Genomic DNA, 66,981 nt, shown 5'->3' on the forward strand with positions numbered 1-66,981 from the left:
CTATAGAAGTATTATTAGCCTGTTCAGCAGCTACAAATTGCACACCATGAAGTCCTTTGGCCAACCTAGTGGAATTGCTCACTGGTTGGCTCTGTCTTTTACCTCCTCCACCCTTGTGTCAGTGTCCAGCTCTTCCTTTTCCTTCTGGAGCTCAGCTATTTGCATCCAATTGTCTTCTCAGGTTTGTTTCCTCTTGGGACAATCCTTTGACATGTGGCCCTTCTGGCCACAGTTGAAGCATTTTCCCTCTTTCTTGAGCCAGTCAATGTGCATCAGCTTCCCTGTCCCAGTGTAAGTAGTTCCTGTGCCTGTCTTCTGGGTTGAGTATGATGGGCCAGCTATTGAGGTCTCTAATTTGGTGGTGTTGGGCATGTTGATGCTTTTGCCAGAAGTTGATGATGGGCTCAGCTTTCAGTAGTCTTGCAAAGTTGTTTGTTCCACCTTCTGCTGTTGTTGCTTGTTATACATCTTGATGATCTGTTCCTTCCAGCTGTCATATCCCCTTGGAATCAACTGTTTGATCCTGAGGGCTGTGATCATCATGATGTAAGAGGATGGAGTACCTCTCTTGAGGGCCTTGACCATTCTTCTGTCATCTGCCATATTATCTCATATGCCAGCAAGCTTGGTGAGACATTCTAGCTCATCAAAATAGTCCATTGCCATCTTGTCTCCTATCTTCCACTTCTTGATCTTTTGCTTGTGTACTTCTTGTATGGTCAGATCAATGAACTTATTGTGGAGCATTTATTTGAACACTAGCCATGAGGGGTATTGGTAATGTCCCCTCATGGTGAATCAGAAGTTAGGAGAGATTAGAATCCACCAGGTCTTCACCTTGTCCTCAAGGTATGAGGTGGCAAAGACCACTCAGTTCATGTCTGTTCTGAGGTAACTAATATATACCTCAAAATATTGCTTGCAGTCAACCAGGAATTGGTCGATATTGTCAGATGCCCCTTTGAAGGGATGCAGCTTCCTGAGTAGGTCTGACTTGCACTGCAACACCACAGTATTCTCTGATAGGGGATCCATCAGGTTGGGCCATTCTTTGAAGGGCAGGCATTGCCAGTTAGTCAGCAGCCCAGGGAGTGAATGGAGAGACTGGTTGTCTGCCACAGTACTTCTTCTGGGTGCTTCCTCCTTCTGTACAATCACTCTATCTTGTATGGTAAATCTCAGTCAGACCACTTCTGGGTTATCCTGAATTGGTTCTTTTCCTTTTCCACTCCTGGTAGCCTCATCTGCAGGAGATTGAGTGGCTAGAAGTCAGCTGCTGGCTTCTGTCCACAGATTGTAGTAGCCAACAGGCTGCATGTTGGGCCAGATTCAGGATTGAGATAACTGGGTTGCCAACATTCATACTAAGGGGGTGGAATATGAATATGTGCTCTGGATTGATGGTGCCATGTATTCAGCTCATCTTGAGGTGATCAGTGGTGATCAGAGTATTGGTCAGACTTTAGATGGAGACTGGTAGGCTAGCAGTTGGCTGAGTTGATCTTCTGGATGGTTCCTGTTGTAGACCTTGGCTGCATAGTCAGTGGTGGCATATCTAAGTATCTCCTGTCTTTCTGTAGGTTCAGCAATATATAATTTGCCTAGGGATGATGACAACCAGTCATTATTGCACTATAGAAACATTATCTCCTCCTGATATAGTCTTGCAAACTCTCCCTCCCTTGCTCTGCATATTTTCTCTTCTAACACTTCATTGTCAGTGTCTTCTGGATAAAAATACATGATATCCTCTTTCCCACAGAATAGTCTGCTACTTTCACTGTCCTTGTCATCCTTGACCAGCAGCTCCTCATCCTCTCTGCCCTTAACAGGGAAGGTGGCAGGCAGGTCAAAGATATTCTCCTTGACCTCAGGTAGTTGGATTGTCACTGTCATTATGCTGCTCTGGCTGGGTACTTGGTCCAATGGTGAGGCTCAAAGGGACTGGGATGATCATAATAGTGTAGTCTGTAATGGGGCAGCTTCTGATTTTGGGGTCATACCAGTTCCTGCCAGCTGCTTGTGCACTCTCCACTCTTTTGCTATAAAGGCAGAAGTTGCTATAGAATTGTTCATCAAGGAATTGTCAAGCAACTCTGCTTCTGAGGAAACCTCTGAGGGTGCAAGCAGAGACATGAGCATTGACAGGTACTTGAAGCTCATAGTGTCTGAGGATGGACTCATTGTCCTTGAAGGCAGAATCAGTGCTGGGGGTGTATTGGAGAGGGGGATAGTCAAGGGTGTCAGGGCTGGCAGGATGGAAGTTGGCCTGCCCTGGAGGCAGAATCCCATTGTCTCTTTCTGCTCTTGCTTTATCAGCAGTAAGGATCTCATAGAGTCCACCTGTCCATGGGTTATTTTCATTATTGGTGTTAGACTCCTGGAATACAGGAGTAGAGAGTAAGAGCTCCAAACAGAGCCTGTACCAGCCAGGGAAGCTGCTTCCAAAGTGAGCTGCCTCTGCTTCTTGTTGCTGCTGTCAGTGCTGCCAATCATACTTGGTGGCTTCTGCCTCATGCTGTCTTTCTGCTTGGATATGGTCAGTGAGATCAGAGAGGTGGGAGGATCTGACTTGCTGCTCCTCTTGTAATACTGCTGCATTGTAATCAAATGGGACATTGAGGTCCCAGTGAGAGAAGTACTGACAAATGATTTTATTACATGCTTCTCTTCCTCATTGCTTGTTGTCTGCCTGCTGGGAGGAGCTCCTCCCCATCCCCATGCTGGTTCTGAGAGGGCAGAGAGACAAGATGGGGCTTGGAGCTGCTGAGACATAGAAAGGTGAGGGGTCTGGGGAGTGATGCTAAGATCCTGGAGCCACCCTAATGGCATCAAGGGAATTCCAAGCATGGTCTCCAATTCCATGAGTCCTCAGGGTGGTGGAATGATCAGAGGATGGAGACTGGTCAAAGAAATCTGAGGGGAGATTCTTGTCCTTGTGATTTGAGACAGAGAGTGAGACTCATAGGTTTTGGAATCCTGTGAGGTGATCATTTCAGTTTCTGCTGCTAGTGTGAAATCAAGGGGAGTAAGTGGGTCTTTCTTCTTGAACATCCTCTTGATGCAAGCTGCTAGGCCCAGCCTCAGGTAGGGGGCTTGTCATAGGCTGGTGGGATGTTCATTGGGATTCAGGGATGTCATAGAGAGGTAAATCAGGGGTTACATTGCATAAGATGTGGCAGATATTCTGGAATTCTTGATAGTGTCTAATAGCCCAGACAGTAACTGATTGGCATCTCCAGCACAGCTGGATGATCACCAATAAGACTAAGAGTGTTCTGATGATAGAAGTGAGGAGTTTGAAGAACTCATGGTCAAAGTTAGAGTCTGATGCATTGATGTTGATAGAGGGCATTTGATTTCCTTTACACTGATTATGCATAAGGAAAGGGAAGAAGCAGCTTTGAGCTAATTGTTAGACTCAAGTTGCATATGACTATATACATGTGATAAACTGATGCCACTTTGCACTTAAAGTGAGAATGTCAGAGTCCACTGATGTGAATATTGATCAGAGTGCTTCAAGGCCTTATGATTGGCTCAAGAGTGGAATAGTGTGAAGATAAACTTTAGCTTGAAGCTGGGGATTACCAGCAAGAGTGAGCCTTCTCATATACTACAGGTTGTGTCTGCTATAAATACTACTACTTATTATGTTCTTGTATGCTATTGTGCTTATTGTCCTTGAGTGTTATAATGTCCTTCAATAGTGTTATCATGTATTGTCAGAAAATCATGTTGTGTTGAAAGACAATGACTGACTGGACTTGTTGTGATTATCAAGCCAGTCTCATGGTCTCAAGCACCTGTGTTAAGCGCCCTGACTAAGCATGAATAGGGGTCAATCCATAAAGAAAAGAAGAAAAATAGTAAAAATCATAACAATTCTATTTCTCTGTTCAACATCCAGTTATTCAGATACCTTTCTTTGGATCTCAGTTCTCTGTTCTAAAGCATGTCCCATCAGTACATCAATGGGTGTGCATTCTTGATCAATATGATCAGAATTGTCAATCATATTTCAATCATATTCTTTTTATTTTTAGCATATCTTGTTGTAATGATATTAGTATGTTTAAGGCTAAGCACTGGAACCTCACATGCAGTCTAAACCCCCTGATATTAGTCTATCACTAGGCCATGCACTTTGCTCATTATTACTTCAGTTTAGCATCATAATAGTGATGTTTCTTTGTGCTCTAGTCCTATTATCTGTTACATGCATAGTAGACTGATAGATAGTCCATATAGTCTCAAATTTCGCAAATTTACATGCCTGAATGAGGAGAGGGTGTGTTATATCCCCCTCACTCATATCTGGACCTTCCATGGTATCTTCAGTAGGTATCCATGTCTGTATCTTAATATTATAGTGCTAATTCACTGTGTTCTGTCAATGACACAACCTATCAACAACAGGACATTCTCTGATCCACACAGGACTGTATCCTGAGCTTTCTCAACACTGTGACATCAAACTAAGTTGCCCACATGCATACTCACTTGCTTGCTGCTTCCAGATGGTGTGCTAGCCTGATTTGGGCATGTACAGGTCATATTTATATAAAAATTCTCATATCTGATGACTTATCAGGCATGGGTGCTGATCTCACACTATTTCTTGCTTTCTTTCCTCCCAATTCACTCTCCCAACATCTCCCATGCTGTTTCTCTAGCTTCTCTTGCTATGACAACTTTTGTGCCTTTACTCACTATCCCTATGGACACTCTTGTGGCCAATCTCATTGGTGCCCATGCCTTCATAACCACATACTTTGATTCTTCTGTAGCACATATTATAGGACCCCAGGACCTCATTGTTGCTGTTAACCAGACCAGCTCCTACTTGGTACATGCTTATTTTCTGCTTGTTAGCTTACTATTTGTGTATGCTTTGTGTCTGTAGGCAGCTTATGATGCCAGTCTCACACATTTCAACCTGCATGACTCCCACTATGAAGTGTCCTTTTGTCTGGAGCTTGCCAAGCTCATTCAATGTATCCCTACCCATCTCTAATGCAAGGAGTGGAAAACCTGGGTGGTTGCAGAGGTGGAGCATAAAGATTTCTTGGTATGCTTCCTTATTCCTCAGCCTGATTCTCTTGCTTATATTTCCATTCTGCTAGTGGGATTATGATACTTCCTTTCTTCTGCCTGGGGAGCTGAATTGTAAAAATGAGAATCCATCCTCCATTCTCCACTGGCTCCTGCTCCCTTCACATGCTATTTCTGCCCCCACTGCTCTGGTTGTCATTGGCTCTACTGCCTTAGTCTCCAAGGCTATGGAACTAGAGGCTAGTTCATCTAGGTGAGTTCTGATCCTTGTTTCTCTTCTGTGTCTCTGTTAGCTCATACTATTGCTCTACTTCTAGAGTCTCTCTAGCCAACACCTATCAGGATCTCCAGGTTTCAAGAGAATCTAGTAAGTTGTGCTCATTGTGCTCTATCTCTCTTCTTCTTGCTGTAGCTCATTTTCTTTTTCAGGTTTCACCTCTGTTGCTAAAAATACCATCTCTATGGTTCTTTCAGCCATTGTTTCTGACTTAATAGGTTATCCTTTTCATATCTGACTTTTCATCTTCTCATTGTCTTCACATTTGCAGAGCCACAGTGGCTCACAAACATCAGTAGGAGACAGAGATCTGGTTCCTGTAAGTCAATCTTTCTTATTCCTCTTTGCCTGTGCTCATTCTCTTTCCTCTTCTCCTAGACTGTATCTGATCCCACCTCTAAGAGGGCTAAGCTTATCCTGTATGTTGTTTATCTCTCCTTCAGCTGTATTCTGCTCATTTTCTATTTTATTTAGTGCAGCTAGCTCATCTTAGTTCCACATGCAGCCTTCAGTACCTCATACTCCACTTTCTCAGACCACCTTCCAGTGGAAGCCAATTCCTAGCTCTCTTGAATTTCCTGTCTCATGTGGTGCATTCTTCTGCTCTTTCTCTATGGTTCTTCTCATTCTCTGGCTGATATTGTCTTCCAGCTCCATCTATTGATCATGATACCATTACTCCTTCTGCAAGGGAGAGTGATAGGCCTGCTGGCTCTTCTCCATACTCATTGGTACCTCTGATCCTGTGAGTGAGAGGCCTGAGGGTGCTTCTATGGAGACTGTTCCTTCAGCTCTAGGCAGTCAGTTATCTCCTTCTTCTCATGTGTATCATCTTCTGACTGATGAGCCCCTTCCTAGTATCATTTATCTTGCCTTTCCAGCACCTCCCAAACCTGCTTCTCCTCCTCTTACATGTGTGTCTTCTTTCTGGTGCAAAGAGATGACAGTTCCAGTGGCCTCTGGGAAGCCTCCTTGCCCTCAGCACATGCAGAAGTCTACTCCTGTGGTTTCTAAGCCTCCTGCCAATATGACTGTAAGGGCAGCTGTTGACCACACCATTTATACATGCACCTTTCACCCAGACATTGATCTCCAATTTGACAAACCTCCTTTCCATCAGGCCTTAGAATCTATGAAGCTTTCTATGCTTTCTGTCACTCCTGAGTCTTTGACTAAGTGAGTCCTTTCTCTCTGTTTTTCATCCATATTCTGATTGTATTTTATTCACAGACCATCTGCATGATTGCACAGTGGCCAAAAATATGTTTACCATTGCCATTCTGATAAAGATTCTTATTTCATTTATCCTCCTCTGGTATGTTTGTCTTTTCTGTTTCTTATTCTCATTCTTATTTTCTTGCTCATTAGCTTTTCTGGCCATGCTTTAACTGCACTTTGGCTGGTTTCCCTGAGGAATGCATTTTTGAGAGTGGAGTTGGTGAGGAGATCTATACATGCTGTAGGTCCACTTATCATGGCCACTGCTCTGCATGCTGGAATGCCAATCAGCTCTATCATGCTGCTACCTTATTGAATCCTCTCACTCTCAGTGATGATGATGGTATACCTATTCAGATCTCTGTTTATTTTTGCTCTACCCAATTATCTTGCTCTTAGCTATTCATTGTGGCATTGATTGTATCAAGCATATCCAGGTCAAGAGCAAGCTGCTCACAGAGTCCTTTCAGTTCTTGTATGAGGACCAGCAGTAGATTGTGGGTGAGCTTACTGATGGTCTTGATGCTATTGCTTCTCATGAGCATGGTACTGAGATCATCAAAGCTTATATGCCAGTCTCTGATCTCCTCAAATCTTTCTTGGTACATTCTAGTTCTAAGGATATGTCTATTGATGGGAATGCTGTGGTGTTTAGTTCTGACACTGAGTAAAGGCCAGTATCTTTCTTAACACTTCTTGTATGCTTATATTTCTCTCTGTTTCCTTTTCTCATGCAGTGTTTTCTTGTAGATACTCTTCTTTATTTATAGCAGCACTCAGGGTCTTGAGATGCAGCCAGTAGTAGTGCTCTGTTCATAGCTTATTGTCATATTGTGCACTCTTTTCTTGTGAGCCTATAGAGCTCTAGTATACTAATATACCTCTCTTCTTGTTGTGTTCTTTTTGATTTCAGCTGAGACTAAGTTTCACATTTCAACTCAATCCATGTGACCCTGGAGGGCCCTGATTGTCATGTTAGACTTGTGCCTGAGTCTCATACACTAGTATTCTTTATTCATTATTTCTTCTTTTCTGTCATTTCATAAGCTGTTCAATTTCTCTCTTCTGACCTGTTCTTCTTATTTCCTTGGAGAAAGTTTGGTATCATTGTGTATTGACTTCTCTTTAACTGTCTGAACCTGTCACTGCTATTAATAATTTGATTTTCTGTTATTATTCTGTTATTTCTTTTTTATTTCTTCTGTTTCTATGCCTAGCAGAGATTGTGTAATCACAAAATTTACTGTATCTTTGTGGTCAAGATAGTTGTGGTGATACCTCAGGTATACCACTATATCCTTCACACTAAGAGCATCTAACTGTTCTCAGTTCTAAATCAAATCAAAATTCACTTATTTTATAAGGCAGAATCACCTTTCTAAGTTTCATACATGTCAACTGTTAGTTCTCTGACTTTGACACCCTTAATTTCTGTTCTTTTTCACAAAATCTCTTTCTCTGTTATTATTTGCCTAATCAAATATTATTATCATGCAGGTATAAAGGTTGAGAGTTTTCTGCATTGTTTTGACTCAACCCACCACCTCTCAACTTGTCTTCATTGTTATTTGTCCATTTCTTCTCAGCTCTCTGTCAAAATGATCCCTACTTTCATTGTTGTGAAGACAGTCATCATGTTCCTCTGCAAGGATCCCACTACTACTGCAAATGATCATTTTGATCAACTCTAGGAGTATATCATGTGTTTGTGCATTATTCCCCACTGTTTTACTGACTTCCCATATGATAGTCCCATCTCAAGCATTATAAATGTGAGCTCACCAAGAATAAGAACCTCAAGGAGTTGGTTTTTCATACTCACACTGCCATTGAAAAGGAATTTCATACCAATGCCTCCAAGCAGCCTATCCATAAGGTGCTCAAGACCATCATTGGATGGGTTCAAAGTGAGTGAGGTCAGATTGCAGATGGAGGGGCAGATGCTCCTTCTATTCCAACTGGCCCTCATTGTGACTCTAAGTCAGTCTGCAATCCTTTTCTCTGTTTAATAGTTCCTCTGACTGATTTTATCCTACTAGGCCAGAGTCATTGCATGCAATAAGGGCAAAGGCTGTGCTATTTATCATTCTTATGCAACTATTGATGCCAAGTCTGATGAAGATGAAGATGATCCAGACAAAGTAGAAGTCTCTTCTGATTCTGATACTGAGTCTATTAAAGTATGCCTAGTCTTCATGATCTCTGCTTGACTATCTGACCTCCAATCTCCTCAAGATGATCATTGATGAGAAGGCTTTCAGAGCTGGAAGATCTCTGAAGTTTTCCAATGCTAGATCTAGCAATGTGGTTACTGAGGACAAGCATAAGAAACTGTATAAGGTCAGAGCCTTTGCACATTATTGATGTCCCCCTCACTAAGAGATTGTAATTCTAAGAGGAGCCATCTTCCTATGTGCATTGTGATGCCAATAGTCATTCTTTTGCTGTTTACTCTAATAAGGGTCAGATATGTTGTCTTCTTTTCTTGCCTGTCACTTGTGTTTCTAACCAGTGAAGTGGCTCAGGCAACTTCTGAAAGGTTTATCAGCAAAGATGGTGCTCATGCTTGCAAGTATGCTAAACCATTGTTTCCACTTTCATCAGCCCAGAAGTATTTTCATCATGGTTCTTGTGGGGTTGGAGAGTAGCACTCTGCCTCAGCTATGGGACTTGTTAGTGTCTGTATGTATCTCTTTTTCCTTGGTCACTATATCATTTCTTAGTTGCACTCTTCATGTTCTCAGTTGCTGATGAAGAGAGAGCTGCTCCTAGTGTTGATGCTTTGCATGAGAGTTATAAAGAATCAACTATAGCTTGTTTTGTGGTAGAGAGATCTGAGCATCTGGCCAAGCTCAAGAGTGTCCTCATGGGTGATGTCCTTATGCTCCAGCACACTCTATATGCTGCTGAGAAACAACACATGTTTCTCCTTGATGAACTTGAGTGCATCCAATCTACCCTTCATCTCTTAGTTCCAGTGCCATCAGACTCTGGAGATCCCACTCCTGTGGAGACTGAAGCTCCTCCTGCTCCTTTTACTTCATCTAATGTCAAGCCTTCATCTGCCTAATCTCAGGCCAGTGGTACTTGACATCTATAGTATTCATCCATCATCTGATCATCTCTTATCAGTTTATCATGATCTCTTATTCTCCTTTTCTTTCTCTGACTCCAAGGCAGAGCTCTTGCTATCTATTTGCGAGTTCACTCTTCTGTTCTTTGAAGATTTGAGTTTGCAGGTTGCCCATGGCTTTAGATATATGTACCTGTAGACTATGTCTTTGAATCTTCTTACATCACAAGTACAGTAGCTAGTGCTGAACATTCTGTCATTACTTAGCAATTATATGCCCATGGAAGGCATTTCTGCATTGCATTCTAATCCTCATCTAAGTTAACTGCATCCAAAATCTTTGGATTAGGTGATTCTTTAAACTCTTCTGTAAAATTTGACAGTCATCTCTCTTTAGGTTCTGGTGCCTCTAATATCTTTCATAATTTCTTTAAATGTTCATGCAGCTAGTGCATGACCTTGTCATCAATTTATATTGAATTGCACATGAGGTATATGATCACATAGAATGCCATAATCTTTGAACCAATTAATGTGCCATCTAGCTCTGCTAGAATGTAGTTTCCTGTGCTTGAATAGTTCAGTACCACTAAGGGACCTAAGTATCTCTGTTTCATCTTTGTATTTAGTGCACTCTGAATCTGTGTATGGCACATTAAAACTAAGTCCCCTTATTTGAAGTTATTGGACTTGATTTTATTCACATGCATTGTCACATATTTCAATGTATCCTGTTTCTTTTTCTCATCCATATTATTGTGCATCTCTGCTATCTTATCTGCATGTTTCTCTAGTGCTATTGCACACAACTCATGGAGCTCCCAATCCTCTAGAATTCTCCCTGGATACTCAACTAACTATGTTGCTTCTAGTACATCAAGTGGTAATATTGGATGCATGCCAGTAACTGCAAAGAAGGGAGAGCATCCCATCCATTTTATTACAGTGATTCTGTCAGCCCACATCAGTAGCATGAAGTAATAATGCTACTTTTTCTCATTTCCTCCACATGCTTTAAATAAGCTCTGTTGCACATTCCAGTGTAGTCATTCTATCCTTCCATTGGCCTGAGAGTTGTATGGAGATATCCTTATCCCCTTTATACTATATTTCTATTCCAAATAAGCTATTATAGCTTTAAATAGCTTACTATTATCTGTTATTATTAAGAAAATACAGCCCCATCAGCATATGATATCTTCAAATAACCATTCTGTGATTACTTGTGCAGTTTCACTTGCTAAAGTTTATCCCTCCATCCAGCTAGTTAGCACACAACACCCATGCACAATATACTTCTGATACTTTGATGCCTCTGGCATGTGCATTGTGTCTGCATGTAATATCTGGAAGATTGATGGTGTAAAGGTCACCATTGGAGAGGTCTTGATAATGGTCTTCTGATGCTTCTAGCACATGTTGCAAGTGCTAACAAACCATGAGATATCACACTCCATCTCTGGCCACCAAAATCTCTCTTTAATCATCATTTTCATCACATATATCCTTTGGTGTCCAAGTTGATCATGCACAGCTTTCATTATATACATTCTCTTCTCTGAGTAGATAACCAGCTTGTATTCAGACTCTATATCTCATCTATATAGCTTCTCTTTATCCACCATAAAGTTCTTTGCATATCTTATGAAGTTCCAGTATTGATTATTCTTAAATCCAGGTATTCATATGGTAGGTTCTCATGCCACTCAATTACCTGTGGTGTTATGATTTTTCCTTTTTTTTTCTTAATTAACTCCTATTCTTGCTTAGTCAGAGCACTTAGCACCAGCACTTAGGACTATAGGCATGCTTAGTCACTATAATAGAAGAGTCAGCCATTGTCCTCCAACAGCAATGAGTCTCTTAACAATGAATAATACTCTTTTGTAGGTAGTTGCAATGCTGAAGGACAATAAGCACTATCACTTAGAAATGCACAACTAGTAGATATATATTTAATGCACTGATAAGCAGTATATAAGTAGCATAGCTCTTGCTGTATATTCTCAGCTTCAAGCTAAAGTTTATCTTCACCATTCTACTTTGAGCTGATTAGCATTGGCCTTGAGACACAACACCACACAAGCACTTATAGTGAACTTAGGCATGACTGTACAAACTCAATACAGTATCTGTTTATTATATGTTTAAGTCACATGTCACATAGGCTTAACATGTAGTAATTGCTTCTCTAGCATCTTCACATACCCACTCCTTCATAATTTATCATAACTTGCTATGTCACTATAATCTGCAGCATCAGAGAGCAGTAGTCCCACATTATACAGTACTGCACACATTTCACTGCACTTTAAGACTTCCTGTATTAACTTGTCTTCAAGAAAGTCATGTACTACTCTGGCAATGGTTACAAAGCTATGCCAGATGTTAATTCTTTCTTTAAATTCTGAAATATCTGCTATCTTATCTTCAGTCTCATTGATGAATTTCCATAGTTCCTCATCTGGTGGACTATATTCATCTTCTGGGTTTGAGTACTCCTCATCCCCTGGCTGGAAACTGCACCTAGATAATCCATCTGGTGCATGTATCTCACCTGGAATATGTACCAATATGAAGTGAAACATCAGAATAAATTCTATCCATCTGTTTATTGCAGCATTAGGAATCTCATCAGAGTTTTCAAGCATCTCTGTGATGTATTTTGCATTTATTTCTACCACCAATTTTCTCACTCCAAAGAGCCAATGTTGACAATCATCCAGGACTCTGAATAGTCCATAGAGCTCTCATTTTGGCTGTGAAAAGTATGCTTCTTGCTCATTTAAAACAATAGAGCCAAAGCACACATATCTCCTTCACTTTGGGTTATCTGGATCTACTTGACAGATATGAAATCCAGCTGCATGGTATGATATGTCTATCCCCAATATCACATCTGTCTTCAATTCATAATCAATTGGCATTAAAGATGGCCTAGAGCATAATAAATCCTTTAATATCTGCATAGATTCTCTCTGCTCTTCTCCAAATTTGAATGGTACTTTTAAGCATGTTAACTTTGTTAAGGCATCTGCTTTCTTGGCATAATCTTTAGTAAACATCCTGTATATGCTCATTGTTCTCAGAAAGGAGCACACATCTCTCAAGTCTTCACATGGTTCTCATCACATTATTACTCCTACTCTGTCTGTTTCAGATTTTCTGCCTTCATAGATGCAGTAGTATCTCACAACCATGATTTCTGACATGCAAAGGACAGCTTTATGACCAGAGAATGTTTTCTCAGCATATTTCATACCCTGTACAATATGGTTCATGTTCTGAAAGTGCTCCCATACAAATCTGTGAATCTCTCAGTTTTCCTTAATGGTTTCATATCCTCCACCCTTTATTTCATAGCATGTTTTCAGTAATCATACTGGAACATCATCTACATAAGGTATAGTGATGTGTGGTACTTTATCTTTCAAAATATATGTCACATCATCATGAAATATTGGTCTAGAGTTTGTCCATCCTATGGGCTATATCACAAGTCTTAGCATGTCAAATGGTGTTTGGAATGTGGTAAGATCTCTAGATCTCTTATCTAAGATTATCTAATCATATTCTACATAGAGATCCAATATGCCTCTACAGAAACATTCTGCAAAGTGCTCTGCTAGCTCATCTGTCACTGGAGGCACTCCTGAGTGCTTGATAGTGACTGCAGTCAAGAGCTCCAGGATATGGACTAGCCTCAGACTCTTTCCATCTTTCTTAACCACATAAAACCAACATGAGTGATAAAGAGGTCTTATATGCACACAAGGTGAAAACAGATACAGCAAAGTGCTATCCACTGATCACACTCACACCAACACATATACAATACTCTTAGTTTGTGGGGAGATTATAATGCAATAAAGGTAGTAACAGCAAATATAATTGTCTTCTCCAATGAATCCACTGTATGCAAATAGCAATAATGCATGTACAACAGTTCTAGGTCTCTCTAAGTCTCAAAGCTTTTCATTTTATGAAAACAAGAGATGGAAATGAATGTTGCCAGGTCTTGAGGCAAAGATACTGTAGCTCAATACAATACATCAAAACAATCCCACAACTCTCACAAAGGTTCCAAGCATAGCTCAGATCAAATCAAAATCTCTAACACACACAATACATGACCCAAAGCTTAGCACTCTAAGCAGAAACCAATCACAAATGTGTCCACAAATGCCAAAAAGCTTAGATCTCTGTACACAAGTTTCCAAACCAATTGTAGACCCACAGAATTCAAACCTATGCAATCTAGAGACACAAAACACAATAAAACACTATCCAACAGACTTAAAGGGTTTGAACCTCTGCCATCTGTAGTGCTGCATATCACAAATACCTCAAAAACTCAAGATAGTGTCTTTCAGACACTGCTCTCTTATTCTCAGGCTAGAGCACAATCCAAAACCCCTTATTCAATTGAACTAGAGTCCTGCATAAGCTTTGATGCCTCACACAGTTCTTAGATCTCCCTTAATAATATCAATAAGAAGTCTATTCTCTTGCCTGAAGTTACAAACACAAAACCAGAGCTAGAGTACAAGGCTTTCTGTGCCCAATACACTGCAACTGTGAGAGGGTCAGAAACTTGTATTCTACTCATACAATGTGGCATTTAAATACTCTACTGTGGTACTTACTAATACAACTCTACTATAGTATCTTCAATGTGTAGGACTCTGTTCTGGATTCTGCAGATATTATTTACATGCATATTGCAGTTGACATGCTTATTCTGATCTGAGTTGGGACTGTTTCTGCTGTTTCCTCATGATCTGACATTGACTAGCTGGTCTAGCCAGGTCTGCTCACTTTTTTATTTCTCTGGTGAAGCATTCTGACACTGGAGAACTGTTCCAGGCCCCCAGGATTATCTCTCATGTCTGAAGTCAGTCACAATGACTATGTTCTCTTTTCCAGTGTCCAGACATTCTATCTGACTCACAATATGCACCATTTCTGGTCTAGTGTGCATCAATTAATCCACCCAATGGGTATGTATCATACCTCAGTATAATACAGAGTCTCTCACAGTGTTAGGTGTGCAAAGACACCATAATTATGTGCACAAGTCTCTGAGCATTATGCATGCTATTCACTCTTTGATAGTATTTATCTATTTATTACTTTGTTGTCATCATTCTATTTCTCTGTTCAACACCCAGTTGTTTAGATATCTTTCTTTGGGTCTCAGTTCTCTGTTCTAAGGCATGTTCCATCAGTACATCAATGGATGTGCACCCTTGATCAATGTGATAAGAATTGCCAATCATATTTCAATCATATTCTTTTTATTTTTAGCATGTTTTCTTGTAATGGTATTGGCACATTTAGGGCCAAGTGCTGGGACCTCATGCACAGTCTAACCTCTCTGGTATTAGTCTATCACTAGGCCATGTACTCTGCTCATTGTTACTTCAGTTCAGCATCATAATAGCTATGTTTCTTTGTGCTCTAGACCTGTTTTCAGTTACATGCTTAGTGGACTGGAATATAGTCCATGTATTCTCAATTTTCATAATTTTACATGCCTGAACATAGAGAGGGCATGTCACTGGGCACTATGAGATTTTGACTGTATGCATAGGATTGGTGCCAAGAAATTGGCATATGTATCAGTGGAACAGTATTGAGAATGCTTGTTCAGTTTTGAGTAAAGAGTCAAATATAGCATTGATGGCTGATGAGTTGTCTGCAAAGAAGTGTATGTGTTTTACTTCTCTATCTTTCTTTGCATAGTTCATCATTCTTGTTGCTCCAATAGTGAGGACAGCCATTTCTCTATTATAGACTTCAGCTTTTCTACTCAGGCTCATACTAAGCCTGAATGCTTGTGTCCCATCTCTGAGTCCTACTATGCTTGCCTCTACTTGCCTCTGTTCCTCTACATCCTGCTGTGAGCTATCTGTGTATATTAGTAGGTGGTTCTGGGTTTGTATCTTTTTGATGTCTCTTTTGTGTTGGCATGCTCCCTCATCTTTTGACAGACCATCCATTCTGTTTATGCTCAGTCTTTCTCTATAGTCATGTTTGGTGCATCTCTATGGAGCTGCTAGCTCTGAGAATGGGTGCAGATATTTGTTGTTTGGGTCTATTTTTATCATCAGTTGCTGAAGCTGTGTTGTTTTCTTAAGCTCTTTGATCACTCTAGATTTTCAACATGAGAGGAGGAGTGGAGAGCATGAAGGGTCTCTGCCTATCCTCCATCTGTTGTCAAGATGCTGTATGATGCCACTCTTGATCATTGATTGTCAGAGCCTGCAAGAGGAACCTCAACCAATGATGCTTATTGGCTATACTCTCTTCAGAGGATGTCCTCTCCTTCAGTGCAAACATACATAGTACCAATTTCTGTATGGTCTGCAGGAAGTGGAACTTCCTGCCAATCTGAGATGCAGGTCTCTTCAATCTGGCAGAGAAGATGGATTGCAAATCTGGATGTTTTACACTCATATCTACTGATTGTTGTGTAATGGTAGTGAAGAGGTTTTGCATGTGCTGACATGCCCTCTCTATGTTCAGGCATGTAAAATTATGAAAATTGAGAATACATGGACTATATTCCAGTCCACTAAGCATGTAACTGAAAACAGGTCTAGAGCACAAAGAAACATAGCTATTATGATGCTGAACTGAAGTAACAATGAGCAGAGTACATGGCCTAGTGATAGACTAATACCAGAGAGGTTAGACTGTGCATGAGGTCCCAGCACTTGGCCCTAAATGTGCCAATACCATTACAAGAAAACATGCTAAAAATAAAAAGAATATGATTGAAATATGATTGGCAATTCTTATCACATTGATCAAGGGTGCACATCCATTGATGTACTGATGGAACATGCCTTAGAACAGAGAACTGAGACCCAAAGAAAGATATCTAAACAACTGGGTGTTGAACAGAGAAATAGAATGATGACAACAAAGTAATAAATAGATAAATACTATCAAAGAGTGAATAGCATGCATAATGCTCAGAGACTTGTGCACATAATTATGGTGTCTTTGCACACCTAACACTGTGAGAGACTCTGTATTATACTGAGGTATGATACATACCCATTGGGTGGATTAATTGATGCACACTAGACCAGAAATGGTGCATATTGTGAGTCAGATAGAATGTCTGGACACTGGAAAAGAGAACATAGTCATTGTGACTGACTTCAGACATGAGAGATAATCCTGGGGGCCTGGAACAGTTCTCCAGTGTCAGAATGCTTCACCAGAGAAATAAAAAAGTGAGCAGACCTGGCTAGACCAGCTAGTCAATGTCAGATCATGAGGAAACAGCAGAAACAGTCCCAACTCAGATCAGAATAAGCATGTCAACTGCAATATGCATGTAAATAATATCTGCAGAATCCAGAACAGAGTCCTACACATTGAAGATACTATAGTAGAGTTGTATTAGTAAGTACCACAGTAGAGTATTTAAATGCCACATTGTATGAGTAGAATACAAGTTTCTGACCCTCTCACAGTTGCAGTGTATTGGGCACAGAAAGCCTTGTACTCTAGCTCTGGTTTTGTGTTTGTAACTTCAGGCAAGAGAATAGACTTCTTATTGATATTATTAAGGGAGATCTAAGAACTGTGTGAGGCATCAAAGCTTATGCAGGACTCTAGTTCAATTGAATAAGGGGTTTTGGATTGTGCTCTAGCCTGAGAATAAGAGAGCAGTGTCTGAAAGACACTATCTTGAGTTTTTGAGGTATTTGTGATATGCAGCACTACAGATGGCAGAGGTTCAAACCCTTTAAGTCTGTTGGATAGTGTTTTATTGTGTTTTGTGTCTCTAGATTGCATAGGTTTGAATTCTGTGGGTCTACAATTGGTTTGGAAACTTGTGTACAGAGATCTAAGCTTTTTGGCATTTGTGGACACATTTGTGATTGGTTTCTGCTTAGAGTGCTAAGCTTTGGGTCATGTATTGTGTGTGTTAGAGATTTTGATTTGATCTGAGCTATGCTTGGAACCTTTGTGAGAGTTGTGGGATTGTTTTGATGTATTGTATTGAGCTACAGTATCTTTGCCTCAAGACCTGGCAACATTCATTTCCATCTCTTGTTTTCATAAAATGAAAAGCTTTGAGACTTAGAGAGACCTAGAACTGTTGTACATGCATTATTGCTATTTGCATACAGTGGATTCATTGGAGAAGACAATTATATTTGCTGTTACTACCTTTATTGCATTATAATCTCCCCACAAACTAAGAGTATTGTATATGTGTTGGTGTGAGTGTGATCAGTGGATAGCACTTTGCTGTATCTGTTTTCACCTTGTGTGCATATAAGACCTCTTCATCACTCATGTTGGTTTTATGTAACTGTATTTGTACCCACAAAGAGGAATAGAATAACTGTACCTTCAGTATTTAGATGTGTCATACAAATTGTGATATTTACTTGCTCTAAACTCATAGTAACTGGATCATTGCATCTATTGTTCATGTTCTCTTGACCAGTGGTACTCATAATGATGATTTCAGCCCCATTAACAGAGAGCTTATAAAAAGGCAGAAAAATTTCTGAGAAGAAAATATGATTTTTAAAAGCTGTGTGATGTAGATATTATGAGTATATCAGTATGTGATGGTGAACTCTCTTGAGGTTGTAGTTTTTATCTGACATTGTTTTCTTTGTCTAAAATTCTGAGTGGACACCTTTAGTAGGTTCATCAGGTTAGAAATGCCTCTGACAGTCAGATATTCATCCAGAGCTTTGGGTGATATACACTTTGAGAAGGGTTCAAAAGTGATATCACCTAGAACCCATTAGACATGAAATAAAAGTGAGTTACTCTTCTATTCATGTCCTTCAATGCCTTCAACAAATTCTTCAGCATCACCAGAACAACTAAAATCATATAGTTTAGGCCTTTTGCAATTTAGAAAAAGTACTTCATTGCTTTCAATATAAGGTCTTAGTAAATTAACATGGAAGTGGGAATGAATATGATGTTTGACAAGCTCTTCTGACAAGTCTAACTCATATGTCAATGATTTATGATCAGTGTTGAGTACAGCATAAGGTCTAACATATTTCAATATGAGTTTAGTTGCTCTTGCTTTTGGTAGATTTAAATTTTTAGTCAATAGATATACCTTCAAACCTTGTTTAATATTCAGTTCAGAGGTACAATGTTTATTAGCTTCATGTGTTTGGAAAACTCAGGAGGCAATTAGAGTATCATGAGCATCATAAAGGTTCTGCATAGCTTGAATGGCAAAAGCACAAATTCCTCATACTGAACCTCTCTCATCATTAAAGATATATATTCTCCAATGAGTTCAAAAGATGCAAATCCAGTAGATACATTCATGCTTGAATTAATGGCAAATTCAGTAATAGGTACCTTAATCAACTAATCTTGTTAATCAGGACAAATTATGGTTCTGAAAATTTGGCCAATAAAGTGGTTAGCTCACTCTGTAGCTCCATCAGTCTGTGGATGGAATGAGATAAACATCAGGAGCTTACTACTAAGCAATCTTCATAATTCCTTTCATCAAACTGAGGTGAACTTTGGATCTCTGTCTGAGACAATGGATTCTAGAAGACTATGTAGTCTTATGATCTCACAGAAATATATCACAGATAAATTTGTGGTGGTATTAGATGTATGAACTGGAATTAAATGAACTTGAGAGGTCAACTGGCAGATAATGACCCAGAGGTAATTATAACCTTTAACTTCAGAAAATGGTTCAATAAAATCCATACTAATAGATTGCCATAGATGTGTGGGTATAGGCATTGAATGAAACTTCCCAGCAGGAGCCTTATAGTTTCCCTTGGATTTGTTGCAAGTCTCACATGTATGACAGAAGAAATCACACATGCCATAAAGCTTTGGCCACCAATACCAATGATGGATGTACTCAGCAGTGTGTTGCAGACCAAAGTGTCCTACCACTTCATGAGCTTGTTCAATAATGCTTCCTCAAAGTGAATGCATGCCCTTACATGATTTAGGGATGAAAAATAACCTATCATGAGGTTTGTATGAAATTTCTGACTAAATTAAGCCTTTTTCAATGAAAAAGCAAGGATGATCATTGGAAGCTTTGAGCACCTTTGAAAATATGGGATCTGAGGAATATAAAGACAATACATCAGATATGAATGTAGGGTCCATATCCATAACAGTCTGTAAGTTTTTCTCATTGTCTCTAGAGTCAAAGACAGTAGGATTGTTATTAGATGATTGAATGGGTTCAGGTTTATTGTGTTCCCCAGCATTCTTCATTTCTTCAGCTTCAAGATCTTGAGTTTCATGCTTTCCTGTGAAGCATTTAAACTCTTGATGTGGTTTTATCACATGAAATTGGACAACCATTTTCTTGGCCTCTTTCTTACATCCTAGAGGTAGGTCTTCACCAATTTTGTCAATGCAGATATTGGCATTAACAAACTTAGCCAATTGGTCATGATAGGGCATCTGCAACCTTATTGGTTACACCCTTCACATATGTGATATCAAAGTCAAAGCATGAGAGATATTCTATCCACTGCATTTGAGAGTTTGATAGCTGATGTTGAGTTTGAAGAATTCAAGGGCCTTATAGTTAGTCACAACATAAATATGACAGCTAATGAGATTCTCCTCAACTTAAGAATGGCTTCAAGCATGGCTAGAGTTTCAGTTTCAAAAACACAGTAATTATGCTGGCTGTCTGTGAACTTCTTTGATATGAACCCAGCTAGACAGCAGGTTTGTCAGGTAGATCCTTGACCATATATTGCACCCATGCCAGATATAGAGGCATCACAGATAACTTATATATGCTCCTTAACAGAAGGGCTAATAGAGCAGAGGATTGGTATCTTGCAGCACAAATCCTTGATTGATTAGAAGCAGACAGAATAGAGTGGGCACCAGTAGAAAGGCCATCCATGTTTTGTCATTTCAGATAGAGGAGCAGTATATGCAGTCACATCTGATAGAAAGTGAATGAGATAATTCACTAGTCCAAGGAATTTCTCAGTATCATTGTAGTTCTGAGGCTGTCTCCAGTTTCAGATGCAGTCAAGCTTATCAGAATCAGCATAGAGACCCTTATCATCAACAAGATGATGAAGGCAGTTCATTTTATCAGTGTAAAGTTGAACCTTTTCTGCCTTCATAAATAGCTGGTTTTCATAAAGTTTACCAAATACAAGTGCTAAGTGTTTTTCATCTTCTTGAATGCTGTCACTATAAATGAACAAGTCATCAAGATATACATGCATGAAGACACCAATATAATCATGAAAGATTGATGTTATGAGTCTTTAAAATGTGAAAAAAGCATTACAATCTTCTTGCTGCATTATATTACTCTTGAAAGTTCTAAAAATGGTGGCAAATGCTGTTTTTCATACATCAGATGATACAATATGAACTTGCTCATATGCATTAGAAAGATCAATCTTTGGTTATAACTTAGCTTGAGCAATGTCAAGGAGAATGGTATCTTGATCTGGAAAGGGGGTAACATTCCTCTGAGTGTTCTTATTATGTTTCTAACAGTCAATGGTGGTCCAAATATCTGATCCATCCTTTTTCAGGATGCATAACATTGGAGCTGCTTGAGTAGAGACACAAGTTTCCACCAGTGAGTTCTCTTATATTGAGCAATTTCTCAGCTAGTTTACTCTTCATAGAGTCAGGGCAATGAGGCAAGTAATAATTATACTTGGCTTTATCATTAATCAATAGTATTTCATGATTAACAGCTCAGAGTGGTGGCAATTCCTCAGGAATACCACCATGATATCATGGCATGATCCTACCTATTGAGCATGAAGTCAAGAAATATCAGCAAGAGGAAAGCTGGATAAAGGCTCACTTCAGCTAGAGAAGACTATCACCAACTTTAATGCTGAACAAAGATGTAATGAGTAGGTTCTTCACATTCTCTCCAACATTGCACTGATATTTATCAGCTCTGATTTTGTTTTAAAGACAATAATAGAGACAATTATCAACACACTCTCAGAGACAGCTATTCACAAATTTTTATATCTCACTAGAGCCTCTGCCATCATTGTTTATCTAGGATTATTTGAACAGTGCAAGTTCTCAAAGATCTTTCATCATGATTGTAAAAGTGCAGTGCAATGGTGCTAATGATGGTGCAGATGAACCTCCTTCATCCATGCTAGAACAAGAAGTGCTGTTTCTCAAGGAACACTTATCAAAAACTGGTGAGGGTTACTGTGAATGGTCTTTTTGTTAGAGCTGAGCTATAAATAGTGGAAATACATTTCTTCTGAATATGCAGGCCATATACACAGTGGAAAATAATCCTCAATTTGTCTCTCATAACTGTTACAATTTTCATACTTATCTTATCTTATCAAGTGCCTATCTAATCACAGGTGCATACTCATTATCTATCTGGCTGGACTGATAACTACATTTATATTGAACAATCTGCACCATTGTACTGTGACTTGTGATAGATGCCTTGCTGATGAATGCCTTGATGATGCACATACTTCATTGTTTCATGCACCTGTAACACACTCTTTAGTTCCACCCCACAGACAGCTACAATGGGACAGACTATATTTATCACAGACCAAAATGTATATAGGCAGCATAACTCTTGCTATAGTAGACTCAGCTTCAAGCTAAAGTTTATTCTACACTATCCAATCTCAAGCCTACTTGTAACAGCTTTGAACCTCACAATGAGTAGAACAACAGAAGTGGACTCCAGTGTGACTGTATGAACACAATACAACACTGGTTTATCATAAGTTCAACTCATATTATGCCTGGATCTAACAATAATGAGTTTGAGGATTTCAGTTCTCCATATATCATCACAATGAGATAGTATCTCTGGGTCTTATCCTTTTGTGAAATGAATGGCATGAATTTAGGGAGACTGAGACTTGTAAAGAAGAAAAAGCTCTGCATGTCAAGACAAAAGTTATTCAGAACTATCACATTTACATTTCAAGAAATGAAATACCACTCTGCCTTGAAATATTATGGAGGAAATTCAAAGATATATGCTTATAAATTGATTCACTGGCCATGATGCAAATCAAACATCTCTCATCCAGAGGAAAAGCATCTGACTATCCACCACTTACAAGGTGGAATATATGAGACTACAATTTCCATCCTGAAAGGCTATAGAAGTTCCTCTTTAGAGAGATACAAACAGAAACATTCACTGCTGGTCTACAATTTTAAATGACTGTAGCAGTGAATTGCAGATAAACAGCTGGAAGGATGTGCAAACAATTGCTGAAAAGATGAAACAAGAGGAGCAAACTTGATTCCTGATTTCCAATGGTGAGAGCAGAGCATTTCAGGGAGATGACTACTATGAGAAAATCAATATTGACAACTAAAGTAAGATTTATTTTTGAGATAAGGCTCCATAGAATGAACTAGGAATATATTAAGAAGAGCATGACCAAGTACACTGTGTCAGAGACAAATTTCCAGCCATGGATCTGATAGCAAAGAATTCTTCATTCACAAGAAAGAAACTATGCTCAGAGCTCAGTACATCTAACAACCAGAGCAGTAGTTGAGCTGAAGGTGTACCCATTCTCCAGAATTTTCACTGATGGAAAAGGTATGAGAATCGCAACTGCAACATTTGGTGCTTGAATGCTGGGAGCATTGGCACGGACCGGTTCCTCCGAGATCATGTGAAGTAGTACCGCAGATTTCCGCGTGTCTGTAAGCTAGACCCCCGACTATCACGGACCTAGCGATACGGTTCCAATGCCTTCCGACGAAAGTCAGATCCTAGTGCGTAATGAGCCTATCATACAAACTTGGTCTGTGACTCACAAACTCCCCTTCCCCATTATCCATGTCTACCCAATGTCCAAGTCCATTGCACGGTGTACTTACTTCGCTATTCCTTCCTCACCATCGTCCCTCTGCCTCCTGTACCATTACGACACAGAAAAGCTTGGCAAGGAGTATCAAATAATGGAATAAGATAAGTGCTCAGTAAGTAATATTGATCTTCTAATGCGCAACTGCTTTGATTTCTGTAAGTACCGGTACGAATGCCGCATCTAGCTATATTACCCAAACAGATCTACTATCAGATCGGAACAGCAACCCCAATCTATCGTCGTTTACGGCAATGTTCTGCATACAACTCAGCTTTCGTGAATGTTTTCTGATACAGTATCTATTTATCAGACCCGTGCCTAATCTTAGGAATAAACAGTGTGAGGCAAGGCAGAAGCCGATCAGGGCGTATACTAGCCCCAGAATCCCTTCTTTCTATCCTTCCTGATTGGAAGTGTAAATGTATACTGAGCCCTCTAGACAACGGATTGTTCTAACCGAACATTTATATATAGTGTGCTGACACCACAGATGCATATCTGTTATCTATTCTTGCACCCCCAATGACCTATCATTTCCACACTTGCCGCAGCATGGCTCGAAGCTTTCTTCCATCAAATAAACGGCTAGTCATCACTCAATAATCAATCATGCGACCGGCCTTCTCACGACAACGGAATATCTGGAATAGCTGATTATCCTAAATATTAGCAGATAGCAAGGCTCCCTACTGCAGTAAATGCGACTCATCCATTGTCTCCTCCTTTCACTTGACTGATATTCTTTCCATGAGTGGGTACGAAATGTTCTGCGTTTGTTCTTTAACTGTACTCATAGCTCGTAGCAAACTGGTGAGACCCCCTTAGTCGCAACCATCGTGCGGCACCGGGTACATCACTGACGCCAAACTCTATCTCGTTTTATTGTGTAGCGTGTGTATCCGCGCCAATGAACACGCGCAAACCGGTCCGTCTCCGATATTAACAGCTACAATATTTAATCACAGTACTTCATCCATTTGCTGCCATTACAATGTCAAAATTCGAGGTATATGCGTACGAATTCCTCCCAGACCCCCCTCTAGGTGCGAAGTCCACTGCTCTCAAGCTGAATTTCTGCTCATAGTACACACTAGACAGTAATGGCGTTAACCGTGTCATCTTCCAATGCACGTACAACCACCCGTACCCGATGCCGGACTTGTCGAGGTATGCAGAGGAGCGCCTGGAGAACTACCAAACCATGTCATCATCCGGGGGGCAGAGCTATCTTGTCTGTTTCTCTGCAAAGGCAAAAACAAACGGCCGGCTGCTTAACCGCATGACGGACTTTTACCACAAGTGGTACCATCCTGAAGATGTTTCGAGTCAATGGTATGGGACGGTGGTCGTGTTTAAAATTATAGTTGGATGGCGAGGTAGAATGTCATACGGGCACGTAGACGAGAGAGATTTCGAGAGAATCCGAAGCATAATTTAAATGCATAATTTTTCACCTTTGCGGCTTGGATTTTTCCCGTGAGAAGCAGAAACGATTGACAACAGTGTGAATCCAAGTGGATTTTTGGGAGAAAACAAGTCCGTAGTATATCAATGATGTCTGACCATTCATCCCTGGATACGTACTCAGGGCTATTCACTTTAAGGACTCGCCGGTTTCTCACCAGAATATTGGTGCTCGGATATCAAAGCATGTGTAAGATCGTCATTAAATACAATGTCTATGGAAACAGCGTTATGGGCGGCCGCGAGATACCCGAAGAGTGATCTTCGATTGATGATCAGCGATAATTTGCTGAGCGCCCGGGGCAGGAACCCAAAAAGGCGTTCATTCAGAGCTTTCCATCACTAAACCATCGAACTTCAACTTTTGGATCATTCCAAATATTTCTTGTTTCTTGGTGGTATAAGTGCTCACCTCCAAGATGTTGCAGTAACATGAGAAATGCCAAGCATAAAGTCCAAGCGAGACGCGACAGGTTCGATACGAAAATCCTGTCTATGATACAGCATTTGGTAAACAGACAAGGACGCAAAGTCGTTTCCAGTTTGGGCTATTAGCTTGTAGAACCATATCGCCTATGGATAAAGGAGAAGGGAGAACTCTATGATGCTCATCGTCATCAAGTGCATGTTGGCTATCAATACTATATACTCTCATGCAAATTGAAATAAATACTTTCGTCAAAGGCCAACAAAACGAGCACCCTCAGGATCCTTCCGGAGACCGAATGTTTAGCATATGGGCTAAGCTTTTCTGGGATCACCGTTTCACCTGCTACCCATGGAAAGAATAACCTGCAATCAGCAGCATAATATTCCTCGTCGTGGAGACATTCATATGCTATAATAAGTCTCGGTAATCCGTAGGGCAGCCTCACAGACTTCGCGTGATACATGAAGGCTGTTGGAACGAACACTGCGGGAGCAGGTGTGGATGATGGTCTCTTCGCCGTTGAGGACCCTTGCTCTGGAAAGATAGGATATGACGAGCTCGGAGCTTGTCGACAATATCAGGTTAGTCCTTCATATAACCCTCGAGCTCGTCTCATTACTTCCGTCACTGCTTGCATGGAAGGGCATAGTCCGTAGGAGATCCTGAGGCACCGGCACGTTGCCTCCAATGAGGATGTGAGATACGATGGAAGAGATGATCCTGGTTCGGGGTTATGTATAAAATTATGCAAAGATGGGGCCAATCCACGTACCTCGTGATGCACCACCGTGACGCTCTCTATTGTGTCCACTAGTTTCTCCAGTGTCAAGTAATGGGACGGTAAAGTAATGGGCAAGATGGGGCTCTTGCGCGATTCCTGGTCTTGGTCAGGCTTGTGAATTTGATTGAAAGTTCCTTCCGATATCAGCTGCCCAGGGATCATGTTGGAGAGCTTGTGATCTAGCACGGCACCTAGACCTCTGGAAAATCGTGTTCTTCTATTTGCAGACAGGGCGTTTTCGCACATACAACAAAAAAAACGGTTGTTGTAGGCAGTTTCACATGTAAGGAATGGTAGCGCTAGAGTCTGGTCCTAGTCAATCCGGACGAACAAGGACGGAGAATTTTAAAGTCCTTGAGACTTGGGAATTTATGCAAGTATATGAGTCTGGTAAGAGATAGGCTGAAAAATAGAGTGTCGCAGATGAAGAGCATTCTCTGGCGTTTCCCTCCGCGGCTGTACATTAACAAAGAGCAGTAAAACAATCACTTATAGTAACAATGTCCAGGATAGCCCTGAGACTGACGAGAATAAATCGTTTTTGGCGGACGACATGGGATTGAGGTCATTCGGTATGATTTTCATCCTGCCCGTGTAACCCTCTGGTAGTTCATTAATGGTCTTCACCGCATTTCCCAGATCTCTTGAAGCTAAAATTGATCTTAGACAGTGCATAAAAAATCATCCACTCGGTACGTACCTATGAATGCCATCAACAAATATCAGTTCCACATGTCTTCCACACCTTCTTTATGCTTTACATTGACGATATTGATCACCAAGGCGTTACGACATCTAAAAATCCTGTTTCTCTCCCAGCAGGCCTCACTATGGATGAAGAACGACATGTACTTCATATACTCATCAAAATATTTCAGCAATTATTGGTCTGCTTTCTAAAATCAGTCCATGGGAATGATGTCCATGAAAACTGCATAGCCCATGGTAACTGTCCAATAAATTCAGGAGTTCAACCACGCTGATTATATTTAGAATTGTGTAACATATTTCCAGTATTCAGAAGATGTACCGTGGTAACTCCAGAGATTCATGGCAGTCCAGTTTGCAGACTTTGCAAATACTGCCCATGGATAGCATACTGAGCATCCCCTGTTCCAGTAGAGTCCTAGTCTCCGGTACTACCTGAGCCTGATCCAAACATCTTCGATGAGTCAGTGATTACAGCTGAGAGCCACTCCCTCTCTGCACTAGCGGCAAAGGAAAACAATCATTACGGTTGTGGTATCAACATATAACGCTAGTTTTCTTAAATCCAATGATTCAATCATCATCGGGTCCTATATACGTCTGCCGGTCATATTCATGATCATGGATACCTAAGCAAATATCAAGGCCATCGTCTCTCAAACGCGCCAGAAACTCTACACCATCCTCATCTTGAAAGGGCAAATAAAAGCCGCATCTAGAAATTACGTGAAGACTTTCAAGCCTTTGCATGCCAGCGCGAACTTCACATCGCAGGAAATCATGTCCACAAAGTCGTTAGTGTCAAGAAAAGGGACCGAAGTAAGGTTAACTTCCTCCATGTCCAACTCAAGCTTCTTCAAACACGGAAGAATGGCATAACTGTCCCCATCTCCAACACGCATAATCTCCGACATTTCGACGAAAAGACTGTGAACGATGAATTGCGGCCTGAGGGGTGTGAACAGATGGTTCCATTCAAAGCCGAGCGTGATGAGTTGGGGTGTTAGCTTGAGTATGAGGAGCAAATGGTCATCCATCTGAACATCAACGAAACGGAGCTCTGTCAGGGATCATTCATAGCGAACGATGAGTGAATGAAGGTGGGAGAACACATCGAGAAAGCACTCGATTAGCGTTGAATCCACGGGACCGTCATTATCACAACCAGACGTCACAGTCATCCATTTCAGACGGGGTAAAATGACGCCGTTCCCAGAGACGCTGAGAGCTTCTGAAGTGATGCATTTTGGACAAAATAAGAAGGCAGATCAGAGGATTGAGGGATAAGGCTATGATGATGATATGAAAAGGAGAAAAGACGAGGAGCTGATGTGACGATATCCAGATATTTTGGTCTGGTGTTATAATCTATGAGCCTCCTCGCATCTAAGAATGAGATGAATTCTCCCCAGGGAATGAGACGTCTGCTTCCATGTGCATGCCTATCAAATAGAATATTTGCAGCTCGCATCAACAGCACCAGGATTAGTATTCCCTCCGCATGTCAAGGATACCTCTTCAATTCTGTCGAGCCTGCCACGAACAATGGAGAGACGAGACAGAAGCGATGGAGGCATGATCAGTTCTATGCATCCCCAGCGCTTCGAATGGGTCACCAAAAGATAAAAGCACTGGTTCATCACTTCATCTTCGACCAGCTGCTCTGCGGATCATTCCCCCTCCATCTCGTCAGAGTCCTCATGCCTGCAGAAAAAATCAAGGTTATGCTCCTGACTATACTCAAGGGCCCATTCAAGAAGAGCGACCATGTTCTTATTGAGGACCGCGACACTCGATTCATCGTCCTATCCAACAGCTTTACGTGGCACATTGACCTCCACCGTCGACCAGATCTCAAGAAAGAGAGACCCAACCACACCTCTCCACGAGCTGCACACTTGGGCGAGATACCATGGTCCTTCCGCGATACTCAACACATTGAATCCAAAGACGCAGTCGGGTCCCATGGATCTGGGCTCCGTACTTTCTTCTGCTGTCCAGCAGAAAATCTCAACAAGGATTTCGTTGGGTAGCGACAGATAGGGGATAATGCTGTCCGAAAATCGTGCCTCATTGTTTTGAGTCGAAACATCCGCGTCTCAAGAGCCGTAGCTGCACTCCGCAGTAGACTGATCTCTCTCTGGATTTCGGAGATGGGCGCATCAAGGCTCTCAATTGATGCCTCCAACTGAACAGCTTGGAAGGCTCTTGGTACGGTGTTGGTGTGTATGAGTATCGTAAGATCGGAAGAATGACCAGACGTCCAATCGTATTTGGATAGCAGGTCATCAAGGAACGGGTGGACACCGACTTTGTTTTTGATAGCATCATAACTTTACTGCAAAGTGGTTAGTTGACGTGCAGGTCATGATATAAGCGAGATCTTACGCGGGGGCAATCGACGGTCTTTACCAGAGCAGCTCTACGAGGAACATGGAATGTTGTTAGTCGAAAGGAATGACGGAAGCCGGAAGGCCCAGAGCCGTACCGAAATAGGATTCAGGCCCGTTCATACCTTGGCGCTGAACCGAAAAAGTTCAAATTTTGGAGGATTGGTTTATTGCTTTGGATTTTTTTATCATAAAATTTCTAAATACTATAAAACTTGTATGATTATTATCTGGTAGTAAGAATGGAACACCATTATTATCCCTAAACTGTAACACCGGTACACAGATCCTCGTATGCAACCAAACAGCTTTTCGCTTTGTAAACCCCATTTAATCACTCTCAAAACCACTGGTATAATCTTCCATGACCAAATTTTGCTCCTCCTGATCATCAAAGTCCAAATGAATATGAAGGACCTCATACTCCAAGTCGTCCAACACATCACCACTACCATTATGTAAGAAAGGCACATACCATGACCTCCCTGCAACCTTGACTTCGAGAATTTCAAACAGAGATTCATGACGAAGCATTCGACGTGCGGTAACCATGTCCAAAAAGTCCTGGTTGAGGAAATTGACGGGCAAATCATCCACTTGATGCATAATAATAGCTAGTTCCTTTAGTGAAGGAACCAGGGTGTAATGGACATTGTCTCCTATAAGTCGGGTTTCCGTCATTTGATGAAAAAGACGGCTCATAGTGGCGACACTGGATTCGTCAGTCCACACATGATATTCGATGGTAAGTGACAGGAGTTGGGGAGATAGCTGAAGGATAGAAAGGAAGTGGTCATCCATCGTGACGTCGACGAGATGAAGTGTTGTCAAAGAACACCGAGAGCGAAGAATCAGAACTTGAAGCCCAGTCAGTGCATCTGCAGGACATACAATCGCATCGGCATGTACGACCTTAGTCATTTTGCAGCCCGATGTGAGCGTCACGCTCGTCAAACCCGGCAAGTCGAGACTAGAGAGGAATCCTCCCAGCGACGCTGAAAGCGTTCGAAGGGATACGTTTCTGACGATAGGGAATTGCAAACCAGCAGATTGAGGGATGACTGTGTGGTGATGATAAGAGAACAAGAGAATGTTGGGAGCTGATGCGATGATATCCAGATATTCAGGCGTTCCCTGAGACCTTGAAAGTGGTCTTGCATCCAAAAACGAGACTAGGTTCGCACGAGGAAACGGGATAATGGCTTCCGGGTGCATACCTGTCAAATGGAGGGTTTTCAGCTTGGGTGCGATTTCGAACGCGTCGATATCCCTGTCCAGCCGGTCATTGGCATAGCAAGTATACGTCCTGAAGCTTGTTGATTCTCCCATGGATATCGGAGATAGGAGGAAGCAGAAACGCGGGTATGATCAGCTCAACTGATCCCCGGCGCATCGAGTGGGCCAACAAAAGAAAGAAACACCGACTCATGACTTCTGCTTCTTCAGATCGCACCTCGTCCTCAGGTCCATTCGAAATCACGCCATATACAGAATACCTGAAGGAAGAGTCAAGACGATATCCACGGCCTCGCTCGAGCGCGCGTTCGAGCAGAGCTACCATATCCTTTTTGAAGACAAGGAGGAGAGGGAAGTCGTCGTCCTGAGGAACGGTTATTGTCAATGACGACCATAGTTCGGGACAGAGGTTCTCGATGGCTTTTCTCCAGGCGCTGAAGACCTGACCGAGATACCACGGCCCCTCTTCAATCCTGCAAATATCGATCCCAGAGACGTAATATGGCCCTTTTGACCTGGAATTACTACGAGGCTTTCGAGTCCAGCACAGGATCTCCGCAAGTATCTCTGCGGGCAAATGACGGAGTGGAGACGAGACTGATTTGTAGTCGCGTCTAATTGCCGTGAGACGTGACACACGCGATTCCAAGGATGCAACTGCGTTACGGAGCAGGTCGATCTCGGCCTGAATTTCACTGATGGGAGTGTCTAGGATTTTGATTGAGGCCTCCAACTGGCCAGCTTGGAACTTTGTGGGCACCGCGTTGCTGCCCCAAAGTGTGCTGAACTCGGGCGAATGATTAGAGGTCGATATCCAGTGGTATCCCGCCAGGAGACCGTCTAGAAGAGCGCGGGTGGATTGTATAGTGGATAGTATATTTTCTACGTAAGATATTATGGATACTATGATTGCAGAGCGGTCAGGGGCAGGGGGGCTGCGGGAGGATGGCTGAAGACCTACAGCGTGAGCTTTAGCGGTGAGGTAGGGAAGCAGACGTTGTCCACCTGCTGATAAGGAGAGGCGTAGGGCCAAATGAAGAACAATGCCGAGATTGGACAATGGGATGATGGTTAAAACATCCCGTATGTTTGGTCGTAAGCAAATGATTCCGGTGACTGATACGTAGATTGCAGGGTCCGCTGAAGGGTAGGTGAAATGAATAGGTGACCGGCCGCACGGCTCAATATAAAGCCTTCCTTTCTGATTTCATCAAGGCAACTAATGACTTTACTTTGTACTCCAGGTTAGCATAGAGCTCTGGACATAAATGGACCATGACACGGCGCCCGGGTATACCATGGAATCCACAAATTTGGCAAAGAAAGGTTCTGCAATCTGACGAAACCAGTATTTTTTTTCCTTGCGTACTGAAAGGATACTACGAAAATTTGAGTGAGTCTTCTAGGAGGGCATCCAAAAAAACATGTACCAGTGCAGGAGTTGATACACCCATAACATTCCAGACGTGTCTTCACCGTCGGTCCGGCCCACCTCATGGCCTTATCCGCTCCTAAGTCCTTCGCCAAACGCTTGCTATACCACTGTTCCGTGAGATGGGGAGAATAAGATGCTTCTCAATAAACATATCGGCGCGACTGTCATTTTTATGCATCGAATTGGTCCCGTAACCAAGTCTTGCATTGAAAATCTAGCATTTCAGTAAGATGTGAATAAGATAAATAAATACTCACAGAATAGTTTGCCTTCTCTCGTTATGAGAGCGATCGCAGAGGGCACGAGAGAAGAATGGATCGACGAATTTTGATGGTGGTGGCTTCGGTTAGGATAACGATAATTTACGGTGATTTAACTCGGGCCGTTCTTCCGGCTAGCGCTTGTTTAGCGTCATATCAGTTATTAATTATTTACATGTGCCTCTTTCTCAGACCGATGAGCAGCTACATCCTACATTAACGTATCAGAGAGGGTGTTCGCAGTTTTATTAGGGTTCAGAAAAAGCCTTTAAACACTAAACTTGATTCCCAGTCCCGAAACGTTGTCAATTTTCCCTAAAAGGTCGACTTTGTTTCCGATCCAGGCCTGAACCGACTACGTACCCCTGGCACGGAACGGCCCGATACCCCCTTCGCGGAATATGTACCAGAAGTTGAAAGACGAATTCATGCCCAAAAATTTGGAAGAGCCGCGGCTCTTTGTGAACAAGGCGCAAAACCTAAGTAAGATGGCGGCGAGTCCTGGTGGCTCGTGATAACCCTAACCCAAGCGCTGACTAACCCGGTGCGTCCCTTGATTATGTTTTCCTAACACCACCACCACGATGAGATTGACAGACACCATTCTGCTGTTCACAAGGAAGAGCCATTCCCTTATTGACGGTAGTTTGCACGTAAAATGAATAGTATCATACAAGGATTAGGATCTCTTCCGTCTCGGCAATATTGGTACCGTGCTCATACAGGATTTTCTTTCGGAAAACATTTTCATTCCTATCCTTATCTGCAGCTTCAAAAATAAAGGCTAGGAGATTCCGCAACGGAAGGACTTCTCACAACCAAATAAGGTGAAAACGGACGTCTGATTCCTGACCTTCGAACGAGTTCAAGAAAATATATCCAATCCAACTCCTGTACTGTCATAGCTTGATTCTATAGATCTGGCGTTGCTGTACATCGGTTAAGGCGATATACACTGTCTGAAGGTGCGTTCATTGACCGTCTATTGCTCTACTTGGGTTGAATCTCTATCAGCCCCGTCGTTCGATTCTCGTTCAACGTTGCGCTCCTTAGTTGCTCCTTCTTATCCAGCAGTATGCCTTTGGTTCGGTTTGTATGTCTACATTCTTAGCCTTGTTTCATCAATAACCGCTTGACTGTCGTCTCTAAGTCATAGGATACGTCCAAAACAAGAAACAAATACATCCCTGCTGAATGGATCCCTATTTTCTTGGAGCTTGGGATGATACGACAAATGGTGGCAAAGAACAAGGCGTGACAAACCACCGTCTCTAGATTCTAAGAACTGTGTTTTTTGGTGCGTGATGTATTTAGCTACGTTTTCACTTGCCATTAATACCGAACTCTTTGTAGACGGTAGATGGGTCCATACGCATTCGATAAAATCACACTGTTCCGGATATCAAGCCTGTAAGTTCACTCTTCTTGGTATCTAATCTCTGAATGTCGGTCCAGACAGTGAAAGTGCGAACCTAAAGAGGAGGTCGCAATTCTCAATCTGAGTGAGGGATCTTGCAAGTGCTGTGAGCTCCCTGCAGCGGTGCTCATCTAGCGAAGCTCTTGAATCACGGACGCTTCAAACAGCTCGCAGAGTGTCCGTACAATTTCCCCGCGTATGAAGGTATGCAATCTTTTCTCACTTTTATTGCCGCCTAATATGCACTCGCAGGGTCTCCACGTTGTCTCAGGGGATGTTGAGGCAGTGTTTCCGAATTGCTATCTCATTCTTCAAGCATTCAATGCGTTCGACTTTCAATACAACTATCAGTCCTTGTCTTTCGAACAGGACGGTAACCAGGACCTTCTGCTCATGTTGCTGATCTCTCTGGAAACAGCTCGCACTGTTTTCGGTTCCCCATTACACATGTACTGATAATTACGGTTTCGGACCGAATTGGCCCTGAACTGACTCAAAGCGGAGAACAAAGGAAGACGCTTTTTAACCGTTTCTTTTTAGCATGTCATTGTTTCTTATCCACCACCCATCTCATCGTTCAAATGCCCCCAAAATCAACTCAAGCCCTTTCCCGTCCTGCTGGCCCTGCGATTCTCGGTTTGCGTGGAGGAGCGCGTCGCGGTGCACCCCGCCTGCAAGTCATCCCAGCTTTGAATAGTGGCGACCATATTACGACGGTTGGCGTCAAGCGATCGGCGTTCGGTGCCACTGGTAGATTGGTCAAAATTAAGATCAATGCCTTCCCTACTACGGTGCCCGAATGCACCATTTACCAGTACGACGGTGAGTTTCGCATTCTTGATTGTTCCACTTATGCTGATCTCTCGGGATAGTCGGTATGTTGATTTTTTTCTTTTATCCTTCACAATCGTGTTGTAATCTCACATCTCTAGTCGTCTCATCGGACAAGATGGTGACTCTTCCAGCTCGATTTAACATGGAGCTATTCAAGCTGCTTCAGACGGAGATCGCGCCTGAGGTCTTCAACCCTCGCGCCGTTTACGATGGACGCAAGATTGCATTCACGGTCAAGAGACTCGACGTTGACGAGAAAGGTTCGGTCGAGGTATGTCGTCCATTCCTGGTGTACGTGATCAGTGGCTCAGGCAATTGTTACAGTTCAAGATTCCATACGGAAACAAACCGTCGGGCCCAAATTCAACTCCACCACGCGTCTTCAAGATAAAGCTTACGGAGGCTTCAGTCGTCAACCCACAGTACGTCGATTCGTATTTATGTTTTCCTCTGTCTGAATTGACTTGATGTACAGGGTTCTAAAACGGTTTATCGAGGGTAATCAGTCACTCGAGAACAGTGTCTTGACGGCGATCACGGTGTGTCTCCAATCACCTTTGCGCTCTCAAAGGCTCAACATCCTCCTTTGACATAGGCTCTGAACGTCGTTGTACGCATGGAACCTTCCCTCAACCACCCCTTTAACATCCGCTCCTTCTTCACTGACTCTGAGATTTCAAATGTCGGACTCGGCGTCCAGCTCTGGCGGGGATACTTCCAGTCCGTGCGACCCACCATCGGATCGATGTTCATCAACATCGATATTTCCACGGGGGCGATGTACATGCCTGGGACACTAACTGATGTTCTTTTGCAGATGCTTGGAAGGAAGAACACAGCCTTGAACCCGAGGACGTTCATCCCTGGTCCGGGGCTTACCGCTAGTGATATCCGCAAACTGAGTAGACAGATTAGCGGCGTGCGTGTTACGGTAAGGTTCCCTGGGCGGTCGGATCTCGAAAGGGTCGTGAGGAAGCTATCGTTGGAGGGAGCTCGTGCCATGTGGTTCACGTCCCCCCAGAATGGACTGACGAACGTCGTGGACCATCTCCAGCGGATGTATAATGTGCGCTTACAGTACCCCGACTTCATTTGTGCGGAGGTGAGGACCGAGTGATGTTTCATGTCAATTGAGGTATTTATCTATGGATAGATCGGGAATGGTGCTTTCATACCTATCGAGCTCTGCTATATCAAGCCTGGCCAGATCATGCGGAAGCAAATTTCGGGAGAGGTCATCGCGAAAGTTCGAGACTTCTCGACGATGAAGCCGAATGACCGACTGAGGAGTATCACGCAGGGACTTGATGCATGTTTCTATTTTCATTTGAGTGTACCGTCCGGCTGACAGCCTTCACTCATGATAGGTACTGGCGTATGGTCGCTCGGAGTACGTGCAGCATTTTGGCATGACCGTAACCTCTCGCGAACCTCTCGAGGTTAACGCGCGAATCTTGGTCCCGCCTGTCCTGGAGTATGGTAAGAACAGTCGACAAAAGACAATTGTATGTTTGTTATCCATTTGGATCGTATACTGGCGTTTCTGATCGCTTTTGGTTTACAGACACCTAAGGATGGGAAATGGAACATGTACATTTCGTCTTTCCCCTTCTCCATTATATCCTTCTAAATGTTTACGCCTACAGGACGGACAAACACCTCTTCGAGCCGAAACGTGTCACGAAGTGGGTGCTGATCATATTCGAGTTAAAGAAGCACTTTGACCCGGTGACATGTTCAAAAATGACTAAAGCATTTATCGATGCGTGTAAGAAAGTCGGTGCGTATGTCTTAATTTTCGTAAAAATCATCGTCTTATGCCATGGCCATTCTTAGGTATCCAGATTGACGACCCAGCCCAAACGACGTGGTTCAATGGCCAAGGTACGGTCGAACAAGGCCTCGTTGATGCTGCCCGAATGAAGCCAACTCTCATCGTTGCCGTCTTGCCGACGAATGCTAATGATATCTACAACAAGATAAAACAGTATGTTTTTTTTTGTTTCCCTTCGATCACGGCGACTTACTCGTATGCGTACTCAGTTTCGGTGATTGTGTTGTAAGCATCTTTCAGCATCCTGCTTTTTGTCCCTCGCTCAGGGTGTACTTAGGCTGGTATCCCGACGCAATGCATGATTGGACACAAGTGCTCGTATGCCAAACCGCAATACTTTGCGAATGTGTGCTTGAAGTAAGGCACGAATCGACTATTTGCGACCTTGGACTCATCGTTTTCTGCACTAGGCTGAATGTCAAGCTTGGAGGAATCAATCTTATTCCGTCGTCAGAGTCTGTGACTGCCCTGACGGACTCACGGTACCCGACTATGATCATCGGTGGGTCTTCTCTCTTTGGCATCTGGGCATTGCTTATCGAGTATTAGGTGCGGATGTTATGCATCCTCCTCCCGGGGCTAACGACCGCCCGTCGTACACGGCTGCGGTCGGTAGTGTGGACTCACACACAGCAAGATACGTCGCGAGCATGTCTGATCATCTCTGGTTGGCCGTACCATGCTGATATTACGGTTTTTTGCAGCGATGCAAGTCCAGAAAGGACGACAGGAAATCATCGAGCATTTCCAGGCCATGTGTGAGGTTAGCGCTGGGTTTTCTTCTGTCGGCGGATATTAAAGCATGAAATTGTTTAGGAGCTGATCATGGATTATTGTGGCTACCACCAACACGTGGAGAAGAAGACTCCGGCGCAGATTAAGCCTAAGCGTATCATTGTTTATCGAGGTGAGATAATCTTCCGTGAATGCTCTTCTGACGTTCACCGTTTCTTTTAGATGGTGTTTCTGAAGGACAATTTAAGGAGGTTCTCGATACTGGTATGTATCCGCACATTACAATGATATACTAATCATGTTATCATCTACAGAACTCGCAGCACTGAAAGGTACGCATCACGATATCTCCCTGAAACGACGCCTAATCTCCTCTTGGTAGCGGCGTGCAAGAAATTGGCAGTGGACGCCAAGATCACGTTTATCATTGTTGCAAAGCGTCATCATATTCGGTGAGAATACTCTTACTCTTTGCCGTGTCTAATATTTTGTATGAGTAGGTTCTTCCCGACAAGCAGAGAAACTGCAGATGATACTGGCAATTGCCAAGCAGGCACCGTTGTCGATCGAGGCATCGGCCACCCCACCGAATTTGACTTTTATCTTCAGAGTCATGGGGGATTGTTGGGAACCAGTCGGCCCACGCATTATTCGGTAGGTCTTAGTCAATGCTTCCGATATCTCATGTATTTATGATGCCGATTACGAAGGTTCTACATGATGTGAGTACCTCGTGTCCTTATACGGATTATCGCTGACATTTATCCTCGATTTCAGGAGAATCAGATGACGTACGTCGGAAATCCTCTTAAGTCCGTATTCCAGGACTGACGCTCCCTTCTCCCAGTCCTGACAACCTTCAAACGCTCACAAACGCTCTATGCTACGTATACGCCAGGTCGACACGAGCGGTATCTATACCAGCACCCGTTTATTGTAAGTTTCTTTGCTCTTATCCCCTCGCTTTTTGTTAATCTTCAATATCCCAGATGCGGACATGGTATGTTCCCGAGCAAACTATCATTTCTCTCCCGACTCGCCCTTGGGGATGGACGAAGATTGGAGCGCCTCCTCAGATACGGGTTCGGGAACGCCTGCAGAAATTCTTGAGAAGTACCGCAGGTTCTTTAAGCCTGTGCATAAAGACCAAAGAAAGAAGATGTACTTCCAGGTGAATAGATTCGCCGATATTCGTGTTCCTACAGGGCTGATGAAGTCGTGATAGTGATCTATTCTCTTGTTGTATTTTGAAACGTCCAGTCAAGTTTTCTTCCCTTAATGACATGCTTTGTTTGGCATAGCCCTGTGAGAACGAGGTAAGGACCTGTTGGGCTGCGGGACCTTTTCATGGCGTTCTAGGCTCTTGTCTCCTAAAATGGGGTCCCCTTGGACCGTTCCTTCTATTTCAATGGATCGATCTATCTGTAATGAATTTTGAACAGATTTACCACAATTTCTTTAGCTCAGATGCATCATTTTAGCTGACTGTTTTCGTTTTTCATCTACTGAAGCAGCTAATGACACCAGGACCGGACCCCGAGTAGGAGTAGGCGGCAATCTACCTGGCATAATGCACCATTGGCAGTGCGTAAGCGTTCTTTCATTCCTTACTGCGATGCATCCAGGTGAGGTATAGTTTCGTGTCCATGTTCACTTGACTCATCTCTCATAGAGAAAGAGATTGATGAGATTATCAGCCCTGGAGTCGAAGAGGGCCGATTTAATGAATCCTGTGCGTAGGCGCTGCTTGATAGAAATGCGTGACGTGTCTGATAGGGAGAACATGTCAATGCTAAGGCTGAGATGAGTATGCCGGAATTCGAAACACTCAAGGCGGGAATAAAGGAGATATTACTGGCTTGCGTCGCATTGGCCATGGTGCTCGCAGCTCCTATTGCTCTTGCCAAAGAATGGCTAGGATAGTTGCTGTCATGAGGGTTTTATCTATTTCTCATTACATCGGTTTATAATATTGCCGGTTTATTGAAGCTTTTATGCTACTTCGTATTCCGGTAACTCACTTAATACTGTAGATTTTTTTTAAGCTGATATATTTTTGGATCTGGTTCGCAAACGGAAAGATACTTTCCGTCCAAGCTCCGCCTACTGGTTCACAGGCACCTTGAAGAGTCCAAATATTCTGTCGGCATTTTTTACTACTTTCTATTACATGTCGACCACCTGAGTTGAATTTATATCTCATTCATTCCAGTGTACTGATACGCACTTTTAGCTTCTCTGGTTTGAAGCCCTCATCCTTAAGTCAGGGCTATGATGCCCTTCACCACCTGCCCCAGCCACCGTCTTCCCAGACCCTTCGACGGAGATCCATATTACCTTCCTACTTATTCCATCCTCGGACTCCTTCGCTCTGGACGATCCCTCTTCGACTTTGACAACATCGCCCTAGCAAGAATTAGACAGGACATTCACAAATCGGAGAGTCATGTCACAGCATTCGATCTCGCAATAAGGGGTCTCCAAAAGCACAGGAATAGGGTTAATCATAACCTGCGGATGTATCATTCACTTTTCGCTGTAATACGGCGTCTCCCTCTCGATGTGCTTCTACACATCTTCCAGCTCCTTCCCGTTGATACTATCGACCCGAATTGTTCCCCGTGGACCCTCGGTATTATCTGCCACTCGTGGAGATCGGTATACCTCTCCGTCTCAACGCTGTGGTCTAGAATATTCATTGATATTCGGGCTGGTGCAGAACTACGTCCGCAGTCTGTATCCATGCTCCACACGTCCCGCTCACGATCTCGGTATCTTACCACAATCAGTCCTCCCCGATCTCTCCATTCCTATTCTCCATACTAGATCTCCTAATTTCCCACTCTTCTCGTTAGTCCGTGGTAGAATTCGACATATCGCGCCTTTCCTATCACATCTTCGATCGTTTGAACCCTGTTCCTATGTTACGGACAATAAATGTCACCTTGGATCCCGGATTCATGCATTTTGGGACGAAAGACCTTCTGGCTCATTCCCCACAGCTTCGCGCTGTATCATTGACAGGGATACCATTGTCGTCTCTCGACCTGCCTTTCAGCACGCTTATCTCTATTGGCAGTGCAATTGATACCACAGACCTTTTTAACCTTCTTCACGAGGTCAAAAATTTGGGAGCCCTTACCGACACATCCTTCTCCTCTAAACAGCTCTGACGATAACACTCACCTTTCCCAACATTTGCCGGCTACATATTATCTCAGGACCAATACAGGAGATGACAGATAGCCTTCGTCTGCCCAATGTTGAATATCTCACGCTTAAAACTCATTCCAGCGCTCAGCCCTACTCTTCCTCTGACATTTTCAGCATGAATATGATTGAACCATCCCAATTTTCGCTTTGGTCACTATCATTGAATTTCCCCCTCTGTCTATACTCAATCTCAGCAATGTCTTCCAATCTGGCACAGTTAAGCATCACGGTGGAGAACTGGGCGGCATGCGATACGTTCATCTCCCTTCGAGTGAGGAAGGACGGCGGAGACCTGGTCCCGAATCCAATCGAGTTGTGTATCACTGATGTGACGTCGAAATGTGGGGGCCAATCCTTCACTCACGAAACGTTTGGGCCTTTGATAGAGTCGCGGTGGAATACAGAGCGCTTACGGCGCTTCGAAATGCATGCCTGGTACGGATGGGGAGACCCATATTATTCTGAGGTTGTTCGGCGGACGTTAGGGAAGTACGTAGATGAAGGGCTAGATGTTGTTATTTTTGACGAAGCATTTACTTCGTACCCATGTACTTTTATTGACTAACGTGGTATTGGTGCGTGGCTCCGTTATGCGGCACGCCTGCCTCGCTTGCCGGTCAATACGTCCAATAGACGAAATAATTTCTCCCTCTAATTCCCTGATCTCATTGCTTGAGCGCAGGTTTTATTCAAAGCAAGCATGTTGTCCAATGTCTGGGTATACATCCTCTGTCAGGCCTTGGTCATTTAATGAATACAGAATTACAGTTTCCAATCAAGAATCATATCTTTCAAAAGGCCTAAGGGACGCCTTCATAAGTAAACTGCTGACACCAGGAACAAGAGAGACGTGTCACGGCCCAAGGTGGCTGTGTATCTGCGCCTTTGTCCCCATATCGGACTGGCCATAGGGGTCTATTGTTCGTTCATTGTTCATCCGTTATATTATATTGAGAACAATGGGTAGAACGGATACAGCGACGACTGCGGCATTTCATCTCTTTTCTCTCATCAGCCAGGTGCCTTGAACCTTGGTCTCTTCTTCATTTTATAAATCTCGTTGGGTTTGCAGCGAAGATCAGTTCGCCTCGTGAATCAGTTTTCTGGAAAACATTATTGCGACAGCGACGCTCCATGCAGAAATCTTACAGTCACCAGTGGCTGTCATTGAATTACTTACCCCGTCCCATTCTCTGCATTTTCACGAATTTTTCCAACCATCCGGGCAGGCATTGGCAAACAGAGGAATTGGAGGATATAATTTCTCAATGCAAAAGGTATCGCACAACTGAGAATATCTTCGGTCCCCTCACTTACCGGTGGCACAGATCACCAGGGATCAGGAAACCGACGTCTTCATCTGGGTCTCTTATCCCACCGACAGTTTCGCAAACACGAACGTTCCGTTACCTGACCCACGATACATCGGACATACGTCAGCCGGTCCTCTGTATACATAAATGGTTCTTAAACCTGCAAGGAGGCGATGCTGTCAGGCGCAAGAATTTCCTTGCTAAAGAGGAGTGGCTCTTCAAGCCGAGTCTCCTCCGAATGAGCGCGAGGTGCTCTGGATGCCTTGGCGTTATTAATTTCGAAGAAGACTATGACGTTAATGCATGGACGAGACATCGCGACTCGTGTAAGGGAATCGAAGAGAGGATGATGATTGCCGTTTCTAAAGAACTGGAGTTTCCGGCAGGAGATATGGATGAGTACGATTCTGACGATGCGTTTTACGGTCCTGATGATGGGTGGGAGCCCGTAAAGCAATCTGTACCGGACGAGAAATGGCACATGTTAAAGGAAATATTAGCGTTATTGGAAAAATCTGCCGAGGAGGCGGAGGAGAATGGGTCGAAGACGGTGACGTTTATAGAAATCGAAGATGGCGAAGATGTTGAGGAAGACGTCGATGATACTGATGGTAGTTGCATCAGATGCGAGAATGAAGCCTACTCCGAGGGAAAAGGTTCGAGTTCGGGCCATGATTTCAGTGTACCGGCTGCTGGCCCGGCTTAATTTGGTGGGAGGAAAAAACTTGCTTTAGAACGTGAAAACTGATGAATTTCTAAAGCAGAGGTAGAATAGGACAGCGTGTACATTGTCTCCAGTGGCCGGACTCGAAGATAAATCTCCCTTATAATCCCATATAGATCGAGTAGTAATGTCGTTGATGTCGCGTGAGGTTTATATGGTACCACTAGGTCCATTGGCAGGATAAGGGTGGATACTGTGTTGCTGTGATCCATAGCATAATGCTCCAGCATGTACCACAGAGTGCTAAACCCTCATTTAGGGGCATCCCTCTGTACCCATTCTCATCTAAACTGGAGCAGAAACTTGGGCAAGTTCAATCCGAACATAACTCTCCAGTTTATCTGAGAATCCAATCCAAGGCTGGTGCTATGATCCATCCTGCACTTCAACCATTCAAATCCATCAGCTGAAGTTTGCACATTGACATGCCCTCTCCTTGTTCAGGCATGTAAAATTGTGAAAATTGTGAATACATGGACTGCATTCCAATCCACTAAGCATGTAACAGAAAATAGGACTAGAGCACACAGAAACCTAGCTATCATGCTAAACTGAAGTAACAATGAGCAGAGTGCATAGCCTAGTAACAGACTAATACCAGAGGGGTTAGGCTGCATGTGAGGTCCCAGCACTTGTCCCTAAATGCACCAATACTATTATGAGAGGACATGCTAAAAATAAAAAGACTACAATCGAAATATGATCAGCAATTCTGATCACATTGATCAAAGATGCACAGCCATTGATGTACTGATGAGACATGCCTTAGAACAGAGAACTGAGACCCAAAGAAAGGTTAGAGGGAGCAGCAGAGGCTGTCATAAAGGCAGATTCCAAGGGTAGGGAGCATTTTTGCAGGCCTCTGTGTGACTCTCAAGGTTGTCACAATCTCTGTCGACACAGAGATACAGAGCTCCACTTGTCCATGAAGAGGGATTGCCAGTGCCATCTCTGTCTCAGTGCCAAGTCTTGGCTGATGCTGATTCATGAGAGACATCGGTGCCAGGTGTCTCTTCTTCATTCCTACTTTCATCCCACATCCCTAAGTGAGATGAGCTCTGCTTTCTCACTGTCAATCTTTTCTGACCACCAATCCCAGGCTTTGAGGCTTCACCTCCTCCTTCACCTGTTAGTAACTCCTGTTGCCTGGTGAGGCTCCGCCTCTTCATTTATCTCACAATTGGCTCACTCGAGTAGTCTTGGCTTCACCAGACTTAACCAATCCTCATTCAGTATTACTGGACCATTATTGTACAAGTCATTGAGTTTTTTGTCCCCCATCCACCTCTCTCTTGTATTACTAGATAGCCATTCACATGTTGCAATTGATTTGAGGGCAGTCTCTGAGGCCCTCATATCTGAGTAAATGGGTATTGAACAGAGAAATAGAATGATGACAACAAAGTAATAAGTAGAGGAATATGACTCCAGGAATAAATAGCATGCATACCACCCTGAGCCTTGCATGCATACTTCCAGTGCCTTAGCATGCATAATATAGTGAGGGACTCCACATTGTACTGAGAAATGGCACCTTTGGTGAGTCAGATGGAATGACTGGCTGGACACAGGGAAGCAGAACATAGCCATTGTGGCTGGCTCCTGGCATGAGAGATAACCCCAGGGGTCTGGAACAGTTTACCACTGTCAAAGATGTCACCAGGGAAATAAGAAAGCAAGCAGACCTGGTGAGGCCACCTAGCTGATGTCAGCTAGTGAAGGAACAGTGGGCACAGTCCTCACCTGGAAGAGAATAAGTGTGGTGACTGCAATATGCATGTGCATAATAACCATGAGATCCAGCATGGAGTCTCACACTTTGAAGATACCATAGTAGGATTGTATTAGTAAGTATCATAGTAGAGTATTTAAATACAGTATTGTATGAGTAGAGATCAAGTTTCCGACCCCCACAGTTGCAGTGTATTGGGCACAGAAAGCCTTGCACTCTAGCTCTGGGTTTGTGTTTGTAACTTTGGACAAGAGAATAAACTTATTATTGAATATCCTTGAGAGAGCTGTGAGAACTAAGCAAGGCATCAAAGCTTGCGAAGGACTTAAGCCCAGTTTGATAAGAGGTTTTGGATTGTGCTTTAACCTGAGAATAAGAGAGCAGTGTCTGAAGGGCATCATCTTGAGTTTTTGAGGTATTTGTGACATGTGGCACTACAGGTGGCAGAGGTTCAAACCCTTTGGCTTGATTAGTGTGCACTTTTGTGTTATTTCCACAGATTGGCAGAGGTTCAAACCCTTTGGTCTGCCAGACAGTGTTTTATTGTGTTTGTGTCTCTGGATCACATAGGTTTGAATCCTGTGGGTCTACAATTGGTTTGGAAACTTGTGAACAGAGATCTGTGCTTTTGGTCACTTGTAGATGTGTTTGTGATTGGTTTTTGCTTAGAGCATGAAGCTTTGAGTTGTGTATTGGGTGTGTTAGGGATTTGAGTTGATCTGAGCTGTGCTTGGGACCATTTGAGAGTTTTGAAGGAGTGTTTCAACATATTGTATCAAGCTGCAGTACCATTTGCCTTGAGGCCCAGCAACACCAGTTGCCACCTCTTGTTTTGATAAAATGAAAAGCTTTGAGACTTAGAGAGACCTCAGACTGTTGTAAGGATGCTATTGTGGTTCATGTGCTGTGATCTCATTGAAGAAGACAATTATATTTGTTGAATACTACTTTTATTGCATTATAATCCCTCCACAAACTAAGAGTTTTGTGTGTGTGTTGGTGTGAGTGTGGACAGTGGATAACACTCTGCTGTATCCATTTTCACCTTGTGCATGCTCAGATCCTCTTCAATGCCTCACACAGCCTTGACACATGCAGCACCCCACCCTTGACCTCTTCTCACTCCTTCTTGTCTATGAGGACCACCCAAAGGGAGGACCACATGAACTCTCCAATGAACATGAGCAGGATGCAGTACATGTTGGGGAGTATCATCATCGAGCCATCTGCTGCAGTGATGATGGTAATCCATTTAGAGTGGGGTATGTGAGCAGGGATGGAGAAGGAGTTGGTGATGAGGTGGTGGATGATGTCATCTTTGGACAATGTGGAGGCATCGAGGTAGTCCAACTCTGCAGGGTGTTCCCAGCCTTAGGGAGGAGGAGGCAAGGGAGAATGAAGGAGGTCATTTGTAGTTTCGAGTTTCTCCTCCTTTGGTTCTACTTTCACCATGTGCTCCTTTCCTGTCCACGGTCGAAGTTTCCGCATTGGATAGTCATGCCTCTGTGTGTGTGTCAGAGAGTATAGTGTAATTTGTTTAGACAAAAAAGCAAGGCCTGCAAACGGAAGAAGGGAACATGGAGAATCGTGCTCGCAGCCTCAGAGTTCGAGAGCAGTGATGGAGAATCTATATCAGAGCTGGCTCCGAATCGTCAACAAACTTACCAAAAATGGCAACCTCCAATGTCAGCAAAAAAAAGTGGCGTGACAAGGTGGTATCCTCCTGACTACTACTCTTGCCATCACAGCGGGGTCCTTTTATCAATATACTTCATATATATACCCCGCTCCTTCCTACTCCAGCTTACCTCTGTGCTCTTTGGTCCACATGAAATGTATGAGCATAGGTCATCTGTCACCTCCAAAATTCCCAGTGTGAAGGATCTGATGGCTGAACAAATTAGATAATTACTGTAGAGAATACATCTCGGTGCGGTCTTTCCTTAATCCATATACGCATCCGCCTTTGATTAACCACCATTGTACCCGGCGCCAAGGTTGTTCTGTCTCCATGACCCCATCAATTATTTTGAACAATCCCATTTGAAAGAACGAGAGACAAGGATCCAAGTGAAAAAAAAATGGAAATTCATACACTCCTTATTCAACACGGGCAGAGGGAATCGAAAATTGAACCCTAAACTAGTATCGAGCAGGACTCCTACGCTAGATTCATGTGCAACATTAGAAGAAAAGACAAAATGCCATTAGCAATGAAGGCCATTTGTGATAAACCGTGAAGAGAATGTAATCACCATGAAAAACGGGTCGCTCAGGCATCATTTTGGAGATAGGGAGGGAGTCAAACCCATCCAGCCATTTCACTTTACATCCAAATAGTTATACCCGAATCATAGAATGAACTGACGAAGCAAAATTGTCGCCAAACTGGTTCCTTTGAAGCTAAGACTCACCTAATTGAGCGTTTCTCTTCTCATCTCCGAAACGCATGCATGCAGAGAATTTTAGGAGCTTTTTCAGAAGTCAAGAGAAAGTTAAACATCGAAAAAAGGAATTGATCTATTCTGACTCCCCCACGGGATGGATAGAGGGAATCGAATCTTGAGCTAATGAACGATCTCTGCCATTACACAGCGGATATCCGGAGATCAGGGGGGAAGACGGCGTGGAGTTCACAGGACCGCCAGTAACTGTGTCCATTACTTCCTTCGAGAACCTCATATTAGCTGATCCTCCGATCTTTCTTGCTGCTTCTAACCATAAATCCCACCCAGTACGCGATCAGGTAGATAAACATACACTTGAGAAACGACGTCTGGACTGAGACCTCAGAGAGCACATCCCCAAGCGGAATTCTTCCTTCCCGAATCCATACACGAAAAAGTAAGGGAACGAGTGTGCAAATGAACACAAAAAAGGGGGTAAAAAACCAAGCATATGGAAAGATGATGCGCAACACTCTCCAGATCCACGCGATATGTACGCGCCTGTCCGAAATCTCGAGCTCTCAGTTGTTCACGCGTATATTATTTCACATACCCTCCTACTTCCATCGCATTTGGTTCCTTTATCAGTCCTGTGTCTACCTCATCCGCCAACACTTCGCCCTCAACAACTCCACCTTCCACTCTCTCGCCGAGTCCGACCGTTGCAAGAGGCTGGATCAACTACAGCTCTGGATCACCGCCACCCAGATCCCAGATGCTGTTCGTTCTTAGTCAGTTTTCCCATCCAAAACCTGACAATTTGTAGATCACCAGATAGTTCTTCAAATGAGTCACTCCCTTCAACTGCACGGCGGGAGAAACGGAGCATTCTTCGGTATGTACATACACTTCTTCATCATTCGGGAGACTTATAGTTACCTAGATCAAGTACCTCTCCATACGACATGAAGAATCAACAGAAAGCCTACTTTCCCCGAAATAACAAACCTCGTGACTCCCCCTCCAAGACATTTATTGAGTTGCTCAATTTTCCATTCAAAGAAGCCCTCTGCAACAAGTACTAGAAATTCGCAAGGAATCCCGAGGATTACTTCTACGCTGAGGTCCTTGATGACATCACAATCAATTCCGTTTGTCTTCTCTGTCCTCCTGGTTCCCAAAACGACCTTCACCCCTCGCCACGCCAAAGATGCCCATTCTTCTCCTGGAGAAGGTAAAGATCCGTTCATTTACCTTTCGTCCTGCGACGCGAAACCCCGAAGACCTACATCGCTTTTCGTCAAGTCCGGTGCACTGAAGAGGCACTTTAATTTGAGTTATCATAATGAGAACAGGTTCAGATGTCCGTACTGCTGTGCGGCGTCTTCTCGCCCGGAGACGGTCGCTAGACATCCGACGAAGTGTCGTGCTCTGGAGAGGACACTTATGGAGGGAGATAGGAGCGGTACGTGTCTCACAGAATTTTCGTGTTTACCATATTCATATCTTGTTTCCTAGATATATCGGATGGAGGCTTATGATACCGCTATAAACATAATTGGAGTATGCATATGATAACCGGTGCATATCGCCTTTGATATTGTATTTTAGTACGGATACCGAAATTGGATAGTTACAGGCACACTGATAGATACCTGTACAAGATGCGTGCTCTGATTTATTTGTGCTTTATCATCTAGATTTCTAGTACAACGGTGTGATGCAGGGCCTACGTCGCTTTCCTTGATGTTGGGCGTATCCAGCCATGTAGCCAGCCCGATGCAGTGCAACTTTAATCGGGACCACTAGTTCTTCGTTTTCGTTCATTGCCTTTCTGAAATTGGTCCTGAAGAGTTGGAGAAGTTTCGTTGATGCATTACTCCATCTGAAAGTCACAGTATTCATCTATAAACTGACTGTTATCAGTAACTGAAGTCCACTTGGGCCCGGTACTCCAGACTCGCTGGCTCTGTACTGGCGGACGAATTCTCTCACTCGCATGTCCCCGTGAAGACTCTCTTCGCAGACAATTCGATTTACTCAATAGCGCATGCACACTGTGAATCTGGCCTGGAGCGGCTGATGCTCAGTATGTCGGAGTCGAGATACTGATTCAAGTCGATACTCCGAATCGTTTGACTCATCTTGGGGGACCGAAGACTGTTGGATTTGATGTGGAATTTATGCGTGGTGGGGAAGAGCTTTTGTCTGAGGAGGTATCTATGGATGATGTCATTAAATGGGAAGAGGACGGCTGATATGAGATTTGTCATAGATGGATGTATTTATTTCCATCCTCTGTAACGGTGCATAAGGCGGTGAGAATGGCATGTACAGTGAGAGCGTTGGCACGGTCCGGTTACTCCGAGATCACGTGTCGCATTGCCGTAGATTCCCGCTTGTCCGTAGCTAGATTGGTTTCGAGTGAGCAGAAAACTGGCTGAGAACGATAACAATTTACAAAATGACTCCAATCCTGGAGGCGGGGACCTACCACCATAATAACAGTCAGCGAGAGAATGAAGAAACGGCGGGAAATCACGCACAGTATTGATTGTTTACCATGGGGAGTTCGCTGGTATGGCTTTTCCCTTTGATCGCAAATGAACAAATAAGTCGAAGAAAGGCAAGAAAGAAGACGTACTGAGTCTTCTTTGAGTGTCTACTTCGGGTGTCAATGGATGTGTTGGAGAACAAGTAACCCAGAAGGCGCAGGGTTCTCGCGAACGGGGACGTTGGAGCCAGATACTCTCGTGTATCCATCGTTTTCGTTCTGGAGGTAGAGTTTTCCCTTACGTGAAAGCGCCGTCGATGATGAGTTCATAGGTCCATTATTGAATGGAAGTTAATAACAGAATGTGGAAGCGAATCAAAGTAACATACCCGTTTTCCCACCAAGCAGGAGGTACCAGATCTCTAAGGACGTCGGGACCTTACGAAGGCGTTCCAAAGCCATACACGTCATTCTCATTTCGTCGGCCATGAAACCGAGAATACGCTAATCTAGTGAGTAATGATCCTATCAGGAGAACCATATATCCCTTACTTGTCCACAGTAGATCCTTCGATGAAAGAAGAATTCGTGCTGAAGGAGGGACTTGAGCGAAGACGCGTGAATCTGAATCATGGGTACATACCCAATATCGGCGCCACCGCATTTACCACCTGCCATGAAACCATTCACATCACGGCCCACCCTGCCATCGAAGACCTGGTCGTTGACCTCAGTGCGCATCGAAGTAGCAGGTAGAACGTCTTGAACCATATAAGTCCTAGCGCAATGCGACACGCATCCCGTTAATAATCGTGAACGAGAAGAAAGCCGCGACCTACGTGTTCTTCTCGTCCGGTTCCACACCACACCGTTGGAAGACGTGTGAAAGGTCGAGAGAGTCTGTGCTAAGAACGCGTCAGGTTGATAAAATAACGACAGGGCGTGTAGACCGGCACCTGCTCGATGCGTCTAGGATCGTGAAAGCGAGGTAGAAATAGTCCTGATATGCAAAACTGCCGCCACTGCTCGGCGGGGAGGTTTCTGAGTTTGGGGAGATCAGAGAGGATTCGTCGTCACTGCTGGGAGAGAATGTCAGGCGTCTATGAGGGAGTGTGAAGAGCGGGTAGACGTACGAATGACCGGCAGGTTCTTGGAGCATCGCGAATGGGAGACCGCTCCTGGAAGGAAGGTGAGAGTCGTATGGGAACATACCCGTGACACGACAGAAAATCATCAGAAGACATTGAGGATATGACGAAGAGAAAACATTCAAGCCGGGATTTTGAGAGACGAGACATGGTCTCGTGACCGAAAGTGATGAACAATCGAGACATTCTGCGTGGCATTGTCTTGAAGAAGATGCCGACGCGGAGGTCATTATGCAAAGTTAAATTGGGTTTTGTGGCGTTCTGTACTTCCCGTCTCTTTATTCAAGGGTAATGGTCCAGAAAAATGTAGGCACTTACTTATCCGCAACTTTGCGATGGGATTAGAGATAAACATTGTTTTTGGAGTACTCCTTTGCCCGCAGCGTTGTTCCGGTGCTAAAGCACAGGATCTAAGCAAGATATAGAAGAGAGGAAGACACGAGCATTGGCACAGATCATGCCAGAGTTCCGGGCAGAAAAATCAAGGCAACCAGTGGTTATAGATTGTCCTGACAAAGATTTATGGATCATTCCAGAACGACGGTTCCAGGATTTTGGTCGTGTATCATCTCCAGAGTTACGAGAATCTGAATACAAAACATTGCCTGTCGCCGTTATCGCCGTCTCTGGATACGCTGAGAAGGAAGAAAGGGATGCACGCTGGTGTGTATACGGCAAGGGGGACATATTATCCGAAGTTAGAGGCTGCATCAGATGAAAATGGGCTTTGACTGTGCAAGTTCCGAAGTGACGACCGATTGTTCAGCGTAGAGCCTCTGAACCCGGTGTTTTAGGTAGTACGCGCTCGTGCTAAAAATTCGGATGGTGATGGCCCGGAAAGGAAGGACTCGGCAGTGACCGAGCGAAGGGCGTGCTGTTAAGCAGTTTTGTCGTTGCTTTTCCTTTGATATGATGCGCTGGCACGGATAGTCGTAGGAAATAAATCTAAGCTCTGCCCTAGCCAAGATGAAATAAAGAAGTTGAATTTCCCAAGGGCCAAGGGGAGTCTTAGTGTCGGACCTTGGGGGAACTTTTCACTGAAAATTACATGATGATGTAGTATTGAAATAATCTCTGCCTGCTGGGCAGCTTAAGTTCGGTTTTCAGCATGCAGAACAGATATATCCTGTACCGTAGCTTCGTTTTAACTTTAAATGTGCGGTCCTTTCACCTTGAGAACGACTTGAATGACGTATAACACGTCTGGATTCGCAACTAGATAACCGTCCAAGTGCGAAATGATTGGATGTTCGTGATAGATTCATTGGGCGGTGCTCAACCGAAGTGAGTGGGATAGCTAGGTTACATCTGTGGCAAAGACGACAAGGGGCTTACTAGGGACTTTAAATATACTTAGACTAGCTTAGCTAACTACCTAACTACCCTCAGAGTTGGAGATGATAAGTGGGTCCATACGAGAAGCCTACCGCGACTGGTCATGGGGAGGATCAAAAGCTCGTGGATGGCCTTGAGATGAGAATAGGACCGACGGGCATGCTGTTTAAAAAGCGCCTACGGAGACAACGAAGACATGCCTGCGTAGGAGAAGTACTTGAAGTCTACGTGTGCTCCTCAAATAAAAACAGACTTAGTTAGTTATCTGTTCCCTAGCTCCTGATCACCTAATACATTCCCGAGTCAAATACGGTAACATCAAAGATTCACTAATCCAGGCAAAGAAGCTCTTCCCACCACTCGGTTTTAAATCACTCATTCAAACTTATAAGGAAACCCGTCAGCCAAATCTCGTCTAGGCACGCCCAGGATCATCTCGCTCGGATTTGTCATATACAATCTCGGTTAGTTATCCGGGCTCGTCGCCACTCGGTCTGTTCTTCATTTTCCATGATTCAGTACCCTTGTACGGAGGCAATATACTCTTGATACAAGTCGTCCGGCACCACATGCTCCGTACTCCTAACCTGGTAGGCGTTATATTAGCACCCTACGTCTCTTATCAGAACGTTAACCCCCGGGGTATTGTAGGGAATAATAAATTTTAAAGCATAGTGTACAGTCTGATTATACAAACAAAAATCATATAAAAAACGTTCCTTCCTTGCCCTAGGTCCCAACCATGTCAAACTCAAGCAGACTCCGCAACCTTCTTCTTAATGATATCCACTACACCAGGCTCGGCCACCGTACTCAGATCACCCAGCTGATCACCCTCGCCCGCCACAATCTTCCGCATGATACGGCGCATGATCTTCCCACTGCGAGTTTTGGGTAGGTCACTGCAGGCCGATAGGAATCAGTGTGAGAGAGAACGATAGGGTCGAGGGAACGGTTACACACCTGACAATATAGATCTTCTTCGGCGCTGCAAAGGGTCCAATCACTTTCCTGACCTGGAGGACTAGCTCCTTGGTGAAGGCAGGCTCGTTTGAGGGGTCATAGGCGAATTCGGGCTTCAGGGTGACGAAGGCGTACACAGCCTGGCCAGTGAGCTCGTCGGCGGTACCGATGACGGCAGTCTCAGCGACACCCTTGTGCATGATAAGGGCGCTCTCGATCTCAGCCGTTGAGAGACGATGGCCAGAAACATTAATAACATCTATTAGAGTAATGAGCGAGGCCAGTGATAGAATGAACGAAACACACCATCAATACGGCCCTTAATCCAAATATAACCATGCTCATCACGAGCAGCTCCATCTCCAGTATAGAACAAGCCAGGATAAGGTTTCATATACGTCTCGAGATAGCGCTTGTGGTCGCCGTAGATAGTACGAGCGATTGATGGCCATGGAGTCGCGAGAGCCAGAACGCCCTCGACATCGTTGCCTTCGAGCTCCTGAACATATTGTCAGTACGAGACGCTAAGCAGGTTGACTGGACGACGAACCTTTCCGCTGACAGGATCAAGAATGACAGGGTCAATACCAAAGAAGGGAACAGTAGCGCTACCGGGCTTAGTCTCGATGGCGCCAGGGAATGGCGTTACGACAATACTGCCTGTCTCAGTTTGCCAGAAGGTGTCGACGATGGCGCACTACTCAATCGTGAGCAGGATGAACGAATGGTGACGTAGAGATCGTACCTGTCTCTTGCCGACCTCCTCGTTATACCAATTCCATGCCTCCGGGTTAATCGGCTCCCCAACAGAACCCAATACTCTCAAGGTCGACAAATCATGCCCTTCCACGTGGTGGGCACCTAATCTGCGGAGAAGTCGGATAGCGGTAGGAGCGGAATAGAATTGCGTCAGTCCATGCTTTTCAACGGTTTGCTGGGGGAAGTAGTTAGTACTGAGGCGGCACCGACGGGTCAAAGATAAGACGAACCCAATATCTTGATGGCGTCGGGTAAACAGGCGTACTTTCGAAGACGGTGGTCGAGACTCCATTTAGAAGGGGACCATAGGTGATGTACCTGAAGAAGTCGAACGGATCAGTATCCAAATGCAGATGTGAAATTACAAAAAAAAGTTGGGGACGGAGCTTTGATGTGGGTCGGAAAGACAGATGGGCATAGGGGAACGGACTCACGTATGTCCAGTGATCCAGCCAATGTCAGCCATGCAGGCGAACTTGTCGTCGGGGTGAACGTCGAAGACGTATTTGACGGTCATTGCTGCGCACAGGAGGTATCCACCGGTAGTGTGAACGACACCCTTGGGCTTACCAGTTGAGCCTGAAGTCTGTAAAAGAAATGTTAGGCAACGAGAGATGTGACACGAAAGACACGGACATAGAGAATGAACAACGGATCTTCGCTCGACATGACTTCAGGAGGGCAGTAGTTGGGAACCCGGGCAATCTCCTCGTGCCACCACTTGTCGCGACCTGGAGTGAGCTGAACGTCGTTACCGGTCCTCCTGAGAACCAAGACGTGCTCGACATCGGGGCACTCCTTCAAGGCGGCGTCGACGATGGCTTTGGTAGCAATGGTCTTTCCTCCACGCTTTCCCTCGTCACTAGTAATCAGGACACGCGAACGGCAGTCCTGCACACGGTCGCGAAGAGACTCGGAGGAGAAACCAGCAAAGATGACAGAGTGAACGGCGCCGATACGGGCGCAAGCGAGGAAGGCAGCGATAGCATGCCAGGTCATAGGAAGGTAGATGGATACAGTGTCGCCCTTCTTGACGCCGAACGATTTGAGAACGTTTGCGACCGAACAGACTTCGCGGAGGAGCTCGGAATACGAGACATTACGTCCCTCACCTGGCTCGTCGGCTTCGTAAATGATAGCCGTCTGGGAATACTCGTAAATAAAGACAGAGATAAGAACAAAGTCATCATACCTTGTCCGGGTGCTTGAACGCCCAGCGGTCGACACAGTTGTAGGAAGCATTCAGCCCGCCCTCGGGGAACCAAACGATGTCGCCAGTCTCGAAGCCTCCAGCGCGAACGGTATGGAAAGGGCGGTCCCAATGCAAAGTTTGGCGAGCCATCTGTACGGCGCGTCAGTGGGAAATTCCCCCAGCAACAGCGCGAAACATACCTTAGCCCACCAACTATCACTCTCGTGGCCTATGGTCTCTTTGTGGGCGGCTCTGTATGCCTCGACATGGGGACCAACATGGGGTAGTTTGTGGCCATTTGCGAGACGCGGTGCAACGGGATGGATGGGAATAGATTCAGACATGGGAGAAAAAGGGAAAAGGGAAGGATGGGCGCCCACGTCCCCAGTCGGACTATTTATACTCATTGACATTGCGGCCATCACGCGGCAACCCCTTTTCGGATGCGGGGGCGAATAAATCAAATTGAAATCCAACCCCACACGGCTTCCCCGCATCACACGCCCACTTATCATCTTGGCTCTTCCTGTTTGCATTTTTGTTGTCAAATCAAGAATGCACCATGAGACCCATCAAAGTTTTTTCCTGCCAATGATGGTGGAGGCGCCGCAGGCACCGACCTATCACGAGTGCTCTCCGTCCCCGCCTAGGTTGGGCGGGACGCCGTCTGTCGGACTTCCGGTTGGAAGGAAGGGAAAAAGGGAGAAACGAGACAGGGGTCGGAGGAGCGTTTGTGCTTTCGGCTGGACAATATCGTTACGGTCCGGCATCCGACGCCAATATCAGGGGCATGACTTCATGAAATCGAAAGTTTCAATCACGAAAAAGATTGAACATTCGTTTTTCCATATGATGCGTCGTCCAATTTCGTACCTATCAAGGTGAGCACGCATCAATGTCTAATCGCATCAGCTGACACTTGCCAAGTCCGACTGCACACGTCCTATCAGAGTGGGATGAATGACAATGATCCTGACAAAATATCACACCACCAACGATCACACCATCAACCACGGAACACAGTTCAGGAACACGGTGCCGGGAAGGCGGCAGACTAATCTAAGCATCACTGTCATCGGCAGTCGGGTGTCCAGGCAAATTCCCATTTCGGAGCATCTCTCTATGCCTTTGCGCGGCAATCGAAACCTGCATATGCACGTCAGAAAAACATCGTCTTTGTAACATGAGGACCCACACATGATCCCATGACCTCTTATTCATTCTCTTCCATCGCGGATCACTCTTACCAACCACCCCGTGACACATTTTCTCTACAAGGCAACCGAAAAGCCTGATGGCAGTAAATGATCAGTCAGTCACAGTCAGGCGATTTGGAGTATTCTTCTCAACTCTTCTCCGTCCAAGGCCATCGAAATTAAATCAGGCCACAAACCCGGATTTACATACTTCGAAACACCTCCTAATTACCAATACGTTGCGGTAATGAACCCGAACCCGTTCATCGGGGATACACGATCCAAATCCATGATCAGCACCTATGCATCGCACCGTGTCACCAAAGTTGCCTATGCCCAGAATGAAGTCAAGTGCGAAGGAACTATACAACGCTGGACAGATTAATCTGCACATGGACGCGCACCATGAATTAGAATCACACGAACTATACATAACCCCAACGGGAAGAAGCATGGGGATCGACACCGCAGCTTCGAATTCGACCAGAGTAAACCCGAGAACCCACAAAGCGATGCCGCTTCTTTGACAATGCTATGCCGTCCCGGAACAATGTTCATCCAGAGATAACCGAGCGGCTTCTCTCCCCAATAGAAGGCACAGACGCAGACATGGGGCAGCCACATAAAGTACCGAACTTTGTCGACAGAGATATCTCTGACCCGAAGCCGGAGTTACGGTGGACAGTACCGCGTCTTCTATCATCCTGTGAGTATTACTGAGCCGTAGTGGTTGCGAGGATCGTCTCCAAACTGGAAGGTCCCATCGAGCAATAGCAAAGCTGATCCGGGAATGCCTTGGCGCATCCTCAGAATGATTCACCGCGCTATCAATACCAATCGTTCATGAGGGAGGTAGTGGGGGAAGGAGGGAAAGGGAAGATGAAGAGATCGATTGAAGGACACGCACTTTTATACCGGTCGGGAGCCCATATTCGGGGGCGGGGGATCTGCGTATGATGATCGAAACGCGTCATAAAGACATCTATGACGTTGGTTTATTCGCCACCGCCATCCGTAATTCAAAGTGCGCGCCCTCTGCCAAAGTCAAGGCTTAAAGTAGTTGTTGATCGATCTCATCTGCAGAGCCAATACGTTAACATTTCAGGAAAGAGAGAAGACCCTCCATATATTCAGCGAAAGAAAAAGAAAGCTAGTTTCACGCTTTAGTCTAATTCGGAAAGTCGTGTATTCTTACTACGCATCCAGTATATAGGAACATCACCTACCATCTGCATAAACGATTCCTGTTCGTTTAACAGGTGAACCGATAGAATGGGCAGATCGCTTACGGTCCGAAAGAACGAAGTGAAAATGAAAAAAATCCATTTGTGGTAAAGGTTAGCCATCAGCATCTATCGGATTATCACATGATGGCAGAAACTTCTGCTTGCCTGGGCCTAGGTTATCGTGGCGCAGTTCCCAGTAAGGCACCCATGCTTGAAAAAAGATCGGTTATCTGATGGAGACGCAACCAATGACACGATTTTAACGGTAGGTGTCTTCTGACATTGCCCCGATGTTTAACTGACACCTTCACATGCGGTATGAGCACCGAAAGCTCACTTATTACAGGCACATGTAGTCTCCATCTCCATCATACGTTTACCGTGGTTCTGGTCCATGGCGAAGTCGATGAAAATGCTTGTAGCTAAGGCTGCAGACCAAGACAGTTTAGGGAAAATGAAGGAGGCCAAGATTTCGGTTCATGAACTCCAGCGTTTCCCCAATACTGGAATGAAATACATCAGACTCGTGCCCGGTCAAAAGGTCGATACCTTGACTGCATACGAAACTCCACAGGTCAGTCAGTAGGTGACCTGAGAATATGTCAATAATGTTCTGGGAGAATCGTGCTAGTGGATCGTGAATATCAAGCACGCATCTATTTTCGAAGGAAATTGATGACTTGTAAGATGTGGCTCTGTGTGCCTTGGAGACACTTCCGCTTTCCTCATTGCTCGTCAATAGAATGGGTCGTCCTTGTATAAACGCATCGGGCTGGGACGCAACGCCTTGTAGAAGTGATGGAGGATCTGAGCAACTTTAGCAACACACGTCCATGGATATTCGGCATGTCATTCATCCCCCAATTCAGGTCTTGAGTTGCACCAAGCTCTGAGATGGATCAGTTCTGAGATGGATCAGTACTATGCAAGAGACCATTTGTTTCGGGAATACCGGACCGGAAACGCCACGCCCTGGTGACAGTCACGCTTCCTCATTTATGACGACCACGTGGATAGTAGGCTCTCGTACCGGAGGTTAGAGAGCCTTTTTATGATACAAAGGAAAATTTATGACTCTCATCCAGCTCGAACATGAAATATCGAGTCATTGACTGGGGATATCGACACCGGTTCTCTTGTTAAAGTAGTGGCAACTTCCTTGGAAGAGAATTGCAAGCAGCGGTGGCAGCCCGGAGTATCAGAACACAACGTGCGTGTGGCAATCTAGCAGATACGTTTTTCTGTCTTTTTTTCTGGATGTCATGCTAACCCATCATGAGCTCAGATTTCATGGAACGCCAATTTTTATCCCACAGAAATCTGCAGCGTCGCTCCACAGGTCAAAAAATGTTTTCTCCAACGAGACCGTCCGCAGTTTTTGTTGAGTCGCTGGAATGCCACTTAGACGATGCTAGGTGGAATGGATTGGCTGTTTTATCTAGCTGTGGAAACGTGTGCTCTATGTCTACCCGCCCCTAAATGGACACATCTACGATCTAAATCCGCTGATGCTTTCTCTTACCTACGCTCCCATCGCCTTCCTTCAAGCAACAGAATTCTGTAAGTAATTATTTCATCTTTTGTACTGCTACCCTCAATTCATATCATTAGTCCGGCGAATCGCACCATTTTACAATTGCTTCATCCAAAGGGTACGAAATCCATCATAAGTATTGCGTTCAACATGTTTAAGATATTTTGTATAGATCCCATGTATAAAATGCGAATTCGAAGCAATCTATCCATCGATTTTTTGTCCATTGGTGATGAAAAATACTTGATCAGCAACACTCTTCGGACTTGCAAGTAAATGATCAGCAGCCAGAATGTGAGCATGGACAGTGTTACCCACATAGAGGTAATCCATGAGATTTGTAGTATCTCTGAATTGTATATTATCCTGACTGTCCTCAAGCAGCTTCACTACATGCCAAATGAGCTGCTTGTCACATGGAAAGCCAACTGACATCTATCTGATCATCCTGCATGCCCTACAAACTATGACCACCACACCATCATACCAACCATCCCATCCACATTGAGTACAATTCATTCAGCAAAAGCCTTGGTATGATGATATGCATTATAATCTTGAGAAAGTATAGAAACATTGTCATCTTTCACTTTGGCCAAATCCATACCTGTTCAAAGAATGCCAGTCAAGGATGTGTACACAAGTTTCCTGATATCTGCAGCCTGACAGGCAGATACAACCAAAGAAGTTTCCCTCCTTGTTTATGCAAAAGCACACATAAGAAGGTAGTCCATGAATTAAAGAAGTTGTATGATAGACTATATTTGGTTTGAACTAGTAAGGGTTCACCTCCACAGTTAATTCCAGATCTACATAGAGAAAATATGCATCTGCTTCAAAATGTCAGTTAATTATATCTTGTCAGTTATGTCTACAGTTATTCTGGGCTCTAACAGTGAAATATTCCACTCCTTCCACTGTCTGGCTTCAGAAAGGCTGAAGAAGATTGAAAACCATGATTTTACCATTTCCTCACACTTTCAGATTGATCACAGCAATGTGGAATCCAAGAAAGCTGATTCCATCAGTGACCATATGTAAGAATTAGCTAAGATGGAAAAATTCACATTCTTAGCTGACCAGTCTCAGATTGGAAGAACTTTGAACCTCAACATCAAAATCCTTATCTGAATCAGATATGTTTTTCAGGCAGTCAGATGCAAAGAAAGTATAATGATTAACAGTCATAGACAGATAAAATGAACTCAGTAACAGAGTTATTAGACAGAACTGTTTTCTGTTGTGGATTGAGTTCAGCTGATGTTAGAAATATATGGCTTGACCACTTTCTGAAAATCATTTGATAATGACAAGCTTGTTAATATCTGGACATTACAAAATTTCAAGGCCTTAGAAGGCCAGTGGTAAGAGATATACATATGGAAAATGATAGTTCAAGGATAGTATTTCATATGATCACACTATATAAGTCCTATCTCTATCACTGTCATGGTACACATCAAAGCAGACATAGATGGTTGCACAAGATTATGCATTCCTTGTGGATCAGCTGGGTGTAGACTGGAAATCAGATTGTACATTGATATGAAATGTATTTAGATAGTATAAACAATGATTAGGCCTCTTACTGGACAGCCATTTATATTTATAACCAGACTTACTCCGAATATCCAGCCATACTGACATTACCACTGTACTGGTCCAAGTATGAACTTTGGCCAATGCTGAACACACCATTAGTTCAACTCCAGGAGGCTATATACACAGCACTATCAATCTGAATGACATCCACACATACCCTCTGATAGTGACTTCAGCAAGCTGAGAAGCCAGCTCTGGCCTGACATCCTTGAAGGGAAACAGGTAGTTGGCTCTTGGCCAGACAACCACCTGCCAACAAAGCAGAATTGAGTGGACAAACTAGGGTAGATGACTCTGATGCTATCAAGTTGGACTTCACAATCATCAATGGATGAATCATATGGAAGGCAAGCACTGGACCAGCAGGAAGCCTAGTTGTGGATGACTACTCACTTCACTCATTCCTCAGACTGCTCCAGGAATAGGAACACCCATCTTTTCATGGGTACCTAAATCTGATCAGGCCTTTAGCTGTTGATGCCCTCCTTATTCAGTGCAAACCAGATCTTGTGTGAAAGCCATGCCCATTCAAGAGTCTCTCTGATGACATTGACTGCTTTCTCACTGACTGTGAACAATATTTTGAGGTATATTCAGCATACTTAATAGTGGACATCTATCAGACAGCATTTGCCACCTTCTACTTTGAGGACAAGACTAAAACCTGGTGGACTCTCCAAAGCACTAACTTCTATTCTAACACTAGGAGGCACCATTGACTGCCATCCTGGGATACCTTCAAACAGATTGTATGTGACAAGTTCACTGACTCCACTATACAGGAAGTATATAAGAACAAAATGTAGGAGTTGTAGATGGGTGATAAAACAGCAAATGAGTATTTTGATGAGCTGGAACAACTTGCCAAATTAGCCAGGCTCCTGGATGACATTGATGAAGAAGGATGGATGGTTGAAGCTTTGAAAATCAGAGTGCTATCTTCTTATCTGAAAATCATTTTGGATATTCATCTTAACATCCTGAAGGAGTACAAAGAATAGAAGGAGAGGATCACAATCATGAACAAGGAGTGGCAGTGACAGAAGGCAGCCAGTGCCTATTAGCAGAATGACTAAAAACTGAATCACCTGACCAAGACCTCCTCTCCTGCTAAAGCCACTGTTAGCAGCACTGCTTCTTCCTATACAATGTAAAAGACAGAAACAGGAACTACCTATACAGAACAAGAAAAACCCATGGACATTGACTGAATGAAGAAGGAGGAAAAGTGTTTTAACTGTGGAGAGAAGAGACATTTATCATAGAACTGCCTAAAGAAGAAATGCACCTGAGAAGACATATGGACACAGATCACTGAACTGCAAAAGGAGATGGATGGACTCAAAGAGAATAGTAAGGATACAAAGATTAAGGAGGTAAAAGATGTGGCCAATGAGTGAACAATTCCACTCAGTTGACCAATGGACTTCATGGTGTGTCTCATGTAGCTGCTGGACAGATTTATTTACCCTCTGTAGTTACTTCTATTTACATACATTCAAATATACCCTATATGCTGTTACTGACCTTGGAGTGAAGGAGGTCTTTCTAGGCTATGACTGGCTCATTCAGCATAATCAGCTGGTCAATTAGAAGACCAGCCAAATCACTTTCACCTGCTGCCAATGCTGCAAAATGCCATTCAAATTATCAGATGAGGACTCTAAAGATCAGTGGGATGAGGAGATGGAGGACAGTGAAACCATCCCCATAATCAACATAGAGCAAGTGATCTACATTTAAGCCATGTATCATGCTAATGACTTAGCAGCAAAGGTCAATGCAGGGAAGGAATCCAAATCATTTGAAGAGATGGTGTCTCCATGGGCTCAAGATTTTTGGGATCTATTCAACAAGGAGAATTTCAATGAGCTGCCTAAGCTAAAGTCTTGGAACCATGCAATCAAGCTAATCCCAAATGTGAATGCCAATCTTGACTGCAAGGTATACCCCCTCAGTCAACCAGAACAACTAGAACTTGACAAGTTCCTGGATGAGAACTTATCCAGTAGATGGATCCAATTGTTCAAGTCTCCTATGGCATCTCCCTTCTTTTTTATTAAAAAGAAGAATGAGAAACTTCAACTGGTCCAAGATTATCAGAAGCTCAATGCGATGATCAAGAACTGATACCCACTTCTATTGATCTCTGAGTTCATGGACAAGCTACACAGGGCTAAGTATTATTCCAAACTTGATGTTAGATGGGAATACAACAATGTTAGGATCCAGGAAGGGGATGAGTTGAAGGCAGTTTTTTGGACCAATTGTAGTTTTTTTAAACTGACAGTTATGTTTTTTGGATTAGCCAACTCCCCAGTGACTTTCCAGTGGATGATGAACAACATCTTTAAGGATATCATTGCCACCAGAAAGGTCATGATATACCTCAATGACATTCTCATCATGTCAAAGGACTGGGCTGAGCATCAAAGCCTGGTATGACAGGTACTTGCTCTTATGTGAAAGCATAAGCTTTTCCTGAAGGCCAAGAAGTGTGAGTTCAAGATGTTGTAAACAGAATACCTAGAGGTCATCATCAGTGAAGAGAGCATCTGGATGGATCCAGTAAAGGTAGCAGAGGTGGTGGGGTGGCTGACACCAACAAAGAAGAAGGAACTTCAATCATTCCTTGGGTTCACAAACTTCTACCACCAATTCATCCAAGACTACAGTGAGATTGTCCAACCAATGACCCAGCTTATGGGAAACATGCCTTGGGCATGGGGCCTTCTCCAACAGATAGCATTTGAAGACCTGAAGTGACAACTGGCAGAAGATGTGGTACTAGCAGTACCAACAGAGGAGAGAAGGTTCTGTGTCAAAGCAGACTCAAGCAAAGGTGCAATAGGTGCCATCCTATCACAAGAACAAAAGGGGAAGTGGTAACCAGTAGCCTTCCTTTCAATGGCACTAACTATTACTGAGTGCAACTATGAGATTTATGACAAGGAACTCTTGGCAATCATGCTCACACTGGCAGAATGGAGACACTACTTGATCAGATCCACACAGATCTTCAAAATATGGACTAATTATGAAAACCTGATATTTCTGATCTCTCCAGAAGCTGAACTGATGACAGGCATGCTGGGTCACAGAGCTCTCAGAGTACCATCATACATTGCATCACAAGGCTGAAACCATAAACAAAAAGGCAGACCATGACCAGAAAGGGAAAGACAATAATAGGATTATATTGTTGAAACTGGAACACTTTCAGGCTATGATAATGCTGACAGAGGAGGAGATCCATGAACAAATCAAGAGCATCATGAGAAAGACCAGATTATGAGACCAATGCATTGCACCTTTGGTCAACTATGCCCAAAGCATGATGAAGGTCAACAATCCCATTCACTATGACAGTTGAGTCTACATCTCTAGGGATCACAACCTCTGGAGAGAAATCATTGTGATGTGCCATGACCATATCACTGTGGTGACACACTTGCTGCATGTCAAGATGTATAATTTTGTGAATTATGACAATATATGGACTGGATCACAGTCTACTATGCATGCAATAAAGAATATAGCTAGAGCACAGTGAAATGGGACTTATATGATAGCTGGCTTGAGTGACAATGGGTGGGGAGCATGGCCTAGCAGCAGGATGATACCAGATGGGGTCATACTGTGCATGAGGTCTCAGCACTTGACACTAATTGAACTAATACAAGTATAGAAAGACCCACTGAAAATAAAGAGCACATGATGACAATATGATCAGGGCTTTGTGCATGACTTTGCATCACATTGATCAATGATGCTGACACACCCTCTCTATGTTCAGGTGTGTACATTTGTGAAATTTAAGAATACTGGACTATATTCTAGTCCACTAAGCATGTTACTGAAAATAGAGCTAGAGTACAAATAAACATAGCCATTATGATGCTAGACTGAAGTAACAATGAGTAGAGTGCATAGCCTAGTGATAGACTAATACCAGCAAGATTAGACTGCACATGAGGTTCCAGCACTTGGCCCTAAATGCACTAATATCATTACAAGAAGATATGCTAAAAATAAAAAAAGTACTATTGAAATATGATCAGCAATTCTGATCACATTGATCAAGGATGCACATCCATTGATGTACTGATGGAACATACTTTAGAACAGAGAACTGAGGCTCAAAGAAAGATATCTGAATAACTGGATGTTGAACAGAGAAATAGAATGATAACAACAAAGTAATAAATAGAGAAATACTACCAAAGGGTGAATAGTATGCATAATGCTCAGAGACTTGTGCATATAATTATGGTGCCTTTGCACACCTAACACTGTGAGGGACTCTGTATTATACTGAGGTATGACACATACCTATTGGGTGGATTAATTGATGCACACTAGACCAGAAGTAGTGCATATTGTGAGTCAGATGAAATGTCTGAACACTGGAAAAGAGAACCTAGTCATTGTGGCTGACTCCAGACATGAGAAATAACCCTGAGGGCCTGGAACAGTTCTCCAGTGTCAGAATGCTTCACCAGAGAAATAAGAAAGTGAGCAGACCTGGCTAAGCCAGCTAGCTGATGTCAGCTAGCAAGGAAACAGCAGGCACAGTCTTGACCTGGAACAGAATAAGTATGGCAACTATGATACATGCATGAATAAGATCTACAGAATCTGGCATAGAGTCCTGTGCTTTGAGGATACTATAGTAGAGTTGTATTGGTAAGTATCACAGTAGAGTATTTAAATACCATGTTGTATGAGTAGTATACAAGTTTCCAACCTCCCACAGTTGCAGTGTATTGGGCACAGAAAGCCTTGTACCCTAGCTCTGGATTTGTGTTTATAACTTCAGGTGAGAGAATAGAATAAATATTGATATGATTAAGAGAGATTTGAGAACTGAGTGAGGCACAGAAGCTTGCCAGAAACTTGAATTTGATTTAATAAGAGGTTTTGGATTGCACTCTAGTCTGAGAATAAGAGAGTGGTGTCTGAAGGGCACTATCTTGAGTTTTTAAGGCATTTGTGATGTGCAGCACTATAGATGGCAGAGATTCAAACCCTTTGGGTCTGTTAGACAGGGTTTTTTAACTTGTGGACAGAGATGTGAGCTCTTTGGCACTTGTGGACATGTTTGTGATTGGTTTCTGCTTAGAGCATGAAGCTTTGAGTCATGTATTATGTGTGTTAGGGATTTGGAATTGATCTGAGCTGTGCTTGGGACCTTTTAAGAGTTTTGTGGGAGTGTTTCAATGTATTGTATTGAGCTACAATGCCTTTGCCTTGGGGCCTGGCAACATCTGTTGCCACCTTTTGTTTTGATAAAAGGAAAATCTTTGAGACTTAGAGAGACTTAGGACTGTTGTATGCATGCTGTTGCTATTCATACACAGTGGATTCATTGAAGAAGACAATTATATTTGCTGTTACTACTTTTATTGCATTATAATCCCTCCATAAACTAAGGGTATTATGTGTGTGTTAGTGTGGGTGTGATCAGTGAATAGCACTCTGCTGTATCTGTTTTCACCCTGCATGCATGCAGGATCTCTTCAATGAATGAATGGGAACTGATCACAATGAATGAAAACAGAGTGATGCTACTGGTGCACTCCATTTCTTCATCCACTCAGCATAGAAATTGACAAAGGGCAAAGGGTCTTAAAAATATATATATTGGATTACCACATGAACCAAACAATAAGTAGTCATATATTCTGACCATGTCAAAGTATATTAACAAAAGACATAGCATCAGAATTCAACAGAGTGTAATACTACTCTTTTCATGCTGAAATATGCAAAGTAGCCCACACAGAAAATTGATCATGTACCACAGCCTGGAGGTGCTCCCTACACAGAATGTGAAAGACAAGAAATGGCAAAGATAAAAAATTGGTCATGTACTGCAGACTGGCAGCACTTTCTACACTCATATGAGATGCAAAATGAACATACAGTCAATGTACCATGACACAGAGGTGGTCTCTACCACTGTGCATGGTCCATGCATAAGAGAGACTGCTGTGCATTCATGGTACCACCCTGTGTATTGCCTGTGCACTGAGGGAGGCACCTGTTGCATTTTGCAGTAAAATGCTGGAAAGTGGCACTAAATGAATCAACAATGTGCAGGGTGCACACCACCAAATCACTAATACTAAATCACAATGTAGTTTAAGGGAGGAATGGTAACATCTGGATCCTCAGTATATAGAGAACTGTAACATTGATAGGGTGCACTAAAATGTAATTCAAAGATGTATATTGTGGTTTACTTGGACAAAGCTGTCTGTGTTACTGAACACAACAAAACTTATCTCACATGGTCTGTCTAGTGCAGGTTCTGAATGTGTGCTGTCTGCTTGGTGCAGTTTCTAAACTGATACAGTGTGCCTCATTGTGACTTATACATAAAACTGACTGTTCTGAACTGTCTCAGGTCTGTTCTGACTATCTGATATAACTCTCAGTTGCCTTCTGGGGTTTTTGCACAAACAAAGTGACCTGGTCACCATAATGCTATTCAGATTGAGTCTACAACTCAAAGCTCTTAACCAAACAGAACCTGTACTATTTGCCTGGTAGTGCTTTTGAAGGAGGTTGTTACGATTTTTCCCGTTTCTTCCCCTTTACTCCTATTTTATGATTAGTCAGAAAGGCACAAGACCGTGGGGAGCTTAGTCAGCACAACCTGGTTGCCCATCAGGTCACCACGACAGTCGAGCACGACGACACACAATCAGCCTTTTATGTATGATAGCGACGCTCAAGGACAACGAGCACCATGGACACAGACACACATAATAAGCAGTAGTATATTTAGAAGACAACTGTACAGTATTTAAGGACCACAGCTCTCGCTGGTATACCCCAGCTTCGAGCTAAAGTTTATACACACCATTCTATCTCGAGTCTACTTCTGACCTTGAGTCACATCATTCGGATATACATATAGTGGACTCAGGTGATTTCTCAAAGTGCGAAGGAACATCTGTTTATCACGTGTATCAGTCCACGTGACGCTTGGGCTTAACAATTAGCTCGAAGCTTCTACCTTCCCTTTCTCAAGCCCAATTGTGCTGAGAAACCGAATGCCACCAGTAACAACTGCAGACCTAAACCATGACTTCTTTGAGCTTATTGCTTCCATTATCGGAACATTACTCGGACTTTTAGCC

The 66,981-nt window shown here is 43.5% G+C and overlaps 16 protein-coding genes across 16 annotated transcripts; 8 read left to right on the plus strand and 8 right to left on the minus strand.

The window, feature by feature from the left end:
• Positions 1 to 4,687: 4,687 nt before the first annotated feature.
• Positions 4,688 to 6,575, plus strand: BT62DRAFT_920668 (uncharacterized protein; the record flags this gene model as incomplete). The annotated part of the gene is made up of 10 exons (XM_043184234.1): positions 4,688 to 4,849; positions 5,024 to 5,071; positions 5,127 to 5,308; positions 5,373 to 5,422; positions 5,485 to 5,519; positions 5,604 to 5,651; positions 5,711 to 5,751; positions 6,024 to 6,077; positions 6,191 to 6,508; positions 6,563 to 6,575. The coding sequence occupies 10 exons, from the start codon at positions 4,688 to 4,690 to the stop codon at positions 6,573 to 6,575; spliced, it is 951 nt and encodes a 316-aa protein (XP_043038956.1).
• Positions 6,576 to 8,400: 1,825 nt separating this feature from the next.
• On the plus strand, positions 8,401 to 9,620 carry BT62DRAFT_920669 (uncharacterized protein; the record flags this gene model as incomplete). Its single annotated transcript, XM_043184235.1, has 5 exons — positions 8,401 to 8,457; positions 8,590 to 8,730; positions 8,786 to 8,890; positions 9,155 to 9,236; positions 9,295 to 9,620. 5 exons carry the CDS (start codon positions 8,401 to 8,403, stop codon positions 9,618 to 9,620), a joined length of 711 nt encoding a protein of 236 aa, XP_043038957.1.
• Positions 9,621 to 19,652: 10,032 nt separating this feature from the next.
• BT62DRAFT_981288 (DNA/RNA polymerase) lies at positions 19,653 to 20,866 on the minus strand (the record flags this gene model as incomplete). The annotated part of the gene is made up of 6 exons (XM_043189586.1): positions 19,653 to 20,008; positions 20,097 to 20,166; positions 20,211 to 20,226; positions 20,247 to 20,320; positions 20,498 to 20,641; positions 20,705 to 20,866. 6 exons carry the CDS (start codon positions 20,864 to 20,866, stop codon positions 19,653 to 19,655), a joined length of 822 nt encoding a protein of 273 aa, XP_043038958.1.
• Positions 20,867 to 24,380: 3,514 nt separating this feature from the next.
• BT62DRAFT_994914 (uncharacterized protein) lies at positions 24,381 to 24,929 on the plus strand (the record flags this gene model as incomplete). Its single annotated transcript, XM_043190491.1, has 2 exons — positions 24,381 to 24,534; positions 24,586 to 24,929. The coding sequence occupies exons 1-2, from the start codon at positions 24,483 to 24,485 to the stop codon at positions 24,927 to 24,929; spliced, it is 396 nt and encodes a 131-aa protein (XP_043038959.1). The 5' UTR covers positions 24,381 to 24,482.
• A 2,518-nt stretch (positions 24,930 to 27,447) lies between these two features.
• Positions 27,448 to 28,451, minus strand: BT62DRAFT_1007216 (uncharacterized protein; the record flags this gene model as incomplete). Its single annotated transcript, XM_043177326.1, has 4 exons — positions 27,448 to 27,589; positions 27,637 to 27,911; positions 27,960 to 28,105; positions 28,355 to 28,451. The coding sequence occupies 4 exons, from the start codon at positions 28,449 to 28,451 to the stop codon at positions 27,448 to 27,450; spliced, it is 660 nt and encodes a 219-aa protein (XP_043038960.1).
• A 1,102-nt stretch (positions 28,452 to 29,553) lies between these two features.
• On the minus strand, positions 29,554 to 32,272 carry BT62DRAFT_994916 (uncharacterized protein). The gene is made up of 7 exons (XM_043190492.1): positions 32,193 to 32,272; positions 31,931 to 32,135; positions 30,718 to 31,382; positions 30,482 to 30,534; positions 30,156 to 30,405; positions 29,740 to 30,035; positions 29,554 to 29,712 (listed from the first exon to the last, which is right to left on the minus strand). The coding sequence occupies exons 2-7, from the start codon at positions 31,995 to 31,997 to the stop codon at positions 29,595 to 29,597; spliced, it is 1,449 nt and encodes a 482-aa protein (XP_043038961.1). The 5' UTR covers positions 31,998 to 32,135; positions 32,193 to 32,272; the 3' UTR covers positions 29,554 to 29,594.
• Positions 32,273 to 33,889: 1,617 nt separating this feature from the next.
• On the plus strand, positions 33,890 to 38,448 carry BT62DRAFT_195510 (argonaute-like protein). Its single transcript, XM_043180012.1, has 26 exons — positions 33,890 to 34,434; positions 34,545 to 34,564; positions 34,613 to 34,717; positions 34,771 to 34,868; positions 34,922 to 34,985; positions 35,042 to 35,548; positions 35,600 to 35,755; positions 35,814 to 35,951; positions 36,011 to 36,036; positions 36,093 to 36,226; positions 36,283 to 36,433; positions 36,490 to 36,505; positions 36,558 to 36,637; positions 36,691 to 36,782; positions 36,830 to 36,928; positions 36,985 to 37,043; positions 37,097 to 37,187; positions 37,238 to 37,279; positions 37,330 to 37,347; positions 37,398 to 37,467; positions 37,516 to 37,669; positions 37,726 to 37,737; positions 37,793 to 37,806; positions 37,863 to 37,951; positions 38,005 to 38,186; positions 38,241 to 38,448. The coding sequence occupies exons 1-26, from the start codon at positions 34,194 to 34,196 to the stop codon at positions 38,241 to 38,243; spliced, it is 2,661 nt and encodes an 886-aa protein (XP_043038962.1). The 5' UTR covers positions 33,890 to 34,193; the 3' UTR covers positions 38,244 to 38,448.
• On the minus strand, positions 38,280 to 39,048 carry BT62DRAFT_933281 (uncharacterized protein). The gene is made up of 3 exons (XM_043186523.1): positions 38,688 to 39,048; positions 38,530 to 38,640; positions 38,280 to 38,331 (listed from the first exon to the last, which is right to left on the minus strand). Exons 1-3 carry the CDS (start codon positions 38,890 to 38,892, stop codon positions 38,291 to 38,293), a joined length of 357 nt encoding a protein of 118 aa, XP_043038963.1. The 5' UTR covers positions 38,893 to 39,048; the 3' UTR covers positions 38,280 to 38,290.
• A 148-nt stretch (positions 39,049 to 39,196) lies between these two features.
• Positions 39,197 to 40,105, plus strand: BT62DRAFT_933282 (uncharacterized protein). Its single transcript, XM_043186524.1, has one exon. It carries the CDS (start codon positions 39,290 to 39,292, stop codon positions 39,839 to 39,841), a length of 552 nt encoding a protein of 183 aa, XP_043038964.1. The 5' UTR covers positions 39,197 to 39,289; the 3' UTR covers positions 39,842 to 40,105.
• A 126-nt stretch (positions 40,106 to 40,231) lies between these two features.
• BT62DRAFT_994917 (uncharacterized protein) lies at positions 40,232 to 42,247 on the plus strand (the record flags this gene model as incomplete). Its single annotated transcript, XM_043190493.1, has 3 exons — positions 40,232 to 40,717; positions 41,458 to 41,505; positions 41,557 to 42,247. The coding sequence occupies exons 1-3, from the start codon at positions 40,251 to 40,253 to the stop codon at positions 42,245 to 42,247; spliced, it is 1,206 nt and encodes a 401-aa protein (XP_043038965.1). The 5' UTR covers positions 40,232 to 40,250.
• Positions 42,248 to 43,204: 957 nt separating this feature from the next.
• BT62DRAFT_933283 (uncharacterized protein) lies at positions 43,205 to 43,566 on the minus strand. The gene has a single exon (XM_043186525.1). It carries the CDS (start codon positions 43,432 to 43,434, stop codon positions 43,222 to 43,224), a length of 213 nt encoding a protein of 70 aa, XP_043038966.1. The 5' UTR covers positions 43,435 to 43,566; the 3' UTR covers positions 43,205 to 43,221.
• Positions 43,567 to 46,935: 3,369 nt separating this feature from the next.
• BT62DRAFT_1007223 (uncharacterized protein) lies at positions 46,936 to 48,642 on the plus strand (the record flags this gene model as incomplete). Its single annotated transcript, XM_043177327.1, has 10 exons — positions 46,936 to 46,979; positions 47,033 to 47,164; positions 47,211 to 47,279; positions 47,328 to 47,423; positions 47,481 to 47,535; positions 47,595 to 47,688; positions 47,740 to 47,849; positions 47,903 to 47,947; positions 48,320 to 48,473; positions 48,503 to 48,642. The coding sequence occupies 10 exons, from the start codon at positions 46,936 to 46,938 to the stop codon at positions 48,640 to 48,642; spliced, it is 939 nt and encodes a 312-aa protein (XP_043038967.1).
• A 415-nt stretch (positions 48,643 to 49,057) lies between these two features.
• Positions 49,058 to 50,524, minus strand: BT62DRAFT_195690 (uncharacterized protein). Its single transcript, XM_043180013.1, has 8 exons — positions 50,345 to 50,524; positions 50,012 to 50,287; positions 49,835 to 49,954; positions 49,718 to 49,783; positions 49,522 to 49,656; positions 49,431 to 49,469; positions 49,266 to 49,382; positions 49,058 to 49,210 (listed from the first exon to the last, which is right to left on the minus strand). Exons 2-7 carry the CDS (start codon positions 50,254 to 50,256, stop codon positions 49,352 to 49,354), a joined length of 636 nt encoding a protein of 211 aa, XP_043038968.1. The 5' UTR covers positions 50,257 to 50,287; positions 50,345 to 50,524; the 3' UTR covers positions 49,058 to 49,210; positions 49,266 to 49,351.
• Positions 50,525 to 51,975: 1,451 nt separating this feature from the next.
• On the minus strand, positions 51,976 to 54,629 carry BT62DRAFT_969983 (acetate--CoA ligase). The gene is made up of 10 exons (XM_043188963.1): positions 54,476 to 54,629; positions 54,276 to 54,425; positions 53,720 to 54,226; positions 53,518 to 53,669; positions 53,314 to 53,401; positions 53,070 to 53,258; positions 52,875 to 53,021; positions 52,631 to 52,823; positions 52,325 to 52,583; positions 51,976 to 52,263 (listed from the first exon to the last, which is right to left on the minus strand). The coding sequence occupies exons 1-10, from the start codon at positions 54,617 to 54,619 to the stop codon at positions 52,113 to 52,115; spliced, it is 1,980 nt and encodes a 659-aa protein (XP_043038969.1). The 5' UTR covers positions 54,620 to 54,629; the 3' UTR covers positions 51,976 to 52,112.
• A 705-nt stretch (positions 54,630 to 55,334) lies between these two features.
• BT62DRAFT_994920 (uncharacterized protein) lies at positions 55,335 to 56,337 on the minus strand (the record flags this gene model as incomplete). The annotated part of the gene is made up of 5 exons (XM_043190494.1): positions 56,041 to 56,337; positions 55,903 to 56,003; positions 55,683 to 55,857; positions 55,523 to 55,546; positions 55,335 to 55,421 (listed from the first exon to the last, which is right to left on the minus strand). Exons 1-5 carry the CDS (start codon positions 56,080 to 56,082, stop codon positions 55,335 to 55,337), a joined length of 429 nt encoding a protein of 142 aa, XP_043038970.1. The 5' UTR covers positions 56,083 to 56,337.
• A 692-nt stretch (positions 56,338 to 57,029) lies between these two features.
• BT62DRAFT_1026561 (uncharacterized protein) lies at positions 57,030 to 58,663 on the plus strand (the record flags this gene model as incomplete). The annotated part of the gene is made up of 5 exons (XM_043178298.1): positions 57,030 to 57,271; positions 57,803 to 57,907; positions 58,140 to 58,257; positions 58,404 to 58,503; positions 58,576 to 58,663. The coding sequence occupies exons 1-5, from the start codon at positions 57,092 to 57,094 to the stop codon at positions 58,661 to 58,663; spliced, it is 591 nt and encodes a 196-aa protein (XP_043038971.1). The 5' UTR covers positions 57,030 to 57,091.
• Positions 58,664 to 66,981: the final 8,318 nt, after the last annotated feature.

The sequence above is a fragment of the Guyanagaster necrorhizus genome (assembly GCF_019112545.1).
Source record: "Guyanagaster necrorhizus MCA 3950 unplaced genomic scaffold BT62scaffold_15, whole genome shotgun sequence".
In the NCBI taxonomy this organism is placed as follows: Eukaryota; Fungi; Basidiomycota; class Agaricomycetes; order Agaricales; family Physalacriaceae; genus Guyanagaster; species Guyanagaster necrorhizus.

What these genes read in the sequence shown, in the direction of transcription:
- BT62DRAFT_994916 (XM_043190492.1), bottom strand. Translation starts at nt 31,997, where the DNA reads ATGAGGTGGGCCGGACCGACGGTGAAGACACGTCTGGAATGTTATGGG. An exon ending in CGAATGGACCTGAGGACGAG is followed by an intron (nt 30,535 to 30,717) that starts GTGCGATCTGAA and finishes CCGGCTGGACAG; the next exon opens with GGATATCGACGCGTTCGAAA. An exon ending in TCGTACATGCCGATGCGATT is followed by an intron (nt 30,036 to 30,155) that starts GTATGTCCTGCA and finishes TCTATCCTTCAG; the next exon opens with CTATCTCCCCAACTCCTGTC.
- BT62DRAFT_195510 (XM_043180012.1), top strand. Translation starts at nt 34,194, where the DNA reads ATGCCCCCAAAATCAACTCAAGCCCTTTCCCGTCCTGCTGGCCCTGCG. An exon ending in GCTTCAGTCGTCAACCCACA is followed by an intron (nt 34,869 to 34,921) that starts GTACGTCGATTC and finishes CTTGATGTACAG; the next exon opens with GGTTCTAAAACGGTTTATCG. An exon ending in TATACCAGCACCCGTTTATT is followed by an intron (nt 37,952 to 38,004) that starts GTAAGTTTCTTT and finishes TCAATATCCCAG; the next exon opens with ATGCGGACATGGTATGTTCC.
- BT62DRAFT_933281 (XM_043186523.1), bottom strand. Translation starts at nt 38,892, where the DNA reads ATGGCCAATGCGACGCAAGCCAGTAATATCTCCTTTATTCCCGCCTTG. An exon ending in AATCTCATCAATCTCTTTCT is followed by an intron (nt 38,641 to 38,687) that starts CTATGAGAGATG and finishes ACTATACCTCAC; the next exon opens with CTGGATGCATCGCAGTAAGG. An exon ending in TCCGGTCCTGGTGTCATTAG is followed by an intron (nt 38,332 to 38,529) that starts CTGCTTCAGTAG and finishes ACAGGTCCTTAC; the next exon opens with CTCGTTCTCACAGGGCTATG.
- BT62DRAFT_933282 (XM_043186524.1), top strand. Translation starts at nt 39,290, where the DNA reads ATGCCCTTCACCACCTGCCCCAGCCACCGTCTTCCCAGACCCTTCGAC.
- BT62DRAFT_933283 (XM_043186525.1), bottom strand. Translation starts at nt 43,434, where the DNA reads ATGAAGAGGCGGAGCCTCACCAGGCAACAGGAGTTACTAACAGGTGAA.
- BT62DRAFT_195690 (XM_043180013.1), bottom strand. Translation starts at nt 50,256, where the DNA reads ATGACCTCCGCGTCGGCATCTTCTTCAAGACAATGCCACGCAGAATGT. An exon ending in ATCCTAGACGCATCGAGCAG is followed by an intron (nt 49,784 to 49,834) that starts GTGCCGGTCTAC and finishes ACGCGTTCTTAG; the next exon opens with CACAGACTCTCTCGACCTTT. An exon ending in GAAGGATCTACTGTGGACAA is followed by an intron (nt 49,383 to 49,430) that starts GTAAGGGATATA and finishes TCACTAGATTAG; the next exon opens with CGTATTCTCGGTTTCATGGC.
- BT62DRAFT_969983 (XM_043188963.1), bottom strand. Translation starts at nt 54,619, where the DNA reads ATGTCTGAATCTATTCCCATCCATCCCGTTGCACCGCGTCTCGCAAAT. An exon ending in ATCCGTTGTTCATTCTCTAT is followed by an intron (nt 53,670 to 53,719) that starts GTCCGTGTCTTT and finishes TTTCTTTTACAG; the next exon opens with ACTTCAGGCTCAACTGGTAA. An exon ending in GGCTGGATCACTGGACATAC is followed by an intron (nt 53,402 to 53,517) that starts GTGAGTCCGTTC and finishes CGACTTCTTCAG; the next exon opens with GTACATCACCTATGGTCCCC.